General features: G+C 40.5%; 2 protein-coding genes across 2 annotated transcripts; one reads left to right on the top strand and one right to left on the bottom strand.

The window, feature by feature from the left end:
* The first annotated feature begins 11,667 nt into the window (after window positions 1–11,667).
* On the top strand, window positions 11,668–49,857 carry LOC127583394 (annexin A5-like). The gene is made up of 13 exons (XM_052039339.1): window positions 11,668–11,795; window positions 12,009–12,035; window positions 13,593–13,677; window positions 16,684–16,778; window positions 17,724–17,837; window positions 25,495–25,585; window positions 26,255–26,334; window positions 27,452–27,508; window positions 36,527–36,620; window positions 39,570–39,665; window positions 40,044–40,102; window positions 41,519–41,641; window positions 48,592–49,857. Exons 2-13 carry the CDS (start codon window positions 12,018–12,020, stop codon window positions 48,652–48,654), a joined length of 975 nt encoding a protein of 324 aa, XP_051895299.1. The 5' UTR covers window positions 11,668–11,795; window positions 12,009–12,017; the 3' UTR covers window positions 48,655–49,857.
* Window positions 49,858–59,033: 9,176 nt separating this feature from the next.
* On the bottom strand, window positions 59,034–67,286 carry LOC127586300 (immunoglobulin J chain-like). Its single transcript, XM_052044131.1, has 4 exons — window positions 67,122–67,286; window positions 63,020–63,146; window positions 61,925–62,005; window positions 59,034–59,420 (listed from the first exon to the last, which is right to left on the bottom strand). The coding sequence occupies exons 1-4, from the start codon at window positions 67,183–67,185 to the stop codon at window positions 59,162–59,164; spliced, it is 531 nt and encodes a 176-aa protein (XP_051900091.1). The 5' UTR covers window positions 67,186–67,286; the 3' UTR covers window positions 59,034–59,161.
* Window positions 67,287–72,089: the final 4,803 nt, after the last annotated feature.

The raw sequence follows: 72,089 nt of genomic DNA, 5'->3' as shown, positions 1-72,089 counted from the left end.
AGGAAACCAGAGCACCTGGAGGAAACCCATGCAGACACGGGGAGAACGTGCAAATTCCTTACAGACAGTGGCCGGAATTGAACCCGGATCGTTGGCACTGTAATAGCATTATGCTTAAATTGATAAGTAATGCTCTTAGTTAGTGGGAGAGTCTAGGACCAGAGGGCACAGCCTCAGAATAGAAGGACGTCCCTTTAGAACAGAGTTGAGGGGGAATTTCTTTAACCAGAGGGTGGTGAATCTGTGGAATTCATTGCCACAGACAGCTGTGGAGGCCAAGTCATTGGGTGTATTTAAAGCGGAGGTTGATAGGTTCTTGATTAGTAAGGGCGTCAAAGGTTATGGAGAGAAGGCAGGAGAATGGGGTTGAGAGGGAAAAATAAATCAGCCGTGATCGACTGGTGGAGCAGACTCGATGGGCCGAATGGTCCAAGTCTCCTATGTCTTATTTATATAATGATTTTGTATCTCCACTGACCTTCCACTGACAAGCCAGCAATTTTGCCAATATTTGCCAACTTTTAAAACTTGATCAAGCTGAAGCTCAAAACTCTTGGACACAGCCTTAAGCACAGCCTTGCACTGCAGTCAAGTTTTGTCTAGTGACACCTCTGTGGTTTCCAGATGAATCCTCACGGAATACACAGAGGCAAACTTGAAGGCAGGATTTGGGAATTAAGAATGGAGTTATGCTGAAGTGGGAACAGGAAAAAGGATTGATAGGGAAACAAGGAATGTGACCTTGCCTTTAGTCTACCATGGCTATCTTGTTCTATGAGGAATGCAGAGGGGCATGCTGACAGCAGCAACAGGTGTACTTAAAAATGAGGGGAATCAATATCCTGGCCAGGAGGTTCGCGACTGCTATTCGGGAGGGTTTAAGCTACTTTGGCAGGGGGATGGGAACCAGAGCACCGGGTCAGAAATTGGAGGGATTGAGAGGAAGGTAGATGTCATGACCAGTAAGAACAGGCAAGAGCAAAGTAATAGACACAATGGGATGGATGGGTTGAAGTGTGTGTATATTAATGCTAGGAATATTATGAGTAAGGGTGATGAATTTAGAGTATGGATCAGTACATGGAGCTATGATGTTGCGGCCATAACAGAGACTTGTTTGAGAGAGGGACAGGGTTGGTTGCTTAATGTTCCAGGGTTTCAATTTTTAGAAAAGATAGAGAAGGAGGTAAAAGAGGAGAGGGAGTTGTGCTACTAATCAGGGACAATATCACAGCTGCACTCAGAGGGGACATAATGGAAGGCTCGTCCACTGAGTCCATATGTGTAGAACTCAAAGATAAGAAAGGTGCAATCACGCTGATGGGATTATACTACAAACCCACCCCCCCATTAGTCACTGGGACACTGAGGAACAGATATGCAGGCACATGAGGGAAAGGTGTAAAAACAATAGTATTTTTATAGGAGACTTCAACTTCACTAATATAGATCGGGACCTCCTTAGTGCAAGAGGTTTAGATGGGGCAGAATTTGCATCCAGGAGGGTTTCTTAAATCAATATGTTGGTAGTCCAACAAGAGGAGGGGCCGTACTAGACCTGCTATTGGGTAATGCGCCTGGCCAGGTGACCGACCTTTCAGTAGAACAGTTAGGGAACAGTGACCACAACTCCTTAAGCTTTAAGATAGATATAAATAAGGATAAGCATAGACCTTGCAGGAGAGTATTAAATTGGAGCAGGGCAAATTACAAGAGTATTAGGCAGGAACTAGGGAGAGTTAATTGGGAACAGATGTTTCTGGGCAAGCCCACATCTGACATGTGGAGGATGTTTAAAGACCAGCTGCACAGAGTACAGGACAGGTATGTTCCAGTAAGAAGGAAGGACAAGTGATGGCAAGATAAGGGAACCTTGGATGACAAGAGAGGTGGTGAATTTAGTCAAGAAGACAAGGGAAGCATATGTAAGGTTTAGGAAGCTAAAATCAAAGAGAGCCCTTGAGGATTATAAAGAAGCCAGAAAAGAACTCAAGGGAATTAGAAAAGCTAGGAGGGGCCATGAAAAGTCCTTGGCAAGTAGGATTAAAGAGAATCCCAAGGCATTCTATACATACATCAAGAGCAAGAGGATAACTAGGGAGCAGGTAGGACCACTTAAGGATAAAGGAGGGAACATGTGCTTGGAGGCGGAAGATGTGGGAGAGGTCCTAAATGAGTACTTTGCATCAGTATTTACCAAGGAGAAGGACGTGAAGGGTAGGGAGATCAGTGTGGAGCGTGCTGATATGCTAGGGCATTTTGAGATAACGAAGGAGGTAGTGTTGGGTCTCTTAAAAAACATTAAGGTGGATGTCCCCAGGGCCTGATGGGACATTTCCCAGGTTATTGAGAGAGGCAAGAGATGAGATCGCTTGGGCCTTGACCAAGATCTTCGTGTCCTCTCTAGCCACAGGCAAGGTCCCAAAGGACTGGCGAGTAGATAATGTTATTCCATTATTCAAGAAGGGAAATAGGGATAATCCTGGAAACTATAGACCAGTGAGTCTTACATCAGTGGGAGGGAAGTTACTGGAGAGGATTCTTAGGGATAGGATTTATGAGCATTTGGCAAACCATGACCTAATTAGGGACAGTCAGCATGGCTTTGTGAGGGCCAATTCATGTCTTACTAACTTGATTGAGTTTTTTGAGGAGGTAATGAAGGCGATGGATGAAGGTAGAGCTGTGGATGTTGTCTACATGGATTTTAGGAAGGTGTTTGACAAGGTCCCTCATAGTGGGCTCATCCAGAAGATTAAGATGCATGGGATCCACGGTGAATTGGCCATTTGGATTCAGAACTGGCTTGCCCATAGAAGACAGAGGGTAGTGGTTGATGGGACTTCTTCTGGCTGGAGGTCTGTGACAAGTGGTGTTCCACAGGGATCTGTACTGGAACCTCTGCTATTTGTGATATATATAAATGACCTGGATGAAAACGTTGATGGGTGGGTTAGTAAGTTTGCAGATGATATGAAGATTGGTGGTGTTGTGGATAGCCATCAATAGAAGACTGCCAAAGGATACAGTGGGATATAGATCAGTTGCAGATTTTGGCTGAGAAATGGCAGATGGGGTTTAACCCACCCAAATGTGAAGTGTTGCATGTTGGGAGATCAAATGTAAAGGGACAGTCCACTGTTAATGGCAAGACCCTTAACAGTGTTAATGTGCAGATGGATCTTGTTGTCCAAATCCATAGCTCCCTGAAAGGTGAGCTTTCAAATACGAAGGGTGGTAAAGAAGGCATATGGCATGCTTGCCTACATTAGTCAAAGAATTGAGTTCAAGAGTCAGGAAGTTATGTTGCAGCTTTATGAAATTCTAGTTAGGCCGCATCTGGAGTATTGCATTCAATTCTGGTCGCCCCATTATAGGAAGGATGTGCAGGCTTTGAAAAGGGTGCAGAAGAGGTTTACCAGGATGCTGCCTGGATTAGAGGGCATGTGCTATAAGGAGAGGTTGGACAGACTTGGGCTGTTTTCTCCGGAGCAGCAGAGGCTGAGGGGAGATCTGATAGAAGTTTATAAGATTATGAGAGGCATAGATACAGTAGACAGCTAGTATCTTTTTCCCAGGGTTGAAATGTCTAATACCAGAGAGCATGCATTTAAGGTGAGAGCGGGTAAGTTCAGAGGAGACGTGCAGGGTAAGTTTTTTTTACACAAGTGGTAGGTGCCTGGAATGTGCTGCAAGGGGTGGTGGTAGAGGCAAATACGATAGAGGCGTTCAAGAGGCTCTAAGATAAGGCACATGAATGTACAGGAAATGGTGGGATATGTACATTGAGTAGACATAAGGAATTAGTTTAGTTAGGCATTTGTTTACTAATTTAATTAGTTTGGCACAACATCATGGGCCAAAGGGCCTTTTCTTGTGCTGTACTGTTCTATGTTCTACGTTCCAACCTAACAAAACTGCAACTTCACACCATGTGAGGTAAGCAGCAACAGAGGTAAGCAATCCAACAATCAATATATCCAACAATCAATAAAACTCCTCATATCTAGTTATGAATAATGGTGGACAATTAAACAGGCAATAAGAGGAAGGGGCTTCAAGAACATTCCCTTCCTCAACAAAGGTGGGGCCCAGCATGTGAGTGCCAAAGTGAGCTGAGCATGCTATTGCAAGCAATATATAAAAAGAATGAATGGGAGGTTTGGATACAGCAAAGGCGATGGGACTGGACAATATCTCAACTGTAATATTTAACACCTATGCTCCAGAACTAAATGTGACTCCATCTAAGCTATTCCAGTATAGTTACAATATAGATATATACATAACAATTTGGGAAAATGCACAGCTTCATCCTGTCAACGTAAAGCAAAGCAATGCAACTGATTACTATTCAATCTGCTTTCAAATGGCACCTACTCACCAATAACCTGTTCACTAATGCTCCGGTTAGGTTTACTTGGATCATTCAACATCCACACCTCTTTACAACCTTGGTCCAAATGTGGACTAAACTATCTAATCTCACAAGCGAGATGACAGAGACAGCCTGAGTTCAAGGTAGCATTCAACAGAATCTGCCAAAAAGAAGAAAACTCTCCAGCCATACCCAATAAGATAAGATATCTTCATTAGTCGCATGTACATCAAAACACACAGTGAAATGCATCCTTTTGCGTGGAGTGTTCTGGGGGCAGCCTGCAAGTGTTGCCACACTTCCGGCGCCAACATAGCATACCCACAACTTCCTAACCTGTACATCTTTTGGAAAGTGGGAGGAAACCGGAGCACACGGAGGAAACCCACACAGACATGGGGAGAACATACAAACTCCTTACAGACAGTGGCCAGAATTGAACCCAGGTCACTGGTGCTGTAAAGCGTTACACTAACTGCTACACTACCGTTGTTGTGCACATCACCAATGGTTGTGGCCGTTTGACACTAACTCCATTGGACATTGCTGCAGGAGTTCCTCAGGCCACCACTTAGGCACAATCATCTTCAGCTACTTCATCAATGACCTCCTTTCCTTCATATAGGGATATTGGCTGATGTCTGAAAACTGCATTTCCTCAGAAAATGAAACAATCCATGCCTGCATCCAGCAACTCCTGCACAACATCCTTGCATGAGAAGAGGTCCTGAAGGAAGATTACAAGGAGCTAGGAAGAAGGTTGAGAAACAGGACCTCTAGGGTAGTAATTTCAGGATTACTACCTGTGCCACGTGCTAATGGAAGTAAGAATAGAAAGATCTGGCAGATGAATGCGTGGCTGAGTGACTGGTGCATGGGGCAGGGCTTCAAATTTCTGGATCATTGGGACCTTTTTTGAGAGAGGCATGACTTATTCACAAAGGATGGGTTACACCTGAACTCCAAGGGGTCCAATATCCTGGTAGGAATATTTAATTTAGCTGTTGGGGAGGGTTTAAACTAATCTGGCAGGGGGATGGAAACCAGGATGTTACGATACAGGATGTTAGAATAGAGGAAGAGGTATGTATGAACAAGTCCAAGATAGTGTGCAGTGAATATGACAAGAAGGACAGGCAGGTGAAAAGTCAGGATAATTTGCTGAACAATAGTAGTACAACAAAATTGGTAGCAGATACTGGTCTAAATATACTCTATTTAAATGCATGTAGTATTAGGAATAAAGTGGATGACCTAGTAGCACAACTACAGATTAAAAAACATGACATTGTGGCAATCATCGAGTCATGGCTTTATGACGGATGTGATTGGGAACTGAATGTCCATGGGTACACAGTGTATAGAAAGGATAGGAGGGTAGGCAGAGGGGGTGGTGTGGCCATGATGGTTAGTAATGATATAAAATCAATAGAAAGGAAAGGCATTGGGTCAGAAGAAGTGGAATCCTTATGGGTGGAGCTAAGAAATAGCACGGGTAAAAGGACAATAATAGCAGTTATATATAGGCCCCCTAACAGCAGCCGGGATGTGGACTATAAGTTACAGTTAGAAATAGAAAAAGCATGTCAGAGAGACAATGTTAAGGTAATTATGGGGGATTTTAACATGAAGGTGGATTGGGAAAGCCAGGAAGGCAGTGGATCTCAGGAGAGCAAGTTTGTGGAGTGTCTAAGGGACAGCTTTTTGGAGCAACTTGTTGATGAGCCCACCAGGGGATCAGCTGTTTTGGATTGGGTGCTGTGTAGCGAACTGGAGGTGATTAAGGAACTAAAGGTAAAGGAACTAGCGACCACAATATGATTGAGTTCAGTTTCAAATTTGAGAAGGAGAAGCTGATAGCAGGTGTATCGATATTTCAGTGGAACAAAGGAAATTACAGTGTCATGAGAGAGGAACTGTCCCAAATTGATTGGAAGAGTAAGCTAGTTGGAGGGACGGCAGAGCAGAAATGGATAGAATTTCTACAAGAAATAAGAAAAATGCAGGATAGATATATTCCAAGAAAAGAGAAGGTTTTGAATGGAAAAAAGGCACAAATGTGGTTAACGAGAGAGGGGAAGGCTAAAATAAGAGCAAAAGGGACGGCATACAAGTAAGCAAAAATTAGTGGGAAAGCAGAAGACTGGGAAACTTTTAAAAACCTGCAGAAAGAAACTAAGAAGGTCATTAAGAAAGAAAAGATGAATTAGGAAAGGAAGTTGGCAGATAACATTCAAAAGGATACTAAGAGTTTTTTTAAATATATGAACAGAGACACGGGTTGATATAGGACCAATTGAAAACAGTGCGGGAGAGATTATAATGGATAACAAAGAGATGGCAGAGGAACTAAATGAGTATTTTGCATTGGTCTTCACTGTGGAGGACATCAGCATATACCGGATAGTCAGGGGTCTCAAGGGATGGAACTGAGTTCAGTTAAGATTACTAGAGAGAAGGTGCTAGGGAAGCTAAATGGACGAAAGACAGATAAGTCTCCCGGACCGGATGAGGTGCATCCCCAGGTTCTGAAGGAGGTGGCTTTAGAGATTGCGGAGGCATTGCTGATAATTTTCCAGGAATCAATAGTCTCCTGAGGACTGGAGGGTCGCAAATGTAGTTCCGCTGTATAAGAAAGGTGGGAGGCAGCATAAAGGAAATTACAGACCTATTAGTTTGACGTTGGTGGTGGGAAAGATATTGGAATCTATCCTCAAGGATGAGGTTATGGAATACCTAGAGGTGCAAGGCAAGATAGGTCCAAGCCAGCATGGTTTTGTGAAGGGAAGATCCTGCCAGACCAACCTATTGGAGTTTTTTGAGGAAATCTCAGGTAGAGTGGATAAGGGAGAGGCTGTGGATGTTGTGTATTTAGGCCTTCGACAAGGTGCCACACAAGAGGCTGATTAATAAGATGAGAGCTCATGGAATTACAGGTAGGATAGTAGAGTGGGTGGAGCATTGGCTGGTAGGCAGAAAGCAAAGGGTGGGAATAAAAGGATCTTGTTCTGGTTGGCTACCGGTTACTAGTGGTGTTCCGCAGGGGTCGGTGTTGGGGCTGCTTCTTTTTACTTTGTACATTAATGATTTGGATGATGGAGTAAATGGTTTTGTGGCTAAGTTTGCAGATGACACCAAGATAGGTGGAGGAGTAGGGAGTATTGAAGAAACTGGAAAGTTGCAGAGAGACTTAGATAGTTTAGGAGAATGGGCAAAGAAATGGCAGATGAGATTCAATGTTGAGAAATGTGCCGTTGTACACTTTGGAAAAAGAAATAAACAGGCAGATTATTACCTAGAAGGGGAGAAAATTCAAAGTACAGAAGTACAAAGGGACTTGGGGGTACTCGAGCAGGATACCCTAAAGGTTAACCACCAGGTCGGATCGGCAGTAAGGAAAGCGAATGCTATGTTGGCATTCATTTCAAGAGGTGTAGTGTATAAAAGTAGGGAAGTGTTAATGAGGCTCTACGGGGCACTGGTGAGGCCCCATTTGGAATACTGTGTGCAGTTTTGGGCCCCATATCTTGGGAAAGATGTACTGATGTTGGAGAGGGTTCAGAAAAGATTTACGAGGATGATTCCCGGAATGAAAGGGCTTACTTATGATGAGCGTTTGTCGGCTCTTGGACTGTACTCACTCGAGTACAGAAGAACGAGAGGGGACCTCATAGAAACACTTAGAATGTTGAAAGGACTGGACAGAGTAGATGTGGCCAAGCTGTTTCCCTTGGTGGGTGAGTCCAGGACTAGAGGGCACAATCTTAGAATTAGAGGGTACCGGTTTAAAACAGAGATGAGGAGAAATTCCTTTAGCCAGAGGGTAGTGAAATTATGGAATTCTTTGCCACGTACAGCTGTGGAGGCCTGATCATTGGAGGCAGTTAAGGGGAGATAGATAGGTATCTAATTAGTCAAGGTATCAAGGGACATGGGGATAAGGCCGGAAATTGGGGCTAGATAGGAATAGTATTAGTTTAGCTCATGGAGCAGACTCGATGGGCCGAATGGCCTACTTCTGCTCCTTTGTCTTGTGATCTTGTGATGTGGCAAATTTGTATCAGAGAAAGTGCCAGGCAATGCCCACCTCCAAGGAAGTTTAATCACTCACCTTGTCATTCAATGGCTCTACCATGGCTGAGACCCTCATCATCAACTTTCTGGGATCATCATTAACACATAAGCTTCTCTAAATTAGTCAGTTAAATACTGTGACTAGAAGAGCATGTGAGATCCTGGATATGCTGTGGTGAATGATTCATCCTCTGACTCACCAAACCCTTGCACCATCTACCACCAAGAAAAAAAAGGGGAGCCTGAGGAAACACCATCTGCAGGTTCCCTTCTAACTAAGCGCCACCCTGTCTTTGGAAATATACACTGTTAGTTACTGGATCAAAGTCCTGGATCTCTCTACCCAAGAACACTGGAAGTATGTTCACTAGAAATACTGGAGATGGGCAATAAATATTGGTCTTGCCAGCAGTGCCCACATCCCAAGTTTAAAATAACACACAGAAACATCAGGGTAGTCAAGTGTTGCTAACTAATTTCACTGTATTCATACCAGATTTTATAACTATCAAATTCTTCCTTCATCCAGACACTGAGTCCTTCCATAACTCTATCCTGCTCCACAGAACCTTTTAGAATATTATCTGCTCACAAGCTTAATGTTAAAGTGCACCTGATGAGCTTCCAACCACAGTGTTACAGATTCATAGAGCAATACAGCATGGATACAGGCCCTTTGGCCCAATCAGTCCATGCTGACCACGTTGTCCACCCAGCTAGTCCCAATTACCTGCGTTCGGCCCATATCCCTCCAAGCCCCACCCCTCCATGTACCTATCCAAGTTGTGATTAAGATTACCTGATTTAACTGACATAACAACCTTTAGTTGCTTCATTAATGAACTTCCCTCCATCCTAAGGTCAGAGACAGGAGTGTTCATGGTGACTGTACATATCAGAATCAGGTTTATTATCCCTGACATACGTCGTGAAATTTGTTGTTTTGTGGCAGCAGTACAGTGCAAGACATAAAAATTACTATAAGTTACAAAAATAAATAAATAGTGCAAAAGATGAATAATGAGGTAGTATTCATGGGTTCATGGACCATTCAGAAATCTGATGGCAGGGGGGAAGAAGTTGTTTCTGAAACATTCAGTTTGGGCCTTCAGGTTCCTGTACCTCCTTTCTGATGGTAGTAACGAGAACAGGGCACGTCCTGGATGGTGAGGGTCCTTAATGATGGATGCCGCCTTCTTGAGGCACCACCTCTTGAAGATGTCCCTCGATGGCGGGGAGGGTTGTGCCCATAATGGAGCTGGCTGAGTCTACAACCCTCTGCAGCCTCTTGTGATCCTGCACATTGGAGTCTCCATACCAGGCAGTGATGCAACCAGTCAGAATGTATCTGTAGAAATTTGCAAGAGTCTTTGGTGATGTACCAAATCTCCTCAAACTCCTAATGAAGTAGAGCTGCTGCCATGCCCTCTTCGTGATTGCATCAATGTGTTGGGTCCAAGATAGATCCTTTGAGATGTTGACGCCCACAATATCCAATTCCATTTGAAACTTCTCAGTAAATGAAGCAGCCTGTCTGCATTTGGCAAGGCCTAATTAACAAAAAGAGCCAGCCATTGACTATCTCCTTCAAGAGGGAGTTAACCTTGACATTTAGTGGCATTACCATTGCTGAGTCTGCTACTGTCAACATCACGCAGTCACCACTGACCAAAAGGTCAACTGGACCAGCCACATAAATACTGTGAATATAATAGCAGGTCAGAGACTCAGTATGCTGTGGTGGGTGATTCACTTCCTGACACCCCAATGCCTTTTCAATATCTACAAGGCATGAGTCAGGAGCATAATGGAATCACCTTCACTTGTCTGAATGAGAGCAACTTCAACAACTCAAGAAAGTCAACGCAGTCTTGGACAAAGCCACTCACTTGATTGATACACTTTCCCCTTCTCTAAACATTTATTCACTAAACCATTGACACAGAGGTTGAGTGTGTACTGTCGACAAAATGCCCTGCAATTACTTGCCTTGTCTACTCTGACAACACCTGCAGAACTCAAAAAGTATAATGGCTGCATGTGCATTGGAATAGCACCAGTAGCTGACTTTGAAATATATCATTGGTCCTGGATAAAATACTGTTGCTGGGAATGCCTTTACCTGAAGGACTGCAGTAGCTGAGGAAGGTGTCTCACCACCACCATCTTCTTATCAGCAATTAGGGATAGGTTAAAAAAAAGAATAAGAAATAAATAGTAGCCATGCTTCCCTAAACCCCCTTTAAGAAATTTATTTAAACTTATTTGACCAAGCTTTTGACAAACTACAGCAAATCTCTTTGGGTGATCACAATACTTTTACTGGAAATGATTGCCTAGAAATTACAGCACACCTTGTTGGTCTAAATTTCAGTTGCACATGAAGCAATTGACTGGCTGTTGCTCATTTTCAGCATTAAAAATGCTTCACCTAGTTCTCCGTTTGGAGGCTAGTTTGAGAGTGATTTAAGGTGTGGGGGTTTGGGAGACTGTCAAATTTTTATGGTCACCAAACTGGGTGTGGTGGGGGAGGCCCCAGATGAGGGATCGGAAGACTAACAATATTTTAGTGATTGGGGAGGGGTAAATCATGGCAGGTCAGGTGCGAAAAAAAAGCTGCTGGAGGAACTCAGTAAGCCAGGCAGCATCTGTGGAGGGAAATGGACAGTTGATGTTTCGGATTGAGACCCTTCATCTGGACTGAAAGAGTAGAGGGAGATAGTCAGGTGAGGGGTGGGCAAGAGCCAGCAAGCGATGGCTGGATTCAGGTGAGAAGGGTTGATTGGCAGATGAAGTAGGCAGATCAGTTGGTTGGAGGCTATGACTTGGCCAATGATTGGGGTTTAGGAGATCAGGGCTTGGGACTTGGGCAATTGTGGGGCCAACAGCGGATGGTCATGTTGGTGGTCTGGAGATCAGGAACTGATGGGTGAATTGGTGCAGTGAGGGGCAAGTGCATGGCATAGAAGTCTACAACATTTGCCAACAATGAATATCTGTCGAGTAGATATCTAGAGCTGTAAACAAAGTAATGATTTTCCACGTTCTGAAACGGTTAGATTCTCATGTATAAACAGAACCAGTCCTTCATCCTTTTGGTCAACTGTTTACTTACATAATGCTTTGAGTGGAAGCTCAGAACGAACTCCAGCGGTGTTACAACTCGAACAGGATTGAACTGCAATTCCCAGCATTCAGTGTTTCCGACACGGGGTGCGGTTGCTGTCGACTTTGGAAAGTGTGAGTTCATCGGTCTAGTGCGTTTTCTTTACTTGAGCCGTGTCTGTGTGGAACTGAGAGGGCTTTCAGCAGCGGGAGGCGACGAGGCAAATCTCCAGTATAAGTATGTTGGCTACTTCTTGGGGCGGGGTAGTGGAAAATATATTTCTGCATCGTTTTAAAAAGTAAATTGAAAATTGTCTAGATTAAAATTTGATTGCACATTTTAATCAAAACACTTAAATGATGACACAGAAGAAACTTTGGAGTGACATTTTACAAACTTTACTTCTATGATTACTTCACAAAATTGTTTTTTTTATTTTGTTTTGACCAGACTGGAAAAATGGCATCGAAAGGAAGGGTAAGTCATTCTTTAAAACAAAAACAAACTATAAAATGCTGCCTTTTTGTACGGTATAATTAAATTTAGTAACTTCTAACTGTACTTATGACGTTGGTAGCTTCTCAAAACCGCTCCTATAGGTTTACTTTCAGTAAAATCAGATTGACTACTCAAAGTCATGTGAGACAAAGTCAGACTTTAATTTTCCAGTGAGTACTTTGTTAAACTGAATTGCTTTTTATAAAAATGAATTGCAATGTTGAACTGATTCCAAATTCTTTGGGGAAAAAGTCATAAACTTTCGAAAGAAAGAGGCTGAAAACTCACTGGCTTTATAAAATTAAATTTCTTTGTGCCTCAGCCTTCCACCACCAACAACCCACCTACATTTTAAAACATACATGTTTTTGTTCTTTGATTCTCTATCCTCCTCCCATTCTGATCTGTTGGTCTGTGGTTCACCCCACTTTCATAATGAGGCACAACGCAAACTTGAGAAGCACCTCATCTTCCATTTGTGCACGTTGCAGCCTTCTGGAAGATTTTATAATCTGTAATTTGGTTTGTCTGTCAGTATCAGAACTGGTCTTGTCCACTTTCAGTCATCCATCTGTGATATTGGCTTGGTTTTTCTCTCTCTGTTGACACACCCTGATCTCCTGGGAATGTTCAACACCCTACTTTTTTTTTAACCACTTTACACTCCTTTATTTTATATTTTTATATATATATATATATATATTTACTATCACTCTCTATCTGCTGCCGTTAACCCACCGACCACCAGTTAACTCCACGGTAACTCTGGCCTCGCCCTGTCATAAATAATCCCTTTATCCCTCCCCACTGCCCATCTTCCTTGTAATTTAAAACTAATGCTGTTTTCTCCTTTCCATTTCTTTGATCTGAAATGTTAACTATTTCTCTTTCCACAAGCTGGCCTGCTGAGTATTTCTGGCACTTTCTGCTTTTATTTTGGATGTCCAGCATTTTTTGACATGCATATTTTTCTTGCCCTAATTAGGCAATGTTGTATTTCTCCCTTTTTAAAATGGTTAAATAGCTCAAACTTGATTTTAATTTGGATGTAGTTTGATATTTGCATGTGCATCAGAAGTTGTATGTGTACGTTAAACAAATAAGTAATATAGAAAGATACCACATCGCTGCTGCTTTGTGGTTGATCAGAATGTTGGGGAAGCAGATTGTGGATACATGTGACCAATAAATTGAGATTATAGTGGTGTGTTTGAGTGGCTGAAGCAGAAATTCACCAGAGCAAGAAGGTTGTTCTGTGTTTGGTTTCTAAAGTATTTGTATATTTTAGCAGTATGGTATTGAAGGACTGCTGTTGCATATTGGCAAACTGATCCAATTAAATGAAATTATGCCCTTGTCCTGTAGTGCTACTCATTCCTATTTCATTAGCTTTATCATTGTGGTGGTGGTTAATCTATAATATAAAAAAATTTGTCTTTCGAGGCACTGAAGAACAAAAACGTGTTTTCTGGTAATCTTTTCGTTAATAGTTGACATTTTTTCTGGTAACTGGTTTTTTTCCATTATACCATGCAGGCTTTACGAGGAGTTATTAAAGACTACCCAAACTTTGATGCAAATCATGATGCAGAGCTGCTTCGAAAAGCAATGAAAGGACTGGGTAAATACTCAAAATATATAAATTCTGGACAATGATCTTCTGTAATCTTGTCATCATTCATGGGCTGAGAAATTTTAAAATTCAGTCATGACGTGGGTATCATTGGGGAGATGGTGTTTATTGCCCATTGCTAATTGCCCTTCAGAAGGTAGTAGTGAGTGACCTTCTTGAACTGCTGCAGTCTGTCTGGAGAAAGTACTCTATTGTGTGGGGAGCTGTTGGATTTAGTCCCAGTGATGAAAGAATGATGATGTTATAAAGTCAAGGTAGTGTATGACAAAGTGAAATCTAGGGGTGGTAGTGTGTTCAAGCCTATGCAGTTCTGTTATGTTCAGTGGTTGGGGTTCCAAATTTGAGATGGTGTTGAAGAAGACTTGCAAGTAAGTTTAGTCCATTTTGTAGATGCTGAACACAGCAACAACGATGGTGGAGTGACTACATGTTTAGGGTGGTGGATGGGGTGCCAATTGGGAGAGCTGTTTTATCCTACATGGTGTTGAAGCTGCACTCGTTCAACCAGAGGGAGAGTGCTGTATTACACTCCTGACTTGTGCCTTGTGGATGGTGGAAAGACCAAGGAGTCAGGAGGTGAGCCACTTGCTGCAGGATATACAGCTTCTTACCTGCTCTTTTAGCCACGATACTTGTAGTTGGTGATGTTAAGTTTGTTTTATAATGCATGTAAAGAAGACATTTATAAGCACTTGATTGTCCATTTGTCTCCACGCAGTTGCCCTCTCTTTAGTGACTAAAATTCATGCTTGTTTGGTTGATCATCAGAACTCGGGCTGTATATTGCCTATTGTATCTTGGCATTCAAGATACTTGCCAATGTATTGCAACCTAGAATGGTTATGCTCAACGTTGGGATAGGAAGTGGGTTGCATATGATAACATTGCATCTTGGAAATGTCACAAAATTTACACTTTTCTGTAACCTTGTCATCATTCATCAATACTTTGAAGTTCATTGCCCTTCATGCATGCATGGGAAATCATTTTGTAAGTGCCCTAAATTTTAATGAGAATAATGAATTGTTCTGTTTAGGTGGTGGTTGAAGGAGGAGTATTAACTTCTACTTTTGTCTCCAGTGCATCTGTTCTGCCCATACCAGTTTCCACAGCAGTGTTTCCAATATGCCTTTCTGGATTTTTGCTTGGATTTCTGCTCTCACCCCCTTTCCTACCCAGAACAAGGATAAAATTCTCATTTGTCCTTCAGTTCCACACCCCCAGCTTCCATATTCAATGAATCATCCAATCATTTCTGCCATTCCATTGGGATGCCACCACCAGACCCATTTTCTCCTTCCCTTCCCTTTGAGCATTCTGAAAGGACTGTTCTCTTCAGGACACTCTAGTTTACTCTCTCATCTTCATCAACGTCCACTTGCCTTGTAATAGTACTTCCCTATGCACCTACAGGAGAGGCAATGCCTGGCCTTTTTGTCTCCTTCTGCTGTACAGAGACCCAGATATTCATTTTGGGTGAAGCAGCGATTTACCTGTACTTCCAGTTTAGTACATCGCATTCTGTGCTGATGATTCATGTTTTCCTCTACATTGGGAGACAACAGGGCAGAGATTGGGTGATTGCTTCATAGAACTCCTCTGTTCAATCTACCGAGATGACCCTTTCCTTGTCACTTTAATTCTTTGTTCCACCACCATTCTGACTTCTGCCTTGAGCTCTTGCTCTGTTTGAATTAAGATTGTAAATTCAAGGAACAGCATCTTGCCCACTGAATATGCATGTTGTAGCCTTCCCAATACAATGTATGAATTAGCAGCTATAGTAAAGTGCTTGGGCCTGCTCCACTATTCAACACAATCATGGCTAATCTGATTTGTAATCTCAACTCTGCATTCCTGCCTACCCCCTATAATCTTTTACCCCCCTGTTTTAACAAGAATCCATCTTCCTCTGCCCTAAAAATATTCAGAAATTTTGCTTCCACTGCTCCAAAGACGCACAACCTACAAGAAGAAAAAAAATTCTCACCTCCTAGTTTAAATTGGTGAGTTTTTATTTCCAAACCATGACCCCTAGTTCTTGATTTTTCTCATAAGCAAAAACAACTTTTCCACATCAGCCTGTCAAGACTCCTCAGGACTTTTTATGTTTCAGCCAAGTCCCCTCTCATTCTTCTAAACTCCAGTGGATACAACTTTACCTATCCAATTTTTTCTCTTAAGACAAACTGCTTAACCCTGGCAATGGTTTTCCTTTTCACTGACTTTTCTTTGTTTGCTTCAAAGAAAACAATTTATAACTTTTAACTTTTCCCTTTCGTAAGGTCTCCAACCTGAAATGTTAATTCTGTTTATCTCTTCATTGATACTTCTTAATCTGCTGAACATTTAGCATGTATTTTTTTTTAGTTTTTTTAAAATGTAATTGATAGCAGTTTGACAATGCAGCACTCCCTCATTCTGGACTGGAGCATCAATCTTGAATGTATACTAACTCTACAAAGTTTAGTCTTCTTCTAAAATAAGGCTGTAATATCCCACAAGCTAAATTCCACTTCCAAATCAAACCACAGTGGGAAAAGACATCTTAATTGCTCTGACAGAGCTCTATATGGGTGTGGTATCCTAATCCATTTTTATAGATTTTTATTTTGTGTAGTGGATGAAGATTTATATACTTGGAAAAATTAAACTTTCCTTGTCATTAATTCTTACTATATGCTGTGAAGACAGAGTTATCAGGAAAAAGGTTTCCAACTGCACCAAGTTGTGATGTATTCAGTTTTATGCATTGAACTTGGAAACATTTTACTTTTCTTGGAGTGATATGGAGGATATTTAACAGAGTGACCAGGGCTTCAGCAATTAAGGGGATAGATTGGGTAAACCAGGCTTTTATTCCGTTAACTTCGTGAAATTGTGAATGTTCTAATCATGGTTTTAAAATAATAGAAGTACTTCACAGTTTTTATGATTTGTGTTTGTGCCTAATGCATATGACTCTCAGGCTTCTGGTTTTCTTGTATCCTTTAGGTACTGATGAAAGTGCCATTATTTCCATCTTAACTACCAGGAGCAGCAATCAGCGTATAAAAATCTCTCTTCAATACAAAACTCTTTTTGGCAGGGTAGGAAAATATTTATGTGCATGTTTCATTGTGCTGTTGAACTTGGTTTAGTGGATTTCAATGGAAAATTGGAGTTGTTGGACAAAAAGAAACATTAAGGTCCATCTAGTTCTCCTTTTACCATTTTGCTGTTGTGTGATAGAGCAAGAATGAAGATGCTGACAATCTTTCTCCATCAGTGTGATTACAGCAGTCCTAATACAAAAGGCAGATATTCCTTGATGGTAGAAATCATTGTGAGCTGAGGTCCAAGGTCCTCCTGCAAACTGCAAAATTCTTCATATACTGTATATGACTTGCTGTTTTATGATCGTAAGTTGTTGCTGCCACCAAATTGCCGTGAATTCCAATTGACCACTGAATTAATGAAGGGAGTTATGATACCCAACAAAGAGTGGGGGTGGGATAGGTGTTAAATTCTGAGGGAGGAAAAATTTGAAACTTGTGTCCAATCTTTGCAAACCCATCTGTTTAGCCAGTGTCGGTGAGTTGCAGGTTCTGGAGAGGGAGTTAAGTAACGTAAATATGCTAATAAGTTGCAAGTCCCTTTGCTAGGTGGGGGGGGGTGCGGGTGGGGGGGGGGAGAGAAAGAAGCAGCAATTCTTAAAAATAAGAATTCAGAGCACTATTCCTGTGATTAAGAGCTTAACATGTATTTGTTTCTTTCTTTACAAGTGCATCGTGTTAGTGATTAGCTAGAATATTGTTGGATCCAAAGTTTTGTTATCTTTGTTAATAATAATCTATTTGTCCTGAGTTCTTGTGTTAATCATTTTGAAGCATGACTTGTATCCATTCTGAAAGTGATTTCCAGATTTTTATTCTGTTGCTGTTGGAATGTATTGGATTGAAGCTGAGACTATGTAACTGTATTTACTTTTGAATCTTTATGGAGACTTTATTTTAAAAGAATACACTGTGTGCTAACAACCTTGTGTCCAACAGGATCTCATTGAGGATCTAAAATCTGAGTTGGGTGGGAAGTTTGAAAAAGTGATTGTTGGGCTTATGAAGACTCCTCTCCAGTATGACGTCTCTGAATTGCACAATGCAATTAAGGTAATTTGGTGGATGGATTACTTTGGTTTGCTCAATTTTGATTTGTGTGGTGAACTTGTTATGTAGCAGAGGTATAAAGTATTCAATCCCGAGAAAGGAAAGTTCATGGCAATCTTATTGATTCCATTTTTAATAATGATTAAGATTCCAATGGGACATGATTTCTAAAAGACCCTATTCAATAATTTAGGAACACTGCTGCTGATTTCACTCTCATATTTTTGCTTTTTATAGCACTAGTGGATCAGGAGAAGCCAGGTGATTGCAGATTTTCTGTCCTCCCTGTAACACATTACTTCAGTTGCCAAGTGTGTTCAGCCTCAGCAGTCTGTGTTGCTTTTATTGGTCCTGTTCCAACTCCCGATTACCTTGTGTTCTATGTGAATGTGTTAACTCTGAACTGAAGAGTCACAAAGGCGTGTGCTTGGATTTAACAATTTGCACAGTAGCACAGACTGACCAGAACCAATCGGGTTGCTCAAATGGCATCAGGACCCATTGTTTTGGGTGCTTTCCACAGGCCACACTGTTCTTTCTTTTTCAATCTTTTTATTAGTTTTCAAATTAATACAGATTAATATATCAATGTTTATACATGTAATACAAAGAGATCAGGAGAACAATCATGACATGGATAATCATAAAGAACTATAGAATATAAAAAAAAATCTGTAGATCCAATGATCTGTTAGTGAATGAATATAATATAAAAGAAAAAGATTTGTTATAAAATATAAAAAAAGAAAAAAAAAACAATAAGAAAAATTATAAACAATATATCAAACCAAACTAAGCTAAAGAAAAAAAAATTAAAAAAAACAAAAAAAAACTGGACTAAAATTTCTCAATAGAAACAGAGCAATATTATGTCATCAGCTCCGTTCCTCTAAATTGAAAGGTTATTATAAGGGGATCTATATCATGTGAAAATATTGAATAAATGGACTCCAAACATCCTCAAATTTAAGCGAAGGATCAACAGTACCACTCCTAATTTTTTCCAAGTTTAAACATGATATAGTTTAGGCCACACTGTTCTAAGTGTCATGTTTCTAACTTGGTCCTGATTTAAAAGAGAAATTACAGTGCATGAGATGGCCATTCAAACTTCTTGCCTTATACTTAACCCTGTCCCCATAACATTATGTCTCTATTTACTGCAAAAGCCTTATGAAGTGTCTCCTGGTTTAATAACTTCGCTTTCAAGAAGCTTCTTTCTGTATTCCCTCATAACCTTTTCAGTGATAGATCTCAGTCTTTGTCTCCACATGTCCATGAGTAGAAACAGTATTTTACTGTTTGTTCAGAGTAGTGTTGCCAAGTTTCACTCAGCCCTCTGGTAGCTGCTGCTTTTCCGTTTGTTGCTCCTACTTGTGTACTGGTGCTATCCACAGATTGACAGCTAATGCACATCCCATTCTTCATTTTCCCTTGTCCAAGCTCCGATACCCTGAACCTCAGTCTCTCTATTCCCTTTGTAATTTGAAACTGAACTTATTACTGAGTTAATTGGATTTAGTCCAGCAGCAATACATTATGTAGTTCTATAAGTTTAGTATATTGACTACACATGGTTTTTATTTTTAAGAATTAGAAAAACAATATCCCCTTTACTGCTTCCTTCATGAAGTTTCTGGGTGTGCACAGATTTTCTGCTTGTTTCTCAGTCATCAAGCAATCATCTTAAAAGATATCTTTGATGTTTTAAGGAGAGTTAAAATTGCCGTTACTGCTGTGATTCAGCATGCACAGCTGTGCAGTCCACGTGGCAGGAAGGAAACAGAGCCCGAGCCCAGAATTTGAGCTGAACTACAATACTGTCAACTAGTAGAGACAGTCTTTCACTATTAACTCTGAATTTAAATAGAGTTGCCCACTATAAAAAAATATTTTATTTGAAAACTTACAGTAGTAATAGCTTGCAGTTTGCAACTAGTGTTTTCTAGAAGTGCCATTAGACAAAAACTTGTTTACAAGTCAAAGATGGAACTAGACGTACAGGCTATGAAATCCCCTACCTAAAATAACAACTCCTTCAGAGGTTGGAGGGCAGATGGCTGCCAGTGAAAATGAGGATCATTGTGTTAGAGTTGAGGAATGTGTCTAGAAGTTGTAAGGTGCATGCTAAGAGATGTTAAAATGCCCATTCGAGGTGTGCCAACATGCATTGTTTTCATGGACCCACTGCTGGGGATTTCCGGTATAATGTGTACAGCTGAACAGGCTTTGCAGCAGGCAAGGCCTCTCCAGTGGACAAAGGACATGAGGTAAACCTGGGCTTGGGTCACATGGTAGGGAGATACTTCTCTGCATATTTCAATGCAGAGAATTCAAAGACAATTTCACAGTTGCAGTTAGTCCCTTTTCATTGTAATTATTTGTTATCAGCATTCAAAAATGTGGTGCAGTGCAATTTCTGGGCAGCAGTGTTTTAGGGGATTGTAAGGTGGCAGATGGAGTCACTGGGCATGGAAACAGGCCCTTCGGCCAATCTTGTCCATGCCAACAAAGATGCCCATCTAAGCTACTCCTATTTGCCTGCATTTGACCCATATCCCTCTAAACCTTTCTTATCCACGTACCTATCCGAATGTTATTGTACCTGCCTCAACCACTTTATCTGGCAGCTCATTCCATATATGTACCACCTTCTGCATGGAAAAAGTTGCCCCTTGGGTTCCTATTAAATCTTTCCCCTCTCACCTTAAACCCATGTCCTCTAGTTCTTGATTCCCCAACCCTGGGAAAAAGACCATGCATTCACCCAATCTATGCCCCTTGTGATTTTATACACCTCTATAACATCACCCATCAGTCTCCTACACTTCAAGGAATGAAGTCCTAGCTTCTCCCTATAAGCCATTACCTCAGGTTCTGGCAACATCCTCTTAAATCTTTTCTGCACTCTTTCCAGTTTGATGGCACCTTTCCTATAGCAAGGTGACCAAAAGTGAACACAATACACCAACGTCTTGTACAACTGCAACATAAAATCCCAGCTTCTATTCTTAGTGTCCTGACTGATGAAGGCCAGCATGCCAAAAGCCGTCTTCGGCACCCTGCCTACCTGTGATGCCACTTTCAGGGAACTATGTACTTGTACTCCTAGGTCCCTCCGTTAGATATTAGTAAGGGAGTAGCTAGGCCATAAAAAGACTTAACTAGGAGGAAAAGAATTTTAAAACTGAGGTAATGGTGGACAAGGATCTGGTGCAGGTCATTGATCATGTGGACAGAAATGAATTAGGATACAATTTTGGATGCTCTCTGGGGGAAGGAGTGCAGAATGTGGAAGACCGGAGGCCAACTAGGAGGGTGGTGTTGTGGTTAAACCTGGAGATAACAAAAGCATTGATGAAAATTTTGGCAGCATATGTGCAGATAGTAAACGATTTTGGTCTAAATGTTGATTTGATGTCATCTAGATGTTATGGTGTGACTTGATACCTTGCAAGATGCAATCTGAGCATAAACTGGAAAAAAAACTTTCCTTGCAAAAATAAGTTGAATAAGTGATATGGTTTTGGTTTGCTATGATATTTGGTGATCTTGGTGCTTTTCATAGAATAGTTTTATGCATTTTGTTGCCACCAGATCTAAGTAAACAGGTGGGGATTTGGTTTAATGTCCAAGAAAGCTTGACATAAAATATGATGACCCTGCTAAATAAAATCCCTGGTTTCTGAGTAAATGCACCATTTCAAAATTAAAATTCATCCATCCACCGATGAGTATTTGGAGTAAACATTCAACATCCAAATACTGCAGAAATGGGTGATCTGAAACAAAAACAAAAAATAGTGGAAATATTCCAGCCCTGATGAAGGGTTATTGACCTGAAGCTTTAACTCTGTCTCTCCACGGGTGCCCTGACCTGCTGAAAATTTCCAGCATTTTCTGTCCTTATCAAGAACAAATAAGAGAAGATAATCTTTATTAGTCACATGTACATCGAAACACAGTGAAATACATCTTTTTGCGTAGTGTTCTGGGGGCAGCCCACAAGTGTCGCCACGCTTCCGGCGCCAACATAACACGCCTACAACTTCCTAACCTGTACATCTTTGGAATGTGGGAGGAAACCGGAGCACCCGGAGGAAACCCACGCAGACATAGGGAGAACGTACAAACTCCTTATAGACGGTGGCCGGATTTGAACCTGGGTCGCTGGCGCTGTAATAGCGTTATGCTAACCGCTACACTACCATGCGTGTCCCAATACTGTTTACTTGAATGTTGCAATACAAGTTGTGTCTGCAGCAAGTGCAACCAATTACCCAAGCTGCAAATTAAAGTGATTCAGTCAGTCTGGCAATTTTTAAATGCATGTTAATTTAGGTATTTATTTAGTAAACTCTGTAATCTTCTTCTCTCCCAAAAAATTTCATAACGAATGAAGTACTTTTAAGATGCAAGTGCTGTTGAATGCAGAAAACGGCTGAAATCTGTAAATAAAATCCTGAAAACTGCAAGAGGTAAATGACCGAATAGTTGCTCAGAAATTGGAAGTTGACCACCTTTCTTTACGTACTCCTGTGTAGTGTGCCAGTGGCAAGTTGAATAACCTTCAACAAACAAAAATCATGGAATTGGTTTTTTTATTAACACTGGTTAATAAATTGTCGGTGGTTTTAGCCCTGAATCGTGTGAAACCTCTACCTTCAGGTTTATTGATGGCAGCTACCATGTCATTGGCACATTGGCTGTGGATGAGATCTTGGTGCATTCTTTCTGCCTGCCCCAGCTCTGAAGCACACAGGGCTGCTATGAAGGTGAAAGGGATCATGGTGTGCTACCGCATGGCTGGGAAACACCCCACCAAGCTTATGCAGCCTGATTCCCATCTACCCACCCCACCATGCTATGAGTGGCTTTAAGCCATTGTGGGCAGAAAAATGGGCCAGTGATCACTCTATGCAAGTCCCAAGCAATTTTAAAGGGTAGGCAGAATGCAATTGGTGGGGGGAGCTCCAGAGAATTATCTAATTTGCTGGCCTTGAGTGAGACTGGGAAATACTGTACACAAGACATTGAAGTAGCATGCACACCCTGAACCCATTACAATGTGTCCCTCATTCATAGTTATTTGTCAATAAAGTTTGTGAGTTTCCCATAAAGTTCCTACTTCTACCAGCAGAGCTGGACAGATGTCCGTCATACTGAGCAGAATTGTGCTATGTCCAAGAACACTCAGCTCAATGCCATCCAGGACAAAGTGGCCCACATGATTGGCAGCCCATCTAACGCTAAGCATACATTCCCTCCACACAGCTGTAGTGTGTGCTGCTATAAACTGCACAACAGTTGCTTGTTTTTGTACTCTGAAAACACTTTCCAAACCTATGACCTTCTACACTAAGAAGGGCAATGAGAATGGGCACATGGGTACACTACCAGTGGCAGGTTCCCTTCCAAGTTGTACACCTTCTTTGCTTTGAAATATATTGCCACTCTTTCATTGTCACTGGGTCTAAATCTTGGAAATCCCTACTCAACTGCATTGTGGGAGTACGTTCATCAGAAGGACTGCAGCAGTTCATTAAGATAACTCCCCATCACTACCTGATTAGTATGAGGAAGCACAGATGTAAAGTTTAAAAATTGAGGATGTATTTATTAAAGCATGGGATGTATGAGGAAGGGTTGATGGTTGGACTTTCCATTGTTGGTGATGGTTATTGCCTGGTATACTTGTGGCATGTGACTTTACATTTATCAGCCCATACTTGAATGTTGTCCAAGTCCTGTTGTAAACAGGTGTGTATTGCTTCATTTGTTGGGGAGTGAATTTTGCAGTTTTCATACCTTGTGATGGAAAGATCATTGATACAGCAGCTGAAGATGGTTGTGCTGAGGACGCTATCCTAAACAACTCCTGATAATTTCCTGGGTCTGGGATGACTGACCTCCAAAAGCTGCAACCAATTCCCTTTGTGTAGGGTATGACTTCAACCACTGAAGTGTTTTTTTTCCCTCGATTCCCACTGGCTTCAGATTTACCAGGGTGACTTGATTAAATGATGCCTTGATGTCAAGGGCAGTTACTCTCACTTTGCCTCTTGAATTTGGCTCTTTTGTTTATGTTTAAACCAAATCTGTGGTGAGGCTCAGTGATGAGTGGCCTTGTCAAAATCCAAACTGGTCATCAAATTATTGCCAAGTGCTGCTTGATGGCACTGTCAATCTTCCATCACATTGATGCTTGAGATTAGAATGACTGGGGGATAATTACTTGGATTAGATTTGTTGTGCTTTTTGTGAATAGCAAATTAAACTGGAGCAAATTGGCTAGAGAGACAACTTGTTCTAGAGTACAGGTCTTTAGAGGAAAATGGTTGGTCTTTGAGTGGTGGGACATTGATTCACCAGCTGAGGGATGAAAACAGGTGATAATTAGGAGATTTTGCTGCCCACATTTGACCTGATGCCATGAGATTTTTGAAGGTTTTGGAGTCAATGTTGAGGACCACCAAGGGTACTCCCTCCCACCTCTTCTGTTTACTGCTGTACTGCTGCCTTGGTGGGACTGTCCGTCCAGTTGGACGGGATATACCATGAGATAGTGAATGGGGTGGGGGGGTCTAGCACGTTTTCTATAGAAAATGGCTGTATCACGCTGTTGCTTGACTAGTTGGTGGGACAACTCCCTCCATTTAGATGCCTGTCCCTAGATGTTTGTGAGGAGGAATTGGAAGGTTGATTCGGCTACCATATTTGAATTTGGTGCTGGGTAGTCCATCTAGTTTTATCCTTATTCTGTTTTAACATTGTGGTTAAGTTGCAACTGAGTGGCTGGTCAGCTTTTTCAGAGGGCAGTTCACAGTCAAGAACATTGTCCTCCTGTCTGGAACCATGTAGGCCATTTCAAGAAAGGATGGCAGATTTCTGCCCTCGATGAACATGAGTGAATTCTGGACTCCTTTCTGGATTCTTAATCCAGGCTGCTGAGTTGCTAGTCCAATAATTTAACCACCGTGCCACCACCATATCAACAAGGCTTGTCTGCATGGAGAATAAGGATCAATTTGGCCTTGGTGAGCTTGACAAGTCCACTTCTGTTTTCTTGTAAGCTAGGTTGGAGAAGATAGGTTTTTAACAGAGCACATTCTTACAGGGGTCCCGTACTCGACTGATTCCAGTTACTTAAGAATAAATGTCCTAGAAATTCCTTTACACAACTCTTGATAGGGGAGAGAGCTGTTGTTGTGTGATTGAAAGTAGACAACCTGCATTAGAGCAATGTTATGCCCACTTCTAGGCTGTTTAATGCTCAGCAGGGAATTTGACCCTGACTATCTGGTGGGATTGTTGGTTGTGCTAGAAGACTTTTTTTTGCCAGTGTAATCCCCCTCCCACCCAAAATAATATTGCAAAACATATATTTTGATTTGTACATATTCTGCACCACTTTTGAAATGGCCGAATATGAAATGTTGTCTCTTGCACAACTTTGGAAAGTATGGTTATGTAAACATCGACTGTCACATAATTTTGTAGCTGACAACTATATGTACATCAAAACAATAATGGTTAAAGTTCTTTCTCAATGAGTTGGGCAAAACACAGAATTTAAGATTGAAACCCCTAAAACATGTAATTGGTGTATAGTTGTTCTGTTCTAAATTTGTTGATGGTTATTTGTTTTGTATCTTTGTAGGGTGCTGGAACTGATGAAAAATGCTTGATAGAAATTCTTGCCTCCAGAACCAACCAGGAACTTAAAGCAATCATTCAGGCTTATAAGGAAGGTATGGTCTTGTACCTCATTTAATATATATCAAATATATAGCAATATTCAGTGGTTGCTAAAGCAGATGAGACATCATTTGTTTGGAAAGCAAAAGATCTGAAATAAAAACACATATGCTGGAAATATTCAACAGGTCAGGCAGCATCTGTGGAGGGAGAAAATGAAGTAACATTTTAGATTGCTGACTTGAAGTTCTAATGGAAACTCTTTGACCTGAAATATTTAATGTACTATATTACTATATCTACTTGTTGCTAGATGAACTTGTGGGTATTGAAACTGCTTGAAACTGAAGTGGTAACTTGAGTGCTGTTAGATAACTTCTAAATTTTGCATTCTACTCCTCCTTTCACTTCAAGGTCTTCACACACTCCAGCTTTAAAAATGTTGTTTCAAAAAAAATAGGCATAGTCATTTTGGTGGAACGATTTAAAACTTATTACTAAATTTGCTTTTGATCCTTGCATTGTGGTATGGTGCATGTTATTAATTGAGGTACCAAATAAGATATTTTTGTTGGTTATATCTGTTGGCAGAAATACTTAATTTGTTCTGTGAGGTGGTTCCTTTTGGTAATGAAACCCAGATATTACTGTCTGTTTTAACTTGTGAACCACTAGAATAATTTTTAATCTTGGCCCTAACTACCTCTTTTAACATCTTTCAGAATATGGCAAAGATTTGGAAGAATGTATTATCAGTGACACTTCTGGACATTTCCAAAAGATTTTGGTGATTCTACTACAGGTAGAAATTTGGAAAAATAAACCTTGTATCAATATTTAGAATGCCAGACCCTTGGATTTATTGTAAACTTTAAAGTGCCATGTCTGTGGAAACAGTATTGCAGTTTTACCATTTAGTTTTGTTCACAAATTGCATCAACTTGAATTTAATGTGATAAAGCTCACAGGTACTTAATAGGAACATTATAAGAAAAAATCTGATACTGGTTATAAAAGGAAATATTGGGGCTGGGCTTGGTCACACAGAGAGGTATTAAGTTGTGTCTTAAAGAGTGAGGGGGAGAGTGAAGCATTATAGTTTAGAGGGGGGAAAATTGCTGAGATTAAGACCTGGGCAAATGAATGCATGGCCTTGAATGATGGAAGATTGAATAGGAGGCTAGGCTGTAAGAAAATGCATGGGAAGGGGTAAAATCAGGATGAGGAGTTCAAAATTAAGGTCTGGCTGTACTGGGAGCCAGTGGAGCTTAGAGAGTTTAGGATTGACATAGTGCAGGTTAGGAAATGGACTATTTGGTTGAGATAGAATGACCCTGTGAGCATTTCAGTAGTCTTCAAACAAAGGAATGGATGAGGGATTTAAGAGGAAATGAGCTGAAGTAGAAGCAGAAAGTGTTGATGTAAGAAAGGTAATAGAGGTGGAATGGCATTAAAGGTTTAGCCCAGAATAGTCTAGTTAGCCCTCGGATGATATTCAGGGGGAGGGACGAGCAATATGACAAAAGAACAGTTCATGGTGGCAAACAAACACAGTGTGTTTGGCTTTCCCAAAATTTAACTGGAGCAAATTTTTCTCATCTAGTATTGAATGCTGCTGAGCAGTGTGACGAACGGGGGACAGTTGGTGGTTGAGTGGTAGTATTGAGGTAGGATGGTGCAACATTAAATATTACTGTGCCATTATCAATTTGCAGCCTCACCAATTTGAGGGAGAATTACAGCTCATGGGGCTTGCTGTTAAATGCACACAGCAATTTTTGGCTAATGTCTTCTTCCCCTTCTGCTACCATTAGTGATGATAAAGTATTATCAGTCAGTTATAGGAATGTATTCCATGGTTATTTATTCAACTGTGGGAAGTGGCAAGACAATAAAAATTGACATTTCTTCCTCGTTAGGCCAGCAGAGATGAGAGCACAACATATGATGAAGCAACAGTTAAAAAAGATGCACAGGTCAGTGAAAGCATTTTTATAGTTGATTTTCCTTGAAACAAAAATTGCTTATAGACCTTAAATTATTTCTTTAAACTTATTTTTACATAATTTTGAGGCTGCTGTACAACTGCCTTTATCTCCATTGGTGACTGGACTTGATCTACTGAAGACAACGTTCTAAGCAATAATGACAAGCTGATGCCTGAATTGTTATGTAGTCCCATTCTCTTGCAATAGTACAGAAATAGTTTTTGTAGAACTTTACCTAATTTTAAACTGTTATCAACTATTCCATCCTTTGTGGGGGGGGGGGGGGGGGGGAAGAAGCATTGCTGATCAAATTTCAGAAGTAAGTGTACTGGCAGAGTGGGCAATTGTTGACGTGAGTGTGTGTGATTTACGTATAGCTGCTCTGTAGAGTAAGTAATGTAGCGTTGTGTTAAAAGTTGGAAAGAGGGATCCGATAGCCTCAATATCCATATTGCTGGAAGGGTTACTGTAGATGGAAACCCTGTGGTGGAGGAAAAGTAGAGAAGAGGCAGTTAGCATGAATTAATGGAAGCACTTCTGTTCACTGCACTTGGCTACTGATGATAAACTTAAATTGCATCTAAAAATAAGAGTTAGGTTACCAGATTAAGGCAGAAGAGACAAAAATTTGGGAGCAAGCTGTCAAAGTGCTTTGTATAGTAAAATCAGAATGACGAATTATCCATTACTAAATGTGTCATCTTTTTTAATTGAATTTATCAAGGACCATATTATATCACCTGTCTTTTGAGATCAGGAGAGGATGTTACTCCTTAGTCCAGTCCCCAGGTTCACCTGAAGTGGGAAATCATACAGGGTCCTATTAGTCTTTTGTATTTTCTAATGAAATTTAGAGGACAGACTCATCTGCAGCTGGTATACTTGCTGCCAGTGGTAAGGAGAGGCACTCTTATTTTAATGAAGACATACTTCTCCATGCTGTAATTTAATATGAGCAATGGACCAAAAGTTAACTAATAAGGATATATCTTGCAGACGGGGGCCACGATATAACAATAGGAGTGAGCCATTTAGTGCTTTAAAGTGGTGACACAGGTAGACAGAGTGGTGAAGAAGGCGCTTGGTATGCTTGCCTTCATCAGTCTGAGAACTGAGTACAGGAGTTGGGACATCATTTGCTACTGTACAAGTTGTTGGTGAGACCACACTTGGAGTATTTTGTGCAGTTCTGGTCAGCCAGCTATAGGAAGGATGTCATAAAGCTGGGAAGTGTGCAGAAAAAATTCACAAGGATGTTGCTGAGACAGGAGAACTTAGGGATAGGCTGGGGCTTTTTCCCTGAATGGGAGGCTGAGGGTGACCTTGCAGAGGTAAAAAAATCATGATGGATATAAATAAGGTGGATGGTCATAGTCTTTTTCCCAGGGTCAGGGAGTCTAAAACTAGAAGACGTAGATTTGAGGTGAGAGGGGAAAGATTTAATAGGGACCCAAGGGGAAACTTTTTCACCCAGATGATCGTGAGTATATGGAACAAGCTGCCAGAGGAAGGTGTTGAAGTGGGTACAGTTACAATGTTTAAAGTATATTTAGACAAGTACATGGATAGAAAAGATTTGGAAGGATGTGGGCTAAACGCAGGCAAATGGGACCAGTTTGGATAGACATCTTGGTCGGCATGGACAAGTTGGGCTGAAGGGCTATTTTCCATGCTGTATGACTCTGACTATATAACGTGTTCTGGCATTCATTGAGATCATGGAGGATCAGTGTCTTAACTCTTATTTACTCATCTTGGTTCTGTAACTCTTAACAGTCTCGTCTTACAAAATATACCCACCTCAGCTTTGAAATTTTCAATTGTCCTAAGCTCAATAGGTTTTTAGGGAAAATAGTTCTGGGTTTCTACTGCCTATGAAGAGTCATTTCTAAATCACTTAAGGTCACCTAGGTCTCTAATTTTAGGGCTCATCTTTTATTTTTAGGCCTCTTCCAATGGAGGAAATAGTTTCTTTCTGTCTTCTTGATCAAATTCGTTAATCATCTAATAACATCAATAGACCATCCCATAATCCTCTATCTTCAAGGGAATATGAGACCTGTCCTCAGAATTTAACAAATTTTAACCTAACATCATTCTGGTGAATCTGTGCTCTGCCACTTCTGAGATTCATTGGTTCAAGATTTAATATAGATTCTAGAAAGTCTGTAACCAAAAATCTGTACAGCTGTAATATAATTTCAATCACTGTTTTTTCTAACACTCTTAAGATAAAGGCTAGTGATCCATTAATTCAAATTATTTTTCACCTCCTTAGTATCTTTTTGTGACTTATCCTGATCTGTAATCACCAATATTTTTGCTTATCTAATTTTCTTAATATACATTGACAGGATATGGCCTTTACTGACAAGGCCTGCACTTATTGCTATTGTGAATTGCCCTTGAAGGTGTGGTGAGCCACCTTTTAAACTATTCTTGTCCTTGTCAAGATTCTCGCATGGTACTGTTGAGTATGGAGTTTAGATGGTGCTCATGAAGGAACGCTGTGTTTCCAGGTCAGGGTACTATGTGACTTGGAAGAGAACATGCAATTGGTGGTATTCCCATGTGTTTTCCATCCTGTCCTTCCTGATACCTGAGGCGGTAGATTTAAGAGCTGCTTTTGGAGTAGACTTGACAAATTGCTGCAGTGCCCTTTGTGACTGGCAGTATGTACCACCTAGTATTCTAGTGGTGGAGTTGAATGTATGTTTATGGTGGTGGCCAACCAAGCAAGTTAGTTTGGTCTGAATGCTATTGACCTTGGTGAGTGTTATTGAAGTTACACTTATCCAACCATGTGCAGGGTTTTCCAATACTCTGCTGATTTGTGCCTTTTAGATAGTGAAGAGCTATGGAGAGTCAGGAGGTGAGTCGGTCAGCACAGAATATCAAGCTCCTGACGTGTTTTTATAATCAGCAGTTATATTAGCAGGTTCAGTTAAGTTTCTGATTAATGGTGACCCTCAGGATTTTGTTGGTGACACTCTCTGTAATGACAAAGCTGAATGTCAAGGTTAGGTGGATAGATGCTTTAGTTGAGAATGATCTAGATTTCCATATTCCTGATTTCTGTCCAAAGAGAATTTATTGTGTTACGAACTCAGTGAAAGTCCCTTTAAGATAGAGAGTGTGTGTGTGTGTGTGTGTGGGGCGTGCTTACGTCAATAGAAGATAAAGGACGTAATGATGTTGTTGAAGAAGAAGAAGGAGAGAGAGAGAGAAGGGAGAGAGACACCAGCCTGCTAGTTTTCTCTATCGATGGATGAGAAACAATAACTGTGTCTGCCACTGAAATCCATGTATGGAAGTTGGAAGTAATCCGGTGGAGTTCACTTTGTTGCTGACCTGTAGAAGGAAACAGGTATTTGTGTGTGTGGACGACCACGATTCGGATGCTTTTCGGGGTGAGGAAGTCACTACCGAGTAAACACTGGAGTGTCGTTTGGGTTCCATCGTGGAACATTTGGATTTCGTATGTACTCTCTCTCTGTTTTTCTACATCTACGTCTTCTGACAACGGTGGTTGTTGAAGAAGCCATTGCTCATGTTTCACCTTATGGCTTGCGGAACTGAACTTTAAGAACCATTCCGGAACTGGGAGTTTTGGACTTTGCCACACATACACACACACACACACACACACACACGAAGAGTTTAGTTTTGGGGTTAACGTTCGAGGTTTAACATTTTTGAATTCTAACATACTAACATTTTTACTTTTATTTTACGTATTATCATAAGTAGTGATTAATGAAATAGTTTTTAACACTGAATCATGCTCAGTGTGTTTCTTTTGTTGCTGGTTCGTGACAAAATTGGGGGCTCGTCCGGGATCCAATCCAAAGATTAACGAGTGTCGTCTGGGATCGTTCCCCAGATTGACGAGATTCGTTCGGGATTCAATCCAAAGATTTTTGAGGGAGGTCTAATAAATTCTTTTTAATTGGCTTGTGTGTGTGGAAACCAGCAGCAATGGATATTAAGGCATTTTTGGAGTCACCAACCCTACAGGGATTGGAGGTGGCGAAAAAGGATGATTTGATAAAGATTGCTACAAAGCTAAACCTTACAGAAGTAAAGCAGTCTATGAGAAAAGCAGTTATTCATAGAATGATAGTTGACTATTATTTGGAGAAGGAAGTGTTTGAGTTGAGTGAGGTAGTTGAGTTTCCTGAGAGTAAACCAGTGATTCCTGATGTGACTTTTCAACCAGTGGAGTTGGAGGATCTGGAGGAGGAAGAATTAGAACAGTTAGAAGAGTTTTCTGGGGGTGAGTCAGAGAGACGTGTTAGACAGGTGCAGATAGCAAAGATGGAGTTAGAACAAACACGACTGAAGGTCGAGTTGGAGCAAAGGAGATTAGAGGCTGAACGAGAGCAAACCCAGTTAAAGATAGAGGCCGAACGAAAGAAATTAGAGGCTGAACGAGAACAAAAGATAACTCAGATGAAGTTAGAGGCTGAACGGGAACGAGAGCTAACTCGGATGAAGTTAGAGGCTGAACGGGAACTAATTCGGTTAAAGTTCGAGGCAGAGGAGAAGGAAAAACAGAGGCAACATGAGTTAAAAATGAAGCGAAAGAGTTTGGAATCTGATTCTGATGATGGTTTTTCAGCCAGCAGGGAGGTTCGATTAGTCCCTCCTTTTGAGGAAGATCAGGTTGATCAGTATTTCCAATATTTTGAAAAGGTTGCTGTGAGTTCAAACTGGCCAAAGAAAGGATGGGCTCTTATGGTACAGAGTGTGATTAAAGGTAAAGCTCAAAAAGCTTATTCTGCTTTGTCTGCTGAGGATGCAGCTGATTATACCAAGGTAAAACAAGCTATATTGAAGGCCTATGAATTGGTACCTGAAGCTTATAGACAAAAATTTAGAGACTTGAGGAAATCTGTAGATCAGACTTATATGGAATTTGCCAATGGAAAGAGAATATGTTTTGAACGATGGTACATGGCTAAAAATGTAGATGGGGATTTTGATAAATTGAAAGAATTGATATTAGTGGAAGACTTTAAAAGATGTGTTCCAGCTGAATTAACAACATATTTAAATGAAAAGGCAGTGGAAACTTTACAAGAAACTGCTAGGTTGGCAGATGATTATGCTTTAACCCATAAATCCAAATGGGGACAACCTAAAACCTTTCAAAAGAGTTACAAGGACAATCCAGGTAAACCGGAGATTAAATTGGGAGGTAATCAAAAAGGAAAGGATGAAAAGAAGCCCGTGCTGGAGAAACCTGTTGAGTGTACTTGTTATTACTGTAAGAAACCTGGCCATGTGATACCTAATTGTGCCCTTTTGAAAAAAAGGAAGGAAGCTGTGCCTAATGCTTGCTTTCAGGCAATTAAAAATCAAAAAGGTTTAGGAGATGCTGTTAAAGATCAGTCCTTGCAAGAGGTAAAAGCGGAAAAGTTGGAGGAGGTGAGAAAGGAATTCCGTTCTTATGTGTCAGAGGGTTTTGTTTCACTGAATGATGAGTCACCCCAGGTGCCAGTGAAAATTCTTAGAGATACTGGGGCTTGTCAATCTCTCTTGCTGGACAGTGTTTTAAATTTTGGTGAAGAAAGTGACACTGGTGAGGTAAATCTAGTGCGAGGTGTTACAGATGACACCATATCTGTCCCTTTACACAGGGTGATTTTAAAGTCAAAGTTCGTAGAAGGACCAGTCGAGATAGGGATAAGACCTAGGTTGCCAGTGGAAGGAGTTTCTTTGTTATTGGGGAATGACCTTGCAGATGGAGAAATTGTTCCTGTGGTACGGTTAACGACCAAACCAAGGATTGATGAGTCTGAGAATGATCCAGATGTTTACCCATCATGTGCGGTGACTCGAGCTAGAGCTAAAGAATTAGCCAAGACAGACAGTCCGGTGCAGTCTGATGTGGTTCCTTGTGACAGTCCTAAACAGGAAGAAAATTATGATACCTTATCTGAGACTTTTCTGTCTTCACTGGAGGATCAACATCCTTATAGTGAGCCTGAATTTAAAGATTTGTCTTTGTCGAGGAAGGATTTTATGGTGGAACAGACAAAGGACCCTGAGTTGACAGAATTGAAAGAAAAAGCACTCTCATGTGAGGAGATTGAAGAAGTGCATTTGAGTCTGTTGGACCATGTCCAAAAATTTAAAACTTGGTTGGAGAGAGTCTGCCAGCTAGCAAGAGAGAATTTGAAAACTAGCCAGATAAGAATGAAGACATATTTTGATAGACGTGCTCGGCCTAGGACATTTGCAGTGAGGCAAAAGGTGTTAGTATTTTTCCCTAGCCAAAATAATCCCTTGCAATCTCGTTTTTCTGGACCCTATGTTATTGAATCTCGAGTGACTGATCTAACATATATAATCAAAACACCAGATAGACACAAGAAAACACAACTCTGTCATGTAAACATGCTAAAACCTTATTATGAGAGGGATTCAGTTGTGGCCTTGGTGGATGATGTAAAGGTTGTTTCTAGAATGCCTGATGTTGATGTTGAGGAAGGCCAATTTAGACCAAATATTGTTCCATTGAAACTAAAAAACCAAAATATCTTGGAGAACCTTGAAGCAAAGTTGGACCATTTACAAGTTTCACAAAAACAACAGATGAGAGAATTAATTTTAAAATTTAAAAATCTGTTCCCAGATGTTCCAAACAGAACATCGATAATTACCCATGATGTTGATGTTGGGGATGCAAAACCAATCAAACAACACCCATATTGAATGAATGTGGAAAAAAGTAAACTTGTTGATCAGGAAATCAAATACATGTTGGAAAATGATATTATTAGACATTCTACTTCAAATTGGAGTTCGCCCTGTGTTATTGTACCTAAACCTGATGGAACTGTTAGATTTTGCACAGATTACAGGAAAGTGAATGCTGTAACAAAGTCAGATGCTTACCCTATCCCTAGGGTGGATGATTGCATAGATAGAGTGGGAAAGGCAAAATTTCTTACAAAGATTGACCTATTAAAAGGGTACTGGGGTGTTCCATTAACAGATAGAGGAAGGGAGATTTCAGCCTTTGTAACCCCTTCTGGATTGTATGAATACAATGTTTTACCATTTGGAATGAAAAATGCTCCAGCAACATTTCAAAGAATGATTAATTCAGTGATTCATGGGTTAAAACATACAGATGCCTACATTGACGACTTAGTGACTGGGAATGATACTTGGGAAGATCACATATCTGCGTTAGAAAGGTTGTTTGAAAGACTTTCCAAGGCTAACCTTACAGTTAACTTGGCTAAAAGTGAATTTGGCCATGCCACTGTGACGTATCTTGGTTATGTTGTAGGTCAAGGCAAGCAAGCTCCTGTTCAGGCAAAAGTTCAAGCAATATCTGAGTTCCCTATTCCCACAGGTACGAGGACTGTTAGAAGATTTTTGGGAATGGTTGGATATTATCAAAAATTTTGCTGATATTGCTCTTCCCCTAACTAATCTTCTGAAGAAGGGAGTAAAGTTTGTTTGGACAGATTCTTGTCAAGAAGCATTTGAGAAGCTGAAAGCCATTTTATGCTACCATCCTGTGCTCAAAACACCTGACTTTGATTTTCATTAGCAGTAGATGCCAGTGATGAAGCTGCAGGAGCTGTGTTATTGCAGAAGGGTGACCTTGATGATATTGACCATCCTGTAGCTTACTTTTCAAAGAAATTTAATGAGCATCAAAAGAATTATTCCACCATAGAGAGAGAATTACTGTCGCTTGTTTTAGCCTTGCAACATTTCAGTGTATATGTTTGCACCGCTCAGAAACCATTGACTGTATATACAGATCATAACCCATTGGTGTTTCTGAGCCGAGTCAAAAACAAGAACAGAAGGCTGTTAAACTGGAGTTTAATTTTGCAAGAGTTTGATCTCATGATAACTCACATTAAAGGCAAAGATAATGTGATTGCTGATTGTCTTTCCCGATGTTAAATAGGAAACAAGTACCTGTACTAATCTGATAGTCTGTAGTTGTGTAGCATGATAATTATTAACATTACTAACTGTATGCGCGGTTAAATTTTTCTTGGGAAAAATTTTTTTTTAGGTGGGAGGTGTTACGGACTCAGTGAAAGTCCCTTTAAGATAGAGAGTGTGTGTGTGTGGGGCGTGCTTACGTCAATAGAAGATAAAGGATGTAATGACGTTGTTGAAGAAGAAGAAGGAGAGAGAGAAGGGAGAGAGACACCAGCCTGCTAGTTTTCTCTATCGATGGATGAGAAACAATAACTGTGTCTGCCACTGAAATCCATGTATGGAAGTTGGAAGTAATCCGGTGGAGTTCACTTTGTTGCTAACTTGTAGAAGGAAACAGGTATTTGTGTGTGTGGACGACCACGATTCGGATGCTTTTCGGGGTGAGGAAGTCACTACCGAGTAAACACTGGAGTGTCATTTGGATTCCATCGTGGAACATTTGGATTTCGTATGTACTCTCTCTCTGTTTTTCTACATCTACGTCTTATCTTCTGACAACGGTGGTGGTTGAAGAAGCCATTGCTCATGTTTCACCTTATGGCTTGCGGAACTGAACTTTAAAAACCATTCCGGAACTGGGAGTTTTGGACTTTGCCACACACAGACACACACGAAGAGTTTAGTTTTGGGGTTAACGTTCGAGGTTTAACATTTTTGAATTCTAACATACTAACATGTTTACTTTTATTTTATGTATCATCATAAGTAGTGATTAATAAAATAGTTTTTAACACTGAATCATGCTCAGTGTGTTTCTTTTGTTGCTGGTTCGTGACAATTGAACTAGATGAGTTTTTTGATAATCCAGTGTACTGGGCATTATTCAGATTATTTGAATTCCCCAGGAGTTGTGGTGGGATTTGAATTTCTTTCCCCAGATCATTGATCCAGGTCTCTGAATCTTAGTCCTATACATAATCATATTTTACTTGTATAGACAAATTTTCAGGGGGAAGGAGGGAGGAAAGTGAATTATCTCTTCCTGTGTGATATGACTCTATAACTTGTATCATCTCTATACAACAGGAACTGTTTCAAGCTGGAGAACTGAAGTGTGGTACTGATGAGTCAATGTTCCTCTCCATCATAGGGAGTAAGAGTGTTCATCATCTTCGACAAGGTTTGCATTGCTGGCTTTGCTTTCATTACTGATGTTTACTGATTATAAGTGTGATATGTCGTACAATGTTTTAAACTTTTTCATGACTTTAACAGAGTATTTGGGGGGGGGGAATGTAATTAATTTAAAACTTGTACATACTAGGATTGAGACATTTCTAGTCTTATTCTACTTTATTTCTCTCCTTCCTTCCCCTCTATTCATCATCAAAATTCTGTGCACGCTGTATTTAAGATGAGATTTGAGAAAATTAAGCAAGTGTTAACATTGCAGGCCTGGAACAAACTAGAGAAAATGTATTTCACACACTAGTGGGAGACTAAATAGTTAAGAACGTGCACTTGTGGAATACCCACCTTTGAATGGTCCAAAATATTCAACAGCCAGTGGACTGCTTCTGAAGCACAATGCGGTATGAATCTGACCTATTTCACATGATGGAAGTGTCACATTGCACAATTGATAGAGCTCTCAGTCAAGGAGACAAAACTTGGTCTGCAGAAAAAAGAAAATATTAAATCCATATCAATGTAAAAGTGATCTTTAAAATATTTTGCAGGACAACAGTTACTACTTAAATAACTAAAGCTGATTCAATACAAACCATAAGTAAGAAAATGTTCACTTTAATATTTGAAAAGAACTGTGCAATATTAATGAATTGTCTGAGGATACTTGAACGCCTTGGATGTCATTCATCCATTTCAAATGTTGGTATGTCAGGGTGAACTCATTTGTTTTCCATTTATTTGGTAAGATGTTACCTGTATTGACACCAGTCATGCAGCAGAAGTGCAGTAGGACCCAACAACAACTTCCATTTATTTGGCATCGTTAATAAAGGCAGAATTGTCCCAAGGTGCTTCACAGCAAAAAAAAAAATGATGCTAAGCCACATAATTGATATTGGGGCAGATGACCAAAAGCTTGGTTAAAGTGGAAGGTATTATGGATTGTCATTGAATTGTAGAGTCATAGAGCACAGGAAACGGACCTTTCAGTCCACCATGCTGGGCATCAAATACCAATCTATACTAATCCCATTTATCAGCACTTAGTTCATAATCCACTATGCCTTTGTGATTCAAGTGCTTGACCAAATGTTGTTGTGAGAGTGTCTGCCTCTACCATCTGCTCTGGCAGTTCTCTAGACATAGATGAGGGATTCAGCAGCAAGTAAATTGGCCAATGCCAGTTTGAAATAGGTGGCCATAGTGGCAATGAGATATGAAGCTAAACATGTATTTGGGCTCTGGGTGAGTTTCAGACAGTCGTCAGGGAGAATGATCATATTGATGGCAAATGATTGTTGTTTGTGATGTTTTTAGTGACTTTTGTGTTCCCTTTAGTTTAGTTTGAAGACATTTCTGCTCATGATAAATGATCTGACTACTTGGAGCTAGTGAACAGGCCAAGACGGATGATAGTGAGATAAAGCTAGGTGTCATCAGGATACACAGAATCCAACACTTTCTTATATGTTAAGCAGCAACATTCTGATGTGAAGTGGAGGCCTGAGGATAGATCACTGGGCTCACAAGAGGTAAGGGTGAGGGTATGGAAAGAAAAGCTATTGCTGCTGTTTTTTCTGCCTTTGACTGAATAGCTAAGAAGTGGAATCAACTGTTATCCCACTTAGCTGGATGATGGCTGAGTGGAGTTGGAGCGTTGGGCTTTGTCAAAGGCTTTGACGAGTTTGGGATGGGCAAGGAAAGATAGACTACATTTGGTACAATTGCATAAATCATTACTGACTTGACTTTAATCAGAACTGATTGGGTTTGGGGATGTAAGCTGGCAATGACCTGAGATGCAACAGTACCTAGTATGTTATGCAGCATGCAAGTGCAATTTTTGTTGAGTTATTAATGTTGCATAATAACTCAACAAAAGCTGAATGTCAAAGTTGAACAATGTTGCCTGCACATGTTGTACACAGCAAACATAGTGATTCAGTATTTGGATCTAAAACTGCTTGATTCATTTATCGAATGTGGCTGTTGCTGGTAACGCCAGCATTTATTGGATTTATTGCCCTCTTCTATTTGCCTCTGAGAAGGTCTGGTGAACTGTTTTCTTGAACTGCTGTTGTCACTGTATTGAAGATGCTCCCACATTGCTTTCAGGTAGGGTGTTCCAGGATTTGGAGCCAGAGATGATGAAGGAACAGCAGTATGATTCCAAGTGAGGATAGCGTATGAATTTGCATGGGGTACTATTTCAATCACTTGCTGCCCTTTCCCTTCTTGATGTTGGAGGTCATGGGTTTCGAAGGTGCTAATTAGCCAGTATAAAGGAACTTGTTCTGCAATATGTGTAAATCCACCTTAACCACTGAAACATCAACCATTCCTTTGCTTCCACAGATGCTGCTTGACCTGCTAAGTTCCTCCAGCAGTTTGTTTTTTTTTGCTTCAGATTCCAGCATCTGCAGCCTCTTGTGTCCCATGCCCATTTGTTCTGCACTGTTCTAATATTTTTATGAGCTGTTATGGTCCTTGGTGTGACTGTGTCTGGTAAGAATGGTTTGAGAGTGCCTAGGCTGAATTTTGCCTCAGACAAACAGTTGCTTACAAGCTAATCTAAATTTAAAGTGTCCATTCTCATGATAAAAGATTTGGTCAGGAAGTAACATCGAATTTGTTCAATTTGATTGCACTTCTTTTAATGAAAAATGTACACTTCTAGTTTTTTGAGATAGCTGAAATGCAGAATTGAATCTGGATTATATAGTAATGCTGCTTGATGAGAAACTTGGAACAATATATATTTTAAGAGCTTCTGGTTAAATGAAGTGCTCAAGAATTTAAAATCTCTTACTGGTTGCATTAAATAAAATTCAACTTGAAATTTCAGGTTTTAATTGTGTGTGCTTTCATATTCCTGAAAGAACACAGTATTCTTTAATTGATGGAGATGATGACTGTTTTAATATGTGGTCACTTTCAGTTTTTAAAGAGTACATGAAAATCTCAGGATACCAAATAGAAGAAAGCGTTTCTTCTGAGACATCTGGAAATTTAAGGAGTGCCCTGCTAGCTGTTGGTAAGAAGCAAGAGCTGATATTCTCACGCTGTAGTGCAAAGCTTTTAACACACATCAGGCCATTCAACTCCATTGACTTATGCTTAAATACAAACTACCTTCCAACATTCTTAATTCAATATATATCTCTATTCCTTTTCCTCTTGTGTTCAGCTAACTTCATTTTAAATCTTGTTTCACCATAAATGTATCCATACTGGTCACTTAAACTAATGGCCAATTGGATCAGTAAGCCATTGCTGATAATTGTTAATGGAAACCTAATTCCCTGTGTACACTAAGAGTAAATTTTTAAATTAGTTAACTTTTCTTGTACTTTTTAAAAAAAAAAGAAATATTAATAATCTGTACATAATTTATGTTTGTGTTCTATTTCAGTGAAGTGTATAAGAAGTGTTCCGGAGTATTTTGCTGAAACACTCTACAATGCCATGAAGGTTTGTTGACTGAGAAATTACTTTCACTTATTTAATCAATTTATTATTATTATTATTATTAAAGATTCTTTTCTTAATATAAAAATGACCAGGTTTGTACCCAATTCCTTGTGCTAAGTGCAAATTACTAACAATAGCTGCTTTGGAAGGAATGTATTAAAGTAATATTATGAAGACAAAAGTTTGCGAAGTTTGTAAGTATCTGATTCTTGATACAGTTGTATTATGGTTGTACCTTTCCAGTATACCAAAATGGGTCAAAACAAAAGCTGTATTTGAAGCTAATGTACACTTAATAAAAAGAATAGTGATCACTAAAAATGGGTCTGAAGGAAGAAATTGTTGTTCTATATTCCAGATATTGAATTTTGATAACTACATTAATATACACTATGCTGTAGCTCACCTTGACAATCTTACTCCTGTTTCATCCACTGAAACCCTCTTCTGAAGGAAAAGGGACTTTCTCCAGTCATTGCCTATCTTCCATGGAGGTTTCTATTGATCCCTTTGGTATATGAACTGAAGCTATGGGGCAGGGGTAGATGGCAGGACAAGCATACCCTCGGGTGACTGTAGAAGGGGAAGAAGGACTTTTGCCTGCCTTCTCTATTCCTCCAGAAGTGCACAAAGAACCAAATGCCCATCTCTGGCTCACTCCCTGAGGAAAAGTGTACCAGTGGCAAGGTTCTTAGAGTCAGTGAGTCAGATATAATTTGTGTTCTGCATGTTGTCTGAATCTATATGCCTGTGATGCTGCTGCAAGTTTTTCATTGTACCTGTACCTCAGCAGTGCTTGGGAATATGACAATAAATTCGATGTGACTTGAGATCTGTAACTTGTAGGCTGTGCTTGGACTACTTTGCCTGCAGATGGCACTGTTACCTTGTACTTTCTAATCTCTAGGCAGTGGCAACTGATCTGTTAATAATGAACTAGTTCACGGTGCAACATAGCATTTACGATGTCATTGTGTTCTCTTGATGAAGAGGGACTCTTCTTTGAAACAGACCCATCAAGTGAATGTGGGTTAGTGAGGTTTACAGGCTATCTGAAAATTCAGGGAGTGATAGACTAGACCTGTGATTCTCTGGGCACCCCTTGAGAACCCTGAACTTTGCATGTTATCACCCACGGAATGCCAACCTGTCTGCAACCATGAGAAGAGATCTCTTTTGGTCAATGCTGACATAACTCCATTATTCTCAGGCAGTCTTTGTTGCCTGCCGCATTTCAGCAGCTTTCTGCTCCTGGGGTACCAGAACTAGCCTTGTCTTAATTATTTACTTTGGTCTATAAAAAAGAAAGATTTTTTTTTATTGAGAATACTCCATAAATTATCATCACGTTGTCAGATCTGAGCTTGTTGAAAGTAGCTAAGTAGTTTTCCTTGACATATTTCCTTGTTTAAATAGGGAAGTGGCACGGATGATGATACACTTATCAGGATTATGATTTCAAGGAGTGAAGTTGACCTGTTGGATATTCGTAAGGTATTCTATGACAACTATGGACGAACTCTCCACAGTATGATCAAGGTATGACCATAAAACAGAATATGCTACCTAACAATAAAGAAAATAAATCCGTCAGTGAAGTATCTGTAAATAATTAAAGTAGTCTATGTGCAAATATGTTTAAAAAGTGAGAGGTAAGAAATTTAAAGGGGAACTTGAGGATAAGTTTCTTTTTACATAGAGTGTTTGTTATCTAGGACGCTGCTGCCAAAGGCCCTGGTGAAATTAGATACAATTACTATGTTTAAGAGGCATTAGGACAGACACAATTATACAGGCAAGGCACAGAAGGATATGGTCCTAATGCGGGCAAATGGGATTAGTGTTGATGAGCAGAAAAATCAGCATGGTCATGGTGGTGAAAATAGAATTGTCAGATAGAGGCCTAATTTAAAAAATATATACAAATGACAGTTTAAAGATATCTGAATCAAGGTGCACCCAGAATAAAGATGGAATTCAGTATTAGTTGCATCATTATCAAGAAACAAGGATGGGAGGAAGGGGTAATTCTTCTTTAGATGCAGAATAACTTGGAAATTAAAGTAGTTTGCCTGCATAACTGCAGTGACGATTCTGTAAGGTACTTAATTGATTGTGAAATGCATTAGGATGCCTTGACATGAAAGATACCAAATAATTAGAAGATGTCAGTAAAATAGCTAGCTAGAATTAACTCTTGTACATTAATTGGCATACCGTTAGTGACCAGACTCGCGGACAAGATAAAGAGGAAGTTTACATAATCTATGAGAGAGATGGGGCTGGATCTTTCCATGACAGCTGAGCCGCTCATGTTTGCTAGTGCAGGGACTTTCCAGCTGTAAGCGGCTGACACTGCCCCTGCGGCTGGGGGTAGGGAGGAGTTTGTAATTGGGAGGCCTGTCAAGACATCTCCTGATGTGATTGTGCCCCCTGCCATTTTGTAGAATATGTACAGCAAATCGTGTTGGTACTGTCTATATCACTGGTACTGGGGCCATACAAGGGTGGCTGTCCAAATGTCCAAATATAAATGCCTGTACGTACCAGCAGTAACTGCCAGTATGCCTTTGGAAGAGCTGGCCAAATAACATGAATCGACTCCACATAAACCATAGAACAGTACAGCACAAAACATGCCCTTCGGCCCACAATGTTGTGCCGACCTTTAAACCACGCCTAAGACTATCTAACCCCTTCCTCCCACATATCCCCCTATTTTAAATTCCTCCATATGCTTATTTAACAATCTCTTGAATTTGACCAACGTACCTGCCTCCACCACCACCCATGCAGCGCATTCCATGCCCCAACCACTCTCTGGGTAAAAAAACCTCCCTCTGATATCTCCCTTGAACTTCCATTCCTTTAAAGCCATGCCTTCTTGTATTGGGCATTGGTGCCCTGGGAAAGAAGCGCTGGCTGTCTGTCTATTCCTCTTAATATTTTGTATATCACTATCATGTCTCCTCTCATCCTCCTTCTCTCGAAAGAGTAAAGCCCTAGCTCCCTTAGTCTCTCCTCAATCCATACTCTCCAAACCAGGCAGCATCCTGGTAAATCTCCTCTGCACCCTTTCCAACGCTTCCACATCCTTCCTATAATGAAGTGACCAGAACTGAACACAGTACTCCAAGTGTGGTCTAACCAGAGTTTTTATAGAGCTGCATCATTACCTCGTGGCTCTTAAACTTGATACCACGACTTATGAAAGCTAATATCCCATAAGCTTTCTTAACTACCCTATCCACCTGTGAGGCAACTTTCAGTGATCTTTGTATATGAACCTCCAGATCCCTCTGCTCCTCCACACTACCCAGAATCCTGCCATTAACCTTGTACTCTGCCTTGGAGTTTGTCCTTCCAAAGTGTACCACCTCACACTTCTCCAGATTGAACTCCATCTGCCACTTCTCAGCCCAGCTCTACATCCCATCAATATCCCTCTGCAATCTTTGACAGTCCTCCACACTATCCACAACACCACTGACCTTTGTGTCGTCTGCAAACCCACCCTTCTACCCTCTCATCCAAGTCATTAATAAATATCACGAAAAGTAGAGGTCCCAGAACCGATCCTTGTGGGACACCGCTAGTCACAACCTTCCAATCTGAATGCACTCCTTCCACCACAACCTTCTGCTTTCTACAGGCAAGCCCATTTTGAATCCATGTGGCCAAGCGTCACTGGATCCCATGCCCTTCTGAAGAAGCCTACCATATGGAACCTTGTCAAACACCTTACTAAAATCCATGTAGACCACATCTACTGCACTGTCCTCATCAATCTGCCTAGTCACCTCCTCAAAGAATCCTATCGTGCTTGTGAGACATGATCTTCCCTTTACAAAGCCATGCTGGCTGTCCCTCATCAGTCCATGATTCTCTAAATGCTCATAGATCCTATCTCTAAGAATCCTTTCCAACAGCTTGCCCACCACAGATCCTAGCCAATGGTTCAGCAATCTCCTCCCTCGCCTCACGGAGCAGCCTGGGGAATATTCTGTCAGGCCCTGGGGACTTAGCTGTCCTTATCTTCAGTGTCATCAAGGCCCCTCTCCTTGGTGAATATTGAAGAGAAGTATTCATTAAGAACCTCACCCACAGCTTCTAGGCACATCTTCCCACCTTTGTCTCTAATCGGTTCTACCTTTACTCTCGTCATCCTTCTGCTCTTCACATAAGTGAGAAAAGCCTTGGGATTTTCCTTAACCCTACTCACCAAGGCCTTTTCATGTCCCCTTCTTGCTCTCCTCAGCCCCTTAAGTTCCTTCCTTGCTACCCTATATTCCTCATGAGCCCTATCTGATCCTTGCTGCCTACACCTTATGTATGCTGTTTTCTTCCTCCTAACTAGTTGTTTCACCTCTCTTGTCATCCATGGTTCTTTCACCCTGCCATTCTTTCTCTGCCTCACCGGGACAAATTTATCCCTAACATCCTGCAAGAGATCCCTGAACAACGACCACATCCCCACAGTACATTTCCCTTCATCCCAATTTACTCTCGCAAGTTCTAGCCTTATAGCCTCATAATTTGCCCTTCCCCAGTTAAATATCTTCCTGTCCTCTCTGCTCCTATCCTTGTCCATGACAATGCTAAAGGTTAGGGAGCGGTGGTCACTGTCCCCTAAATGCTCACCCACTGAGAGGTCTGTCACCTGACCCGGTTCATTACCTAATACTAGATCTAATATGGCATTCCCTCTAGTTGGCCTGTCAACATACTGTGACAGGAATCCATCCTGGACACACTTAACAAACTCTGCCCCGTCTAAACCTTTGGCACTAAGCAGGTACCAACCAATATTTGGGAAGTTGAAGTCTCCCATGATAACAACCCTGTTATTCTTTTACCGTTCCAAAATCTGCCTCACAATCTGCTCCTCAGTATCCCTGCTGCTACATGGGGGCCTATACTCCCAGCAGAGTGACTGCTCATTTCTTGTTCCTAACTTCCACCCATACTGACTCCAGAGAGGACCCTTCTACATTATCCTCCCTTTCTGCAGCTGTAATAATATCCCTGACCAGTAATGCCACTCCTCCTCCTCTTCTCCACCACCCCACCCCCCCCCCCATCCCTTTCAAAACACTGAAATCCAGGAATATTCAATATCCATTCCTACCCTGGTGACAGCCAAGTCTCTGCAAGAGCCACAATATCGTCGTCCCATGTACTTATCCAAGCTCTCAGTTCATCACCCTTATTCCTGATACTACTTGCATTTAAGTAAATGGACCTTAGCCCATCCACTTGTATACCCTATACTCTGCTTCTTCCTCAAAGCCTCTCTACATGTTAGATCTGACTTTGCCCCATGCACTTCTTCCTCTGACCTACCCCTCTGGTTCCCATCCCCCTCACAAACTAGTTTAAACCCTCCGAAACCACACTAGCAAACCTGCCTGCAAGGATATTGGTCCCCCTCGGGTTCAGGTGTAACCCATCCACTCTGTACAGGTCCTACCTTCCCCAGAAGAGATCCCAATGATCCAAAAATCTAAAACCTTCCCTCCTGCACCAACTCCTCAGCCACACATTCATCTGCCATCTCCTCCTATTCTTACCTTCACTATCGCGTGGCACTGGCTGCAATCCTGAGATTGCTACCCTTGAGGTCCTGTTCTTCAGCCGTCTGCCTAGCTCCCTAACCTCACTTTTCAGGACCTCATCCCTCTTCCTACCTATGTCATTGGTACCAACATGTACCATGACTTCTGGCTGTTCTCCCTCCCGCTCAAGAATGCTGTGGACCCGAGCAGAGACATCCTGGACCCTGGCACCTGGTAGGCAACATACCATCTGGGATTTGTGCTCACTTCCACAGAACCTCCTGTCTGTTTCTCTGACTATTGAGTCCCCTATCACTATTGCCCTCCTGTTCTCCTCCCTTCCCTTCTGAGCAGCAGGACCAGTCCCAGTGCCAGAGACCTGGCTACTGCCACTTGATCAATGTAGGTCATCCCCCTCAACAGCATCCAAAGTGCTGTTACTGAGGGGAACAGCCTCCAGGGTCGTCTGCACTGTCTGCCTGTTGCGTTTCTTTTTCTTTTTCTTTTTCTCTCCCCTGACAGTCACCCTTCTATCTGCGTCCTGGACCCTAGAAGTACCTGCTCTAAGGGGGGGGGGGGGGTGAGCTGTCTCCCAATGCACAGCATCTACATAACTATCTCCCTCCCTGATGCTTTGCAGTGTTTGAAGCTGCGACTCCAGCTCATCAACTCTGAGCCGAAGTTCCTCCAGCCTCCAGCACTATTGCAGATGTGGTCACCGTGCACCACAGCAGGGTCCACTAGCTCCCACATCATGCAGCTGCAGTACATCACCATGTCCTCCATCTGAACTATTCTTTCCCTACCTAGTTTTATTCTACTTAAAATTTATAACAATAGCAGTTAAACCTTACCTTTACTCACCCACCTCGCCCTGTTACCGCCTAAGCCTGTTTGGCATGCTAGATTTATTTATTTGATCCAATGTGTCAGGTACCCAAGCAGGGCTGACATTTATTGTGAGCTCCTTGAATAGAGGCAGGGTAGCAGTCATTATTTTAATGCTGGATCTTTGAGAACTATATACTGCATTTTCAACTGATCTGACTATGAAAAGACAAATTGCAAAGGGAAAATAAGCTGAATGATAGATTCTACAGGCATCTTAGTTGAGGGAAAAGTGGAACAAGTTTTTCTCATTGTTGAATATGCAGGTTATAGTTTGCTGTAGTGGATAAATAGAACAATTTTGTATGTAAAGTTTTGTAGTATGAGAGAGGAGATGGCAGACTTTAGTAGGATGTACAAAAACAACTGAGATATTAAGGTGCAAAAAGACGCTGGAGGTTTGAATAAGAGCAGCAAAGCAAAATTCTCAAGCAATGTGCCTGTAATGATTTGCCAGGGAGCCATTGGTGCAGAGTATTAAGAATGTTCAAAATCAACTTTTGTTTGGCTTGTATAAACTGGGGCCAGCTTAAGCACTGAATAACTTTTTCAGGACCTTGGTTTCTCTACATTTCCTACTTGCTCTCAACTCAAACTGCAAAACAAATACTTTGCCTTTTTAGAAATGTATTTATACTTCCATTTCGTACAGTTTGAGACTCCTGTTTCTACATTTTCAAATGCCAATGGGAGGATCCAACCACGTGAAACAGCTAGGGTTCTATTTGCTAAACAGCAGAATCTGCATGCTGTAGCCATAAGTAACCAATGCCACAGTGAATGGTTCAGATTAAAGATATGTAATTTGGGTGCATGCAGTTATAAACTGTGATGGGCAATTTGTCACTTAAAAGGGGGCACTCTAAACATGCCCTGCCTCAATGATGGAAGGTCCCAGCATATAATTAATATCAGGCATCTACAGCTTAGAATCTTTGAAGTTCCATGGCCAGTCGTTCTTCAGCCAGTTTAATTACCTTGCATGTGGTTCTAAAAGATGCCTGAATATACTGGATCTTGAAAAGTCTTGGATCTGCCACTGAAGATTTACACTCCAGAACTAGGCGTGCCTCTGACCTAGGCTATCCTAGTGTAGCGTCTACCCAACAATATGGAAAGTTCAGCCCAGTTCATTCATGCCAACCAAGTTGCCTACCTGAGCTAGTTCCATTTGCCTGTGTTTGGCTCATGTCCCTCTAACCCTTTCTGTCCACCTCTCTAAACATCTTTTAAACTTTGTAACTGTGCCTGCAGTTGCGGGTATAATTACCATCTTGGGGGTAATTAGAGATGAGGAGTAAGCATTGGCTCTGGAATCCACACCCACATCCTAGGCACAAATAAAAAAAAATTAAAATGTGGACAAAACTGATTTGAATTCCTCAGATGCATCCTTTAAATCTAAAGTTTGTGTCAAAGCTGCACCTGATTTTCATGGTTTCTTCCTGCATCTGCTTAAATAAGCTTTTCCTAAGATGTCCTTAAACTCATTCCTATTAAAAGCTGTTAAATAATAGCAAATGTTAGGGAAAAGTCAAACAATCAAAGAATCACCTGACACACAGGTCCATTCTGTTTGTCAAAGGTTTATGTTTTACACCAGTGGAAGAGAGCTGCTGAATGTCTCGGCAACTTCTCCACTTAACAAAGAAAATGATGCACTGACATTTTTTTTTCCTCCCACCTAGCTGGTTACTGAATTGATTACAAACCTATCCAACCAAGTTAACAATGAGGCATCATATGTCTATTTGATCAGTTTATGGACAGCTCTAAGCTGTTCCGTGATACTTACCAGACACCTTACCAACTATTCTTGGCCTTGGACAATGAGTTCTCTGAATCTGCAGTAACCATTGTTCTCCATTTTATGAGATGATATGTGGCTATGTGTAGCTGCCTTTGCCGTGGTCTAGTCTAACGCAAGCTATTTTTGATTGTTGCCAGAGGAAAATTTATCCTCAACCCAGACTGGATGAATTGTTTTCTGAACACAGGATCTCAATTTGCATGGATAACTGTTAACAAATTCCTTTTATTTTGTAGAGTGACACTTCAGGTGATTACAGAAATGTCCTCCTAAGCATCTGTGGTGGTGAAGATAATTAAAATTCTTTTTGAAGTAATACATTCCATCGACAGTATTAATGCTTTGTCCTGTTAATTGCTTATCCAAATACAATTGTAGTGCAAATACTTTAATGAATTATAGCTTGCAAAGCATGTTAAAATGTATATAATCTCAAAGTTCCTAAAAAAAAATGCTTTATTGGATTTTTGCAGCAAGAATATTGCAAATAAGTTTAAGCTGAATCCAGTAATTAATACAGTAACTAATTTAAAAACCTTTTTATTGTTTGTAATAGTATTTCTGTGAAATGAAATTGATAGCTATCAAGTTGCTCTAAGTGCCTTTTAAGGCAAATAAGTTCCAATGTGAGGTGGGGAATTGCTACATATTATTAGACTAGTAATCCAGAGACATGAATTCACATCCCAGTTTCAATTTGATCAACAATAAAAAGGCAATAAATCTACCAGATTTGTATTAAAATTCATCTGGTTTATTATTATCCTTTTGTGGAAGGAAATTTGCCATCGTTATCTGTCTGGCCTACAATGACTCCAGACATGCAGCAATGTGGTTAATCCTTACCTGACCTAGCAATGGGCAAGGAAGCCCATTCAGTTCTGGAGAAAGTAGGAATAGGCAATAATTCTGGCCTTGCCACCAATGCCCAAGTCCAATTTATAGAGATTTTTCATTGCACTCTCTCTGGGAAGATGGGGATTTCATTGCGCACATTGAGTTATGGAGATTAGTTAGTATTCAGTACTAAGCCAGCTTTTTTCTGTACGAGCAATGGACCAAGATGTGTTTTTTGTTTGTTTTACAAAAAAAAATTCTATTGTATGTGTTTGCATCTGGAAGGCCATTGGATAATATTTCTATTAGGGGTTGCTATGAGGATCACTGCATAAATGGGTGGTTGGATCATTGAGGGAAGTTGTTGATTTATGTAAAATCATTGATGATGACGTCAGTCTTAATTGGTAATGTACAAGGAACCCTTTGTTTTACTGGGAACATTTCAAAGCTTCTAACTAATAGTTCATATGCTACTGCATTGTTTCAATTAATGTTTAAGGGATTAATACATCATAAGAGATGTCTTAATCCCTTAGTTATTACAGTTTATCATTATAATTGTGTTTACACAGCTGAATCAAGCTATTGCCATAAAAGAACAGCTTATGTCTACCTATTGCTTTTACTATACAATGTAAATCTAACAAATAAATCATTGGAAAATGTGGAAGTATCTTTACTTTTATAGATTTAGTTCCTCGGTCAAATACTTATTAAGTCCGTTTGAACACTGAAAGGAGGATCTGGCACCTTCCTGTGCTGTGCTGTAAATTTCTATATTTTAATATCTTAACCTTGGTAAAAGGGAGACTAAGGTCCTGGACTTGTTAGAGATGTTATTTTACATAAATAAGCCTCCTAAGCACTGATCTCTGAAAGTGCAACTATAAAACAAACTGTTTCAGATTCGAGCATCTGCAGTCTCTTGTCTCTAAAAGTGTAGCTCTCTATTTAGAGCATCGAAGGAGGCCTGTGGCCAAAACAAACTATTTGGGCTAATACCACTTCCCAGCTCTTGATCTGTAGTTTATGGTGCTTAAAGTGAACTTTCATTCTCCTTTTAAATGTGATTAAGGTTTCTACCTCAACCATCCCAGGCAGTGAGATGGAGAGTTACTGACCCTGAATGCTGCTTGCAGCAGCAGCACAGTACTTTACACACGACAAACATAAGTTAACATAAATGATTGTAAGTTAGACATACACAACTGTACAAGATATACAGCAAAAAATTCTCAGGCTGTGTGGCCTACATCTGTGCTTAATTTGTATATTCCTAATAACTTTTCCCCCAATTTCACTTTTTGCATATGTGCTTCACGAGTCTGGTGCCCCAAAATAATATCGAGGTGCAGTTTCTCAGCATTGCAGTAAAACTCCATTAACCTGGCTCGCTAGAGACTTTGGTGCTGGACTATTGGTGGATTTCCTGGATTATTGAACGATATGAATATTAATACTGCAACATGCTTTTAATTCATTTTGTTTTGTATGTTATACAGTGGAATGATAAATGTTCCATGAACCCACAAGTTTAAAAGGAGCATGGGAGACAGATCCAGCTGAGTGGGAAGGGAACACGGGAAGCAGGGTTATGGTGAGTGGGAAAGGAGTGCAGGAACCTGGGACCCGGTGAATTGGCAGGAAACATGACCGATTTCGCTTGGTGAGCCAGATGCTGAATAGTTGGAGCAGATTATCAGTTTCTACTTGCAGCAAGCAAGCAAAAGTTCATGTACTTTTTTTTAATATAAAGCTTTGTTTTCAGCATAAACTTTGGCACTGATATTCCAGAAACCATTCAAAAGTTTTTTGCCTTTGATAATGTTTGTCAAAATTGCTTCTAGCAGTCCTACATATGATTTTCCATATTCGGGAGTGCTCATTCCGCACTTCCAGTACAGTGCTCCCAGTGGCCGGAGGTTCCATCAAGAACTTCAACTATTTTAGACTTATGCACCTGTGCATCACAATGCAGGAGTTGGCTGGAGTTGGAGCTGAAATGCCCACACATCCATCATCTTGCTCTGCTGCTGGGGGATAGTGTGGAGCTAGGGAGTCAGGTGCACTTCATGTCTGGCCCTTTAGAGCAGCTAAGCCTTGCGTAAGTTGTCAACCCCATTTATTTCAATAGGATTCCTGACTGTGAATTAAAGGCTAGGTGCAATAAGTGATTCGTTTATTGCACTTTGCCTCATTGTGATGTTTTCAACTAACTTCTAAAACTTTTAAGATGTTGTAAATGATTTTTGTACTATTGTCAGTCTTTTAATTTTTCTTAATTAAATCTGAACTATTATCAGAGGCAAAACTATTTTTTAAAAATGGTTTTGGGGATGGTAGTGAGCAGAAGGGCCATCGGATCTTGGGAATTAATTGATACAACAGAATGACTAATAGAAAGTGGGTGCAGCTGCAGGAAATGAACAGTCTGGTGTAGTTGGTGGTCCAGGTGGAGCACAATTATGAATGGTGACTCACTGTTTTCTGTTACTGAGATTCTGTAGTTGGAATGATCGTTATTGCTAAGTAAAAGGATGAATGAGAATTACCAGCTCTTCAAAATCTCCACAATGATGGTCTGAGAGTGAGTGCCTTGGAGAAAATATTTAAGTCATATATTTAGCAATCAGCTTCAAATTAACTTATAATGAAAATGCATCGAATTATCTTTTGGAGACTACTGAACCCTTGTCCAGTCACTTCTCACCTACATCTGGGACACTTTGCATGCCCTCCACTATTTCAATAGTTTCCAATTCCCTGGCTCCCACTCCCTCATCTTCACCATGGACATCCAGTCTTTATACATCTCCATTCCCCATGAGGAATGTTTTAAAGCCCTCCACTTCTTTCTGCAATAAAGATCCAACCAGTTTCCCTCTACCTATACTCTCATCTGCCTGGCTGAATTTGTTCATACACTGAACAACTTTTCTCTTTTGACTTCTCATTTCCTACAATCAAAGGTGTAGTCATGGGCACTTGCATTGGCCCCAGCTATTCCTGACTTTTTGTTGGTTACATGGAATGGACCTTGTTTCAAACTTTCTCTGGTACCACTCCTCAACTCTTTCTCCATTACCTTGACAGCTGCATTGGTACTGCTCCTACACTCATGCAGAGCTCACCTTCTCTACTCACTTTCACCATGGACTCAAATTCACGTGGACCACTTCAGACACTTCTTTGTTCCTTTTCTAGATCTCTCTATCTCCATCTCAAGAGACAAACTATCCACCAACATATACTATAAAGTACCGTTCCAGGTAGGCAGAGATTGACACGTTATGGTTGATGGAACCCCCACATGCATCTCCTCCATTTCTTGCACTTCTGCTCTCATCTCACCCACCAGACAACAGGGTTAGAGTTCCCCTGGTCCTTGCCTTTCTACCCACCAGCCTCCACATTCAGCTTGTCTTTCTTCTATTGTTACCACCAGCTACAATCTGATTCCACCACCAGCCACATCGTCCCCTCCCCATCCTTTTCTGTCTTCCACCGGGACCACATTCTCTGTGACTCTGTGGTTCGCTCATCCCTCCCCCCTCCCCCAGGCACTTTCCCCTGTGACCACAGGAGGCAGAACACCTGCCCCTACACCACCTCCCTCCCCACCATCCAGGGAGCTAAACGGCCCTTCCAGGTGAGGCAGAGGTTCACTTGCACCTCCTCCAACCTGGTCTATTGTGCTCAGTGCTCTTGATGTGGCCTCCTCTACATCAACCGCTTTGCCCGAGCACCTGCACTTTGTCTGCTATGGCCATCTTGAGCCATTTTCATTCCCTTCCCCATTCCCACACTGACCTGTCTGTCTTTAGTCCCCTCTAATGCCAGAGTGAGTCCAAAACGCAAAGTAGAAGAACAGTGCATCGTATTCCTCCTGGGTAGTCTACAATCTGACAACATGAACATTGAATTCTCCAATTTCAGTTAACCTGTTTTCTTTCCCCCCCCCCCCACCCCCACCCTGGTTTGAACAACTTGTGAATATTGTGTGAATATCGAGTGGGGTAGTGATTCCCACAAGACGTACATCGATTGGGGTGGTTACACCAAGTGTTTTTCAAAAATTGCTTCGGTCATTATGAACCATACACAGGAGGAGGACCAAACACAGAGGAAGTATGATGAATAGGGTATTAAAAGACATAGGCAAGAGTTTCTGTCAGGGGCCAGGACCCTTCCAGATTTTCAATACTACCAGGAAACCCACTGCCCCACGCCCTCATGACTGACACCACACCAGAACCTAAGTGTACTGAAACCCAGTGCAATACAAAGGGGGTGGGATTAGTGTTAGAAGATATAGGGGAATGTGTCACTTTGGTACCAGGTTATCGGCATGTACAGATAATTTTTAATCTAACTGGAAATAATGGTGTTCACCTACAACGAAACAGTTATTCACCCATCTCCTTGGGAGACACCTAAGCAGGAATGAGTTTAAACCAGTCAAAAACAGAAGGAAGAGAGAACTGTTGAAATTGGTAGGAGCAGGTTGTGCATTAGGGGTATCAACAATCAATATCTTAGATATAGCATAATTAGATAACCAGATGCAATCTTTCCAGCAGAAAATGCAGAATATTACTGGAGAAAGTTATCAGCATCAGACACTGACTAACCAGCTGGGTCAGGATGCATCCCAGGTGACTCTGGATGCAGTTAAGTTTCTGAAGTCCCTTCAAGATGTAACAAACCTGATTATTGACCGTTTAAGCATCACTTCTAGGACAGCACATAGGGCTCAGGTATGTACCACCTATACTAGTTGGGTACTGGCTATAATTGGCACAAATTTATCACAACATGATGCACATCAAGTACCAAATTGGGTATCAGATGAGCACCTAAAGGATTGTGTTGGAGACAAGGTACTCTTATGCCACCTTAGAAGTCTTACATTAGCCAACAGGGTACTGGGTACCTGTGATGATGGTAAAGGAAAGTTTTACGTCGGTGCAGTGTTCCACATTTTCTGACATGGGAACAATTTAACCTACCCTTTGAAAAAGGTTCACAATGTGGGTAAATATCATGAGAACACTTAAATATACTTAAGTAACCTACCAACACATGCCATTGTTATAAATGGTACTGGGAAAGGGATAGATTTATCAAGATGCCATCAAGGGGGAGACCACTGGGCCTGTCCAGAAGAGATGACAAGAAACTTACAAATTGTGGTTTCAGTATGTATTAAAATTGTTCATTGTTCATTTTGCCTGTGAATAATCTTTCTTGCAATATGCACCGGTGTGACAGATGTACTATATAGCAACAGCAGCCACAAGTTACACCAAGAGATGGAGACAATGCCCTTTAGAAGGTCACAACGTAGCCATTGGGAATATGACTCTAGATCTGGCTACTGGAGGGCAAATTCTGTCCCAGCCAGTAGTAAATATGGTAACGAAAGAAAACCTCATGATCCAACGCACTGATACAGATTGATATTTGTGGAGGTATGTTGTCACTTAGTTGCCACCGATTCCTCACTTGACTGCAGATTGGATATAAGTTGAGGAGGAAGCAAAAGAGAGAATCTGTCAATGGAATAAGCACACTAAAGAAATTAAAACTCTCACTGATAAGTCAAATGAAATGTTGCGTAACCCAGATTTTTGGGATAAGTTTTGGAAATGGGGGACAAACATCCAGATACATCCCTGGCTTAGGATCTTGTTGCATCTTGCCGTAATTGTAATATTAATTGTGCTTGTAGTTTATTTTAGCTTACTACCTTAAGCAAGAGGTTAGGTGACTGCAGCCCCAGGCCTCCTCTATATCATATGATTTATTATCTATATGGAATCTGCTTTATAATAATCTCACTGTTTAACATTTATATTATCAATTTGTAGTGCTTTATTCCTTTCTTTTTGTTATGAGTACTAATGAGGAATCAAGGGATGGAGTGCAAGGAAAGAGTTAAATTAGCTGGAAGTCGTTCCTGATTCCTCCTTAGTATGTGCAGTAGTTTGTAACCCAAAATGGTGGTTGTAAGACAAAATAGTGTCAGCTTGGAATGTGGTAATACCTTGATGATGTGCATGGATGCACATCCTTAGGATTAGATACTGGTGAAGAATGTTTTCTTCTTTGCAGACCTGCTGTCACCGTGTCTAAGTTACGTGCCTAGGTCGAAGGTTGCGAGTGACAGGCTGATACCACTAGGGAATGGAAAAGTACTGGGGTAAAAGTTATGTTAAGTTTTTGAAGGGTATAAAAGGGGCATCTTCTTTGTGCAAATCGGAACCTTCCCTTAGGCTGGGTCACAACCAGTGCTAGGAGACAGAGAGAAGGCTGCATGAAAGGCTGTCGGACACCTGAGGTTCCCTCTGACATTATATAGATCGGTTCATTGATTGGTTGATAAGTATTATTTTACCTCCTCCTGTATTTTGTTGTGTTCTTCCTTTCTGTATTTTATTCTTTACATAGCTCCAATAAAGTAGTTTCTATAACCTTTAACGAGTGTACAGTGCTTCCTTTGTGAATACCTCTTGCTGCTGAACAAGGAATGAACTTTAAAATATTTTCGTTACGGTCCTCCTATAGTCGTCCTTTCCCAACCTTCCTCCCCCAACGATTCGATCTGCCCATCACTTACACACTCGTCTCACTAGGTCACCTCCCCCCACTGTTCCCATCTGCCCACCTTACCTTCCTTATTTGATTCCATGATCCATCTTCCTTTCTGACTAGATTCCATCATCTGCAGCCTTTTATTTCCTCCACCTATCACCTCCCAGTTCCTCGCTACTTCCATCATTCCCTCCCCCACCTAACTCCACCTGCCAAACAACCCCTCCTCGCGTGGATCCACTTATTGCTTACCAGCTCTTGCCCCACCTCTCCCTTCGCCTATCTCCCTTCTACTCTTTCAATTCAGCTGAAGGGTCTTGACCTGAAACATCAACTGTTCATTTTCCTCCATAGATGCTACCTGACCCGCTGAGTTCCTCCAGCAGCTCATTTTTTTGACTCCCTGGTCTGTTTATCCCTCCCGACCCAACTTCCCTGCAACTGTGGGAAGTGCAACACTTCTTGCACTTCCTTCCTCACCACCATCTAGGGACCTAAGCAGCCTTTCCAGGTGAGGCAAAGATTCACATGCACCTCCTCCAACCTCATCTACTGCACTCGATGATCCCCATGTTGCCTCCTCTACATCAGCGAGACCAAGTGCAGACTGGGCCACTGTTTTGCAGAGCACTGATGCTTTCGTTGCATGCCACTTCAATTCGTCTTCCCATTCCCACAGTGACCTGTCCATCCTCTGCCTTCTCCACTGCCAGAGTAAGGCCCAATTGCAAACTAGAGCATAGTCTGAAAAACACTATGATGTTGGAGGAACTCAGCAGGCCAGGCAGCATCTGTGGAGAAAATTCTCCCACTTTAAGTAATTCCCACCCCCTTCCCCACAAACCCCTCCCCCTCCACCATGCTTCTCTTCTTCCCTTTCCTAGCCTATCTCCCTTTTTTTCCTCTCGCTCCTTACCTTTGACCCATCTCCCGGTGGATCTGCTCTCCCCGCCTTCCCCGCACCTGCCTATCACTATCTCTTACCTGCATCTACCTATCACCACCTTGTTCCCACCCTGCCTCCCCTCTTTTGTCCACTATCACTGCTCTGCTTTTCCCTCCTATATATTGGGCTTCCCCTTTTCCTATCTTTAGTCCTGAAGAAGGGTCCTGACTTGAAACATTGACCGCCTGCTTTTCTCCACGGATGTTGCCTAACCTGCTGAGTTCCTCCAGCGTCATCGTGCTTTTTATCTAGATTCCAGCATCTGCAGTCCTTTATTTCTCTGACACTTCATATTCTGCCTGGGTAGTCTACAACCCAATGGCATGAACACTGAATTTTCAAATTTCAAATAACCCTCACCTCTTGTGTTTATTTTAATCTTGCACCCCCTCCCTTCTGATCCTCCCCTGGTCCTCCCATTTTAGTCCCCTTCCCCATAAACCCCGGCCACCCCTCCATCACCCATTTTTGTCACCCTCCTCCTGGTTCCATCCACCTACTACCTCACATTTCACCCCCCTGATGCCCTGCCCTGTCTGGTTCTGTTTGCCCTACATCTCTCCCCTAATGGTTCCCATTATCACCTTCTTATCAGATTCCAGCCTTGGTAGACTTTGTATTCCTGCTTATCACCCTCCTATCCATCTCCACCTTCACCCTCGCTTTGCCTCACCTGACTCCATCTGCCTCTTTTTTTTCCTGTCTGCCTTCATCTACCATCCACCTGAGGAGGGTCTTCCAACTCCTTCCCCCTCCCCCTCCTGGCTCAATCTGCCCATCTGCAGAGTGAGAGATGAACTGGAAGCTCAGAGAATGTGTAAGGAAATGTGAAACCTGCAGATTTCCATAAAGGAACAAGTCAAAGGAAATGTTTCACTCTCTTCAAGTCCGAGATAGACTCTGGGCCAGATGGAAACACTGGGGGAAGCACTGTTAACTCTGCAGAGAGAGAACATTACAGCTTACCACATCCCCTGGAAAACTACAACCAGTTGGCACCAGATCCATCAGCCTAGGAACCTGGAAGACTTTACACCAAAGTAAAGTACGCAGAGACTGGACAGTTATCCTGGATTTATATTTGTTGTTAAAGGAAAGACGTCACGTTCAGGTTGGTTAAAAACATTTGAAGAACTGCATCATGTAACCAACTTGCTGAGTTGGTACAATTGTTCGATCTGGAAATTAATGTGCCTCTATGGGGTAAGCACACAATATAAATACTGTCTTGGCTCTCTGAAGGCACTTTTATTAATAAAGAACTGTATTTGTTTTATTAGCGATGCTGTAGTACCTTACAAAAGGATTGAGAGTTAGGGCCGATTCTGGGTGTCTGATCTGGACTCAGCCTGTGAAAGAGTTGGGCTTTGCCTCATCTCCCCATGCTCCTATACATGTTTTTTTCTTGCTTTCTCTCACCTCAGTCTGGCTCTTTCTCCCCTTCTCTATCCCTGGCCAGGCTCACTCCACTGTTCCACCTTCAACCTGTGCTTTATTTGTTACAATGAGGGTGACAGATTTTGCATTATACAATGAGGGTATTTTCAGCACTCCTTCACTTGTATAATGTAACACGGGCAATAGAGAGTTGCAGTGCATAATTACATCCTCTTCCTCATCCTTCACTGTTTAACTCTTCTCCATCTGAATGTTTGTAGATCATTGCAATTGAGTTAAAACCAAGGATTTATGCTGTATTCTCACTACAAAACATCTCAAAGATGTTTCTTTTTATAAAGCTTATCATTGAGTCTTTAATGAGATGAAGGGCCTGTATTGTGCTGTACTGTTCTATGATTCTATGTAATAAACTTCATTATTGCTAAAGTAATCCTTTGGCCATAAGGAATTAATTTTATGTTTGTGGATAGAGATTGTCAATGAAGTATTTGAAAATATTGGCTCTTTGGAATAATGAAAACAATATTTTTTAAATATTTATGAAACCTCACTAATTTCTGCTTATGTTCTGATGTATTTGCAAATAGTTTGAAATATTTATGGAAAAGTGCACCACCTCCTTTCTGTTTGTGGCCAATGAAAACTTTTTTAATGTGATCAGACTGCTTGAAGACACCATATTTGCCAGTAATTTCCTGGAATAGTTGTTGTTATTGTTCCACTGCTGACCACAGAACTCAGGGTCAGGTTTTCATATATTTCTACAATTCCCGTTTGTACAAAATGTATTGAATGGCAGTCTGCCATATCTATCCATCGGCTTCATTTCGTTTGTCACCAAAAAAGAGAAGCAAACTCTGACACATTACAAATGATGCTGCAATACAAAGAACAGGATTTGCACAAAACATGTTTTGATGCTATGAAGCATTTTATGATCTGTTTAAAGATGACAAAAGGCTAATGTGACAATGTCAAAGCAGAAAATGCATTAAGGAAATGGATGTAATTCTTTGAAGAACAACCTATGGAGCATCTGACATTGAAGATGGATCATATGTTGTTTCAATAGGAGGCTGTGTGGGCTCTGGAATCCAGTGGTTCTGTTCGTGTCTGAGGCATTCGGGATTCAGAACAGCATCCATTTGTCTGCCATTTCCCAGGTTGATTTTATGGTACAGGCATTCTTTGTTGTCACTGCTGTAACAGGTATCTGCAGAGGGAGGTTCGGGTTTGCACTGGGGTTCTCCAGGTGAGGTTGGCTTTTGGTTGCAATCCTTGCAGCTGCAACAAGATATGATTAAAGATATAATTTTCATTACAAACACCTTCATGTGCCTGAAGCCTGCCTACAGCTTCTCTTTCATAGTATCAATATATTTCAGGACTCACTTGTTCTCTTCATTGAAATCCCAAATTTGCATGACCTTCTCCACAGTAAATACAGACAAGGTGTATTAATTTAAGACCTTGCCCATCTATCATGGCTCCACAAGGGGATCTACTCTCTCACTAGTTACCCTTTTGCTCTAGTTATACTTGTAGGATTCTCCTTTACCTTATCTAGCAAAGCTACCTCTTTGCCCTTCTTATATCCCTCAAGTGTACTCCTACATCCCTTGTACTCTACATCTCTTATACTCCTCAAGGGATTTGCTTGATCCCAGCTGCCTGTACTTGACATACGCCTCCTTTTTCCTGACCAGAGCATCAATATCCTTCATCAGCCAGGGTTCCCTATTCATGCCAGCTTTGCCCTTTACTCTGACAGGAACATGTCAAAATAATTCTTCTTTAAATTAATTTTCCTATTCATTTGGCATGTTCTGCATATCTTTTAGATCAAATTAATGTCCATTTGCAGAGAATTCAAAAGAAAAAATCAATAATATAATCATGCCTGTTGTACAAGTTGAGAATGAATGCAATATTGATAATCTTCCAATTATAGTGCTGTTCACAAGCTGGCCTCAAAGCTGCTTATGATTTCTTTTCTCCTTTCTGGAGTCTTTTGTGGTAATGTGTCAAATTCTGAATTGAAAAGTTATTGTTTCTTTTGAAGTCATCTCATCATCCTGTGCAAAGACGTAAACGTGAAGATATGTATTTGAGGGCAGCACAGTGACGTAGCCAGTACAGCTGCTGCCTCCCAGTTCCAGTTACTTGGGTTCAATCCTGATATCTCATCCTGTCTGTGTGGAGACTGCATGTTCTCCCTACAACTATGCAAGTTTCCCCCAGGTGCTCCAGTATCCCTTATGTCTAAAGACATGCTGGTTGTGTAGTCAATTGGTTACTAGTAGGTGGGTAAAATCCATGTTTCCTTACAACATGGATTTGCATGGTCTCCTTCTATGCCAGCTCACAGAGCAACCCCATTCCCCACTAGTTTTCCCTGCACCCAGTTCTCCCTAGATTCCCAGCGTCTCCCCTAAGATTCTATAACCCAGATGCAACTGGAGCAATTTGCAGCAGCTTATTAACCTGCCAATCCACATGTCTTTGGGATGTGGGAGATAACCAGAGCATCCAGGGGGAAACAAAGAATGTCACAAGAGAATGTGCAAACTCTACAGCAGAGGTCAGGATTGCACTGGGTCACTGGAGCAGGGAGGCTGTAGCTCTACTTGCTGCACTACTGTGAGCTAAAAATTCACACCATCAAATATATGGTTTGGCACTTGCACCTGCATATTTACAAAAAGAATTTACTGCATAATTATAGCTGTTTTCTATCATTTTCATGTGATTAGCAGCTTCACAGGGTGCATGGAATTATTTTTCAAACAAACAGAAAATCCATTTATGCGTTTAAGGGAGCTTACATCAAACTTCCATCAAAGTTATATCAGGGGCATGGGAACATGAACAGTTTAGAGGAATGTTCTGGTTTTAGTGTCAACCACATATTACCACTTAATTCTTGTCCTTTCTCCTTGTCAATATGCCATTAAACAAAACTTTGGAACATTAGAGACCATTCAAACAATGATGTTTGTGGTGCTTTAAAATAAGTGTCCAGTTTAATTCTACATCCAGCTTTTCCCCAAACCTTTGCAAATTAACCCTCGTTAAATACGTTTTATTGTCTATTGAAAGTTCCTCTTTCATATTATGCATCACAAATCTTAATAATCCTCTGAATGAAAGCCTTTTCCTAATTTTCTTTTTGGTTGTTTTGACTGTTTTACCCATTCACTTATCCGAGAAGGCAGTTCCTTTGGCACTATGAAAAGCCATCATAATTCTGAATACATCCATTAGGTCTCCTTTCCACCAAAATGTTCAACTGAAGCAATCATGCAGTTACAGAGTCATAGAGAGAAACAGCACGGAAACAGGCCCTTTCACCCACAGAAACCAACAAGCACCCATTTTTACACTAATCCTAATCAAACCCATTTTATTCTACCCACATTTACCATTAACTCTACCACTCATCTACACATTAGGGGCAACTTTACAGTGGCCTATTAACCCGCCAGTGTAGATGTTTAAGGGATGCAGGAGGAAACCAGAGCACCGTGAATTCCACTTGGTTATAGGGAGAAACTCCACAAAATAGCACCCGAGGTCAGGATTAAACCCAGAACACAGCAACAACCTTACTAATTGCACCACTGTGCTACCCAAGTCATTCATTTGTTTCTGAGTAATCTTGAGGTGGCCTAATTACGCCATTCATTCCATATATTAAAATTTGAATGCCAGATGCCAGGTGTAGGGTGTATACCGAAACCTGTTCTAAAAATATCTTGCAAAAAAAATGACAGAAATAAATATCATACAAATCTGAAATTTTGTAGACAAACTTGGTCCGAAGAGGGGAGGTTGGATCTGAAATGTTCTCTCTGCTCCTCATGGGAACTCTGTAATATAAGAACAATTAACACCCATTTTAAGATTACCAGAGATTGGCAGCCAAATGCTAAGAAGTCATTCTGCACACGGATAGCTTTCATTGATGATGCGGTTAGGTTAATGCTGTTAAGTAAAGGATTAAAGTTGAAGTCAATAATTAAAATAATCATCTGAAGACTTTTGCCTGTGGCTACAATAACAATAGAAAATGAGGACATCCAACATATCTATTGTAACTGTTAATTAGCAAACCTCACAATGATTATAAAGGTTAGACCAAGTTGAACCTGAATCAGTTTTGGATGACAAAGTTGCTCCAGAAAATGATGCGCAGTGAACTTTTATGATACATAATGATACACAATGAACAGGTGAATTGATTATCTCAGTGACTGGAAATGATTCCAGAAAATTGTCCTTCAGATAAAAGAGGAGGCAAGAAGTAATTGGGTATCATATTATGTTAGTGCATTTAGGGGTGGATAAAAGTTCCACAGATGGTTAGATGGTGTCTATTCTTTTCCACGGCCCAGTACTACTTATAGTCACTACACAGCCTATGAATTGCTCATATGGTGCCTCATCCAGCAACAACAGCTAACTGTTTATTATGTCAAGATAAATTCAGCCCTCTGTGGTAATCTTGACTGCGGATGCAACTACATTCAGTTTTTAGCTTAGTGCAGCAACAGTTTTCAGTTCATTTTGTGAAAAAGCACCAACATGAATAATTGGACCTTAACTCAGGATAATGCTTCTCTTCCCATTGGAACTTAGCAATGAAATTCTTACATACACAAATAGAATCTTAGCTTTTATAGATTTCCTGCTTCCATGTTCATTCTGGGAATAAAATGGTTGTTAGAGGTGGGGATGGGATCTGATTTCAACCAATAAAATGATTGTTACAAGGATCGAGTGAACCATAGCACAAAATTGTCTACAATCACTTTCCAATAATTTGCTTTCTTATTTTTTTAACAATGCGAATATGATCAGCATATGAAAATGCATTTACTTACATAATTTTTATATCTCTCATGAGCTGCTCCACACGTCCACCAGTAGGCGATTCACTAACAACCGTTTTGGACGTCACAGTCAGGCACTTGCATTTTGATTTAACTAGAAGGTGGCTTTCCGAATCAGCTGTAAAATAATAGACAGTAGCACTGTTATTATAAATGAAGAGATGGTATTTTCTGTATAGCAAACCCGAGTATATTTTTAATATATCTGTTAAGTGGCTTGCCAGTACAGGCAAAACTATGGTATCAGAAATTAAAGATAAGATAGCTCTGCTTTTCAACTACATGCTTTAAATCTATTGAGTAAAATGCAAAGGACCAATGTTCTTTAATAAAAGGATATTGGTGTGCTGGGATTGGCTTAAAGCTTAAGCAGAAGACTGGAAAGGGATAGCAGGTGGTCAGAATTCTAGATGACTGTAAACACCATCCCTGAATGCCCAGACTTTATCAGCATTGTCTAATGAGAAACTAGCTTTCGCATCGGTTACTGCAGATGTCTAAGCAATCCGACGTTAATATCCTATCATATAGCTGGTGTTACTCTGCAAAATAATATACCGTTTATTCTGAAAATAATGACTTCATTCAAGTCATCATTACATATGGTGATTACATGATCCACGAGCAAGGCCACTTAGCACATCCACTCAGAGAAATTGTTTTACTTTTACTCTTGTCCTCAAACCTATAACACGTTAGGACACCAGAGCATAAGAAACTGAAGCAGGAGTAGGCCTTTTGCCCACTTGTGCCCCTGCCATTCGTTAAGATCATAGCTAATCTTTCACCTCAACGTCACTTTCTTGTCCTAAACTCATATCCCTTGATAGCTAATGATCTGTCTTGAATATATTCATTGACTGAACCTCCACAGATTCCTTGGATAGAGAATTCCAAACATTCATTACCCTCTAGGTGAACAATTCTTTTCTCATCTCCGTTCTGAATGGCCAAACTCTTTTGAGTGTAACCCTTGGTTCTAGATAACCTAGCCAAGGGAAACTTAATCCCTGAATCTACCTTGTCAAGCCCCATAAGGATTTCAATGAGATCACCTCTCATTCTAATACACCCAAGGCAGTATAGTCCAGTCTGCTTAATCTCTTCTGGTACAGCAAACCTTCCAAACTGGCATCAGTCTGGCGAACCCTTGTTGCATTTTCTGAATGGCAGGTATACCCTTTCTCGTACAAAGTATTCTAGATGCAGCCTCAATAAGCCTGTATAATTGCAGTTAAGCATCTTTAGTCCTGTACTTAAATCTTTTTGCAATAAAGACCAACGTACCTAATTGCTTGTTATATCTGCTTGTTAACTTTTAGTGATTCATGTAAAAGAACACCTAGGTTTTTCTAAGCACCAACACCATTCAGTCTTTCAACATTTAAGAGATACTCTGGATTTCTATTTTTTCTGCCAAAGTGGATGAACTCACATTTTGCCACAATTGTGTCTTGTCTATTCACTCACCCTGTCTCTATCTCCCTGAAACCTCTATGTACCCTTCTCACAAATATTGCCTCCTAGCAATGTAGCAAGTGCAAATTTGAATATTTTACATTATATCCAAATTGATGTAGACTGTGAACAACTGCTGCCCCAGCACTGATCCTGGCATTGTCACCTCACCCAAAAATAACCTGCTTATTAATTTTCTGTCCATTAACCAATCCCCACTTCATACGAGTATAATGCCCTCAGCACTGTGAGCTCTAACTCTGTTTCATAATCTATTGTTGATACCTTATTGAATAACTTCTGAAATGCCAAATACACCACATAAGCTAGTTTGATAATGTTAAATTCCTTATGTTCATCATTCATTCTGCAATTCTCTACTATTTCCTGATGGTTTTTTGAGTTTTCTTCTGTGAGGACAGACAGAAGTTATTGATTAGGCTTGGTAATGGATAGATTTGTGGACAATGACATTGTATTTATTTGGTCATGCAATCTCTTTGCTTGTGGATATGATTGCCTTGACATTTGGTGGTCCCATTGATTTATGAACAGTAAAACTGTGTACTCCCCATTTACTGTGAACAGTAAAACTGTGTACTCCCCACTATAATTTCCCATTTCTGTCTGTTAGGGAGCTGCATTAATTTCAGTTAATCTTTTACATATCTGAATAAAAGCTTTTACAATCTTTTTGTTGTTGCTCCCTGGACTATCCTCATATTTTATTTTCCTTTTCAATGTCTTTGTTGGATTTTAAATTTTTCACAATCCTCAGGCTTCTTCCTTTGATTTTCTTAGTTAGAATTCTTTCCCTCAACTGTTTATACCATTTTTAATATCAATGTTACGCTTTTTTGTTTTTCCTAATAATTCCTTGTGCAAAATTTTATCAAGCAATTTCCCTGTCCTCGTATACAATGTCCATAGGTATTACCCTAACTACCCACCTTCTCAAACAAATTGTACTGGGTCAAATCCATGCTAATAGTCTTCCCAGTGACACTCGGATGCCATAACAATGGACCTCAAAGAAAGTGACCAGGACATAATCCAAAACCAACAGATTTGTGGTTATTGTCCCCAACACCCCCCCTCCCCACCCCCAATTCATAAATAATGCAGTGATAATTCCAGTTTTCCAAACAATTAGCAGAACTCTTGGAAAATTACTAAAATTATTTGCAGTCTTCTCAAGTTTTTTTAAATTCCCTGAAGTGAAGATCATCATGTCTTGAAGATCCGTTTACCAAAGATATGTTATTTTCCTCTTTACCATTTAACAATTATTGATTATATTTTTCCTTGATTTCAATTTTGCTTTTGTGTATTTTTTTTCTAAAAATTGATATAAAATATTAATTTCACAGGTACTCCATTCGTGTAGTGCTCAATACAATCTTATTTATGCCCTTGCCAGGTAGATTTTCCTGCTGATCATTATTTCTCCAAAAGCATTTATATTAAAATTATTTTTGGTTTTAACTTTGATAATGCTTGCAATTCTTTTTCATTTTCTTGCACTTATTACTTGATTTGCACTCCTGATATAACTTTCAGCTAAGTTGTACCACAGTTGGATGCCTTATTGAAAAAAGCTATATAATGGCTGGCATGAGAAATGGGAAAATCTCTTTTGGCTTTGGGATTAGAGGGCATAACGTTTAGTAGAGGGTGCTTTAAATTTTACAAGCACTGTACAGTGCAACACGAGTTCATTTAAATTAATTTTTATGAAACAATTCCATTTTCTTATATATTTTGGTGTTTTTAAAATATAATAGACTTTTATTTGAAACAGTCATCTTTAAAATAGCTTTATATATATGATTTTAAATTTTTATATCATATTTGTGGATTTTACCATAAACATTTTTATTTATAATTTTATATTTGAATTGTACTGTTCTTTCAGAATTTTTCAACTTTTCATTAACTTTGATATTTTTAAAGAAATAGAAGCCTAGTAGCTTGGATATGGAATTATAATAGATCATTTAGCTTGCTTTTGGACCTGTTCTGACATTCAGCATAAATAACTAAATGGAGATAAAGAATCCCAGCCCCCAACTGAGGTGTCTCTGATGAAGCGATGATATTCCTTTTCAGTGGATATACATGTAACAGATTGCCACTAGAACTAAACTGTAACAAACTTATGATGATTAGAAACTAAATGTTTTGTAACAGAGACTCATTTAAATGGTTATTCAAGTATGGTAGGAACAATACAAGTTAAAAATTTAAAAATATATTTTGTCAAAATGTGCAAAAGATGATCACATTCATAGCAAAGGGAAATACACAGTTTTACTATTCATAAATCAATAGGACCACCAAATGTCAAGGCAATCATATCCACAAGCAAAGGGATTGCATGACCAAATAAATACAATGTCATTGTCCACAAATCTATCCACACCAAGCCTAATCAATAACTTCTGTACCTGGTCATACCGATGTTTCCATGTACAATCAGTCCACTGATGGTGTTTCTAATTATCAGGAAGAAAAACCTCAGGCTTCTTCATTAATTTTTTGTTTTTATACTTCCTAAGTCTCTATTGGCTAACAAAACAGGAAATATTTATTCATCACATTGCATAATGAAAAATGTAATAATTAAACATCACACCTGTTGCAAGAAATGTGAAAAGCAGAATTGCTGCTAAAGGCCTCAGCATTTGCTTGCTCTTCATAACTGGAGTGTCAGCTTCTTTGGTCTTCCTTTTGATGTTCACTTAGTCTGATCTGTGAGCTTAAGTGAAATGAAAGACTAAAGTGTTTTGCCTGTATTATGAATTTGTTCCTTCAAATAGCTCCAGATCATTTTCGGTTCCATTTTAAGAAGTAGTTTCAATATAGAAACCAGATGCTAGTTCTCCTACTTTTGAATGAGGAGATTTTAAAAGACAAAAGGATGCATCTGAGATTAATTCAGACATTTATCTAACCATAGTTAGATATCTTACAATGATTTTTCTGAGTAGAAAAATGCTGTTGTGGTTTTATGCAGTGCAAGGACCAGTGGAGACCCACAGGTGGGATGAGAGATAAAGCATGGTGACGTGGCATAACGTAGTAATAGGAGGTGAAAAAAAGGAATAAAAAAAAACTTGCAAGTATTATCAAGTATTATTGACAAAACTAAAGGTATATTAAGTGGATGGCTGAGAAAATATGGGGCCCTCCAAAGACAGAAGCAAGGGACATTTTAAATGCAAATCAGGAAACCGCAGAGTAGTTTAAAAGATGCGAATCCTCACCATATGGATGGATACGAGGAAAGCTAAATATAAATCTAGTTAAGAAACTTACCAAGTTTTAAAGAAGTACAAAAAAAGTAATGGTGAAAATAACAGCCTAGAAATGCATTTGTAACAGTATTTTTTGTGTTAAAACAATATTAGCAATCTTCCTGATGCACCTTTGAAAATCTCTAAAAGAATATATCTGTTGGTATCTGCTTGAAAACAATGGTATCATCTTGCTCATGAAAAGCTGCTCTGTTTCAAGGACAGAAGGCATTACTAGTCAAAATCTCATGATTCTGGCACATATCCTGACAGCTCTGATATCATGAGGCAGCCTCTAGTGAGTCACACTGCAATGCAAGGAGGAATTTTCCAGCTACAGGGGAGTGTTGACAGCAAATGGATGAGTTCTCCACCGATGGGTTGGGGAGAGGAAGGGTGTGGGGGGGGGGGGAGGGGGTGGATGTTTTGGCAGATATAATCCAGGGGGCAGAGGAGCCTAAACTGGCTGGTGAAGAGTAGCGAGTGGAGGAGGCATCTTCCTTGTCCAACAACACTTCTTTTAGAAAGTTGCAGCATAGTTGCTGTGAGATCAGGAATGAATGCCTACACCTTGGAAATGCTGCAAATGTAGTTTCAAGTTCTGAATGGTAAAGACACATTAACCAAAATTCAAAGATTTCCCACCATAAAGACCAAGGTTCTGTTTTGCTTTTGTTAAGCAGCTGTGATTTAAGATATATATCAGCAGAAACCACCTGAAGAGTTCTGTGGCTACCTTCCTGAAAATGAGCTGACTTTGTCTTTGACTTTGAGAGGAATAGAGACACTTGTGAGAGCTTGTACTTGAGGTTTGAGAGTCACAGATTTGAGTGAGGACTACCTTGTGTGAGGGTAGCCTGAACAGATATTACTTCTGTGGAATATGTTGATAAGAGGGTATCTTCTGTATTGCAGGAGTGGATAACGTATTGAAATACCAGTTCTTTCCTCAAATATTTTTCTCTTTTTTTGTTAGTTTCTCATCTGATGAACATGGAACTACTCCTTTATTTGCAAAGACTTTCTGGTATTCCAGCCACTAACTTCTGAGGGCTAACCAACTGAGACCACCTGAGTATTGTAACTGGGATCTCATTTTGGGTCAGTTTACATTTTTGCAGATATGTATAGCATTCTGCCAATGAGTACAGAGGAAATGCATCTCTCTCTTTAAATAATGTTGCTTTGAAGCCTTCAACATCAGTAAAACTACTTCTGCTGTGAGTGAAGTGTGCCAATTGTTCTTTTGACCAATGTGGTTTAAAATCTCACTGGAGATGAATTTTGGACATTGAACTACTATTGATGTCATGTGGGCTTGCCTGATGGCAGAAAAACTGCACAAGGGTACAAGAAAATCTTGTGCTAAGAAATCGTACAATATTAAAAATTGTTAACTCTCCCAGAAAAATGCAGAAGCTCCGTTAATGCAGCGATGACATAATTTTCATCTGTGTAAAGCTGCCTTTTTCTGGTGTCTCAGAGATCAATTTCTAGATCAATAGTGCTGAAGTTGGATAAATCTGCAGGAATAGTGGGGGGGTTTGATGAGAAAATTTCTGATACATGATCTTTTGATCTTACAAAAATCTCTCAATTCAGAAATTGGTCCTTGCTATTACTTGAAGTATATCAATACCAAGCTCTTTAACTCTAAAAACTGCTAATTATGCACAGTTCTCTTCATTTGCTTATAAACAACATTCAGCTGTTAATCATTCAGAAGTCAGTTTCCAGTTGTACACGTGATCAATTCTGTCCATTGTTCCCTTGAAAATTGCTGGAGAAATACCCTTTTTTATAATGCAAAATTCACATTGTGATAATTGGGTGACTAAACAATCCCCTCACCCACCCCTTTGTTCACATGACGTGAATGTTGTTTGTTGTAATTTCATTACATAGTTTTTTCTCACTCTTGGACCAGTGATTACTTGTTGTCATCTCAAGAGAATATCATTCTGTTTGATCTTTAGAGCATCATCATGCAAAGGCACTTAAATGGGAAAAGTTCTGGGTTTTTCCAACATTTTGAAAAATTGAAAAATGCACTCCATCAATGATTCTGACATAAATATTTACAGACAGATGAATCCACAAGATGGAGTCATGGCTGTTGCTTGTTGTGTAGATCTGTAAATCTTGTGGACAGCCAGATCATAAGGTTCAGAGAAGGCAGTCAGATTCAAACAAACATTTATCACTGTATGGCTTCATTACTCTATTTATTTCCTTTACTTAGTGTAAAGTTCATCACAGAACATTACAGCACAGTACAGGCCCTTCAACCCACGATGCTGCGCCGACCTTTTAAACACTTAGAGTATTGTGTTCAGTTCTGGCCACCTCACTATAGGAAGGATGTGGAAGCTTTAGAAAGGGTGCAGAGGAGATTTGCCAGGATGCTGCCTGGATTGGAGAGCATGTCTCATGAGGATAAGTCGAGTGAGTTAGGGCTTTTCTCTTTGGAGCAAAGGAGGATAAAAGGTGACCTGATAGAGGTGTACAAGACGATGAGGCAGAGATCAAGTGGACAGTCAGACTTTTTCTCCAGGGTAGAAATGGCTAATATGAGGGGGCATAATTTTAAGGTGATTGGAGGAAGGTACGGGGGGGGGGGGGGGGGGGGGTGGGGGTGGATATCAGAGGTAAATCCAATACTCCAAGATCAATCTAACCATTCCCTCCCACATACCCATCCATTTTTCTATCATCCATGTGCCTACCTAAGAGTCTCTTAAATGTTCCTAATGTACCTGCCTCTACCAGCACCCCTGGCAGCATGTTCCACACACCCACCACACTGTGTAAAAAAAAAACTTACCTCTGATATCCCTCTGTAGCTTCCTCCAATCACCTTAAAATTATGCCCTCTCATGTTAGCCATTTCTGCCCTGGGGAAAAGTCTGATTGTCAACTCGATCCATGCCTCATCATCTTGTACACCTATCAGGTCACCACTCATCCTCCTCTCCAAAGAGAAAAGCCCAAGCTCACTCAACTCATCCTCATAAGACATGCTCTCCAATCCAGGAAGCATCCTGGTAAATCTCCTCTGCACCCTCTAAAGCTTCCACATCCTTCCTATAATGAGGTGACCAGAACAGAACACAATACTCCAAGTGTGGAGTAACCAGGGTTTTAAAGAGCTGCAACATTACCTCGTGGTTCCTGAGCTCAGTCCCCCGGTGAATGAAGACCGACACACCATATGCCTTCCTAACAACCCTATCAACTTGCACGGCAACCTTGAAGGATCTTTGGATTTGGACCCCAAGATCCCTCTGTTTCTTCTCATTAAGTCTTGCCATTAACCTTGTATTCTGCCTACAGATTTGACCTTCCAAAGTGTATCACTTGACATTTTTCCAGGTTGAACTCCTGCTACTTCTCAGCCCAGCTTTGCATCCTATCAATATCCCATTGGAACCCTCAACAACCTTCTGCACTATCCACAACACAACCAACCTTTGTCTCATCAGCAAACTTACTAACCCACCCTTCCACATCCTCATCCAAGTCATTTATAAAAATCACAAAGAGCAGGGAACACCACTGGTCACTGACCTCCAGGCAGAATACACTCCATCTCTCACATTGAAGGAAAGTATTCATTAAGACCCTCTGCTACCTCTTCCAACTCCAGACACATGCTTCCTCCTCTATCCCTAAGCAGTCCTACCCTCACTCTAGGCATCCTCCCGTTCTTCACATATGAGTAGAATGCATTGGGGTTTTCCTTAATCCTACTCACCAAGGCCTTCTCATGCCCCCTTCTAGCTCTCCTAAATCCATTCTTAAGCTCCTTCCTGGCTATCTTGTAACTCTCTAGATCTCCGTCTGATCCTTGCTTCCTAAACCTTAAGCAAGCTTTTTCTTCCTCTTCACTATGTTGTCCCGATTTTAAGTTCCCAGTCCTGTCTGCTGCAAAGTAACACAGTGCCACAGATTAATTCTGTCAAAACGCATTTATTAGCAGTATACTGTGGGAGAATTCTCCTCAAACTCTCAAGCAGAGTCTTTATCAGAGGTCTCCGCAGTCCAAAGCAGAAGACAGTGATTTATACAGATATTGTCACACACACTTAATGAAATTGTCCAACATAATTGAGTTATAAACAAGAGATTCAAAGACAGGTATCACCCTCATTGTTTAAAACAAGCTTCCTCCAGTCTGTTTATTACACCAACCACTCTCACCAAGGTCCCGGACACAGCAATTAACACATTATCCACTGAGTCAGCAGCTTGCATGCTCTTGCTTGTGAGGTATTTTTTTCTATCAGCTATAGGTATAGTTACAGTTT

The sequence above is a fragment of the Pristis pectinata genome, chromosome 2, assembly GCF_009764475.1.
Source record: "Pristis pectinata isolate sPriPec2 chromosome 2, sPriPec2.1.pri, whole genome shotgun sequence".
NCBI lineage: Eukaryota > Metazoa > Chordata > Chondrichthyes > Rhinopristiformes > Pristidae > Pristis > Pristis pectinata.
The sequence above is the reverse complement of the archived record's forward strand: the minus strand, read 5'-3'. Positions and strand labels throughout refer to the sequence as shown.

Excerpts from the sequence above, each read along its gene's own strand:
- LOC127583394 (XM_052039339.1), top strand. Across the intron at positions 16,779-17,723 it reads ACAAAACTCTTTTTGGCAGG|GATCTCATTGAGGATCTAAA; the intron begins GTAGGAAAATAT and ends TGTGTCCAACAG. Across the intron at positions 25,586-26,254 it reads CATTCAGGCTTATAAGGAAG|AATATGGCAAAGATTTGGAA; the intron begins GTATGGTCTTGT and ends AACATCTTTCAG.
- LOC127586300 (XM_052044131.1), bottom strand. The coding sequence starts at position 67,185 with ATGAAGAGCAAGCAAATGCTGAGGCCTTTAGCAGCAATTCTGCTTTTC. Across the intron at positions 62,006-63,019 it reads ATGAGAGATATAAAAATTAT|AGTTCCCATGAGGAGCAGAG; the intron begins GTAAGTAAATGC and ends CTTATATTACAG. Across the intron at positions 59,421-61,924 it reads GTCTACAAAATTTCAGATTT|CTGCAAGGATTGCAACCAAA; the intron begins GTATGATATTTA and ends ATCTTGTTGCAG.